A 72,089-nucleotide genomic window follows, 5' to 3' on the forward strand; every position below is an offset into this window, starting at 1 on the left:
TATTTCTCAAAATAATCCTTATACCAAAGAGACTTATTTTGGGGTGGTGTATTTACAACCCTTCAGTTGTATCATTGACAGTTTTGCGACGCTACTTCTCACAGTAGAACTGAGGTTTGGCAGAAAAGAAACTGCTTGGGGGACCTGGGTGGCTCAGTCGGTTAAGTGTTTGCCTTCAGCTCAGGTCACAATTCCCACGTCCTGAGATGGAGTCCCGAGTCGGTTTCCCTGCTTGGCAGGGAGTCTGCTTTTCCCTCTGCCCCTCAGCCTGCTTGTGCGCTCACTCTCTTTCTTTCTCAAATAAATAAATAAATAAATAAATAAATAAATAAAATCAATCTTTAAAAAGAAAAGAAAAGAAACCTCTTGGACAGCTCTCTGAACATTCTTGGCTCTTCCTCTTGTTCTAATGATTATTGTGGTGACTAGTTCTGACAAGGCGTTATCCATTTTGTAGGGGTGGGCCTACACTGGATCTGCCTTGCTTTCTGCCCTGGGACTTTCCTGACTCCCATTCATATCCGACAAGGGAATTAATATGATTAGGATGTTCCTTGTTCCAAGGAGAACGGGAACTAATGAGCAAGTGCTTCCTTTTCTTCCCTAGACAGATAATTCTCAGAACCATTTCATAAATTTCTAAAGAAGGTCCAGAAGTCAGGTGCCATCAGTACCCTTACTAGTGGCCAACTTGACAACATGTACTTATGTTCAGTTTCCCTCCTTCTGTACCCACTTCGTGTCCCATACTCCTGCTTCCTGGACAGCACCTCCCAATAAGCTGCTGTTAGAACCCACTACCACTAGGAATACACCTGTAATAATAATAATAATAATAATAATAATAATAATAATAATGATACAAGATAGGTCCATTTGGTTTGCTTGTTGGAGCAAGGGAGAACACATTCCAGGGGCATCTCAGTAATGGGGAATAGAGAGGGGCTTCTTACAGGGCTTGGGGTTGTATTGGTTGATCCTGAGGAGGATTTAACAAAGTGGGGGTCAGTTCTGATGTGGGTGACGCTAGGCAGCAGGGGCAATTTGGTTATTAGTTTTCTTTTTTTTTTTTTAAGATTTTATTTATTTATTTGAGAGAAAGAGTGAGTGAAAGCAAGAGAGCATGAGTGGGATGAGGGGCAGAGAGAGAAGCAGACTTGCTGCTGAGCAGGGAGCCTGATGTGGGACTTGATCCTGGGACTCCAGGACCATGTCCTGAGCTGAAGGCAATGGTTTAACCGACTGAGCCACCCAGGCACCCTGGTTATTTTTCCTAATTTTTATTCAGGACTTGGGATGATCAAAGAGAGGCTAGGGTTGTGTTGCTAAGAAGTGTCATTCACAGTAGTTGGTAAAGGGAATCTTTATTTATGGCCGGTGTGCATGTGGTTGTAGAGTGACCCTGTCCCTGTCATGTTCCAAACACTGTTGCACACTAGTTGTCTGGATGTTGTTAATAATTCTTAGAGCATTGTTTATGTGCTGATAGGAATGTCATGGCCAAGCCCTAAGCAGTGTGGTTTACACTTAAAAAATTTTTTTTTTAAAAATAATCTCTGTGTCCAATATGGGGATTGAACTTTTGACCTCAAGATCAAGAATCACATGCTCTACTACTGACTAAACCGGCTAGGTGCCCCTGGTTTCCACTTCCTTATTACCTACTCACAAACCTTAACCTAGGTCCCTCCAAAGCAGAGCTGAGGAAACAAACCCCTGGCATTAAGGTCAGACTAGTTACTTTTCTAATCAAGCAGTTGTGCCTCCTCTCTCATGCCTGGTCTGCTTTGGTGTGTGTACTTCCTTTTTCTTTTTCTTTTTTTTTTCTTCTTCTTTTTATTTATTTATTTATTGATTTATTTGACAGAGAGAGAGAGAGAGAGAGATTGAGAGAGAGAGAACACAAGTAGGCAGAGAGGCAGGCAGAGGGGGAGGGGAAAGCAGGCTCCCTACTGAGCAGAGAACCCAATGTGGGGCTCAATCCCAGGGCCCCGAGATCATGACCTGAGCTGAAGGCAGAGGCTTAACCCTCTAAGCCACCCAGGCGCCCCAAGTGTGTACTTTCTTCTGAGGATGTCCTCTTATTGTGCCTGGTGAAAGGCTACCTACTCTTTGGTATTTAGTCTTGACATCACTTCATCTGTGTTGCCTTACTGGACTCCACCGGGCGGAGTAGTGATAACGAGGTTCAGCTCTGTGCCTGAAGAATGCCCTGCTTGCCTCTTTGGTAGCATGGCTCACATTGTTTTGTAATTTGGTCTAACATAAAAAGGCATGAGAGACAAAGCTCTTCGAGATCACAGTGTATGGTGGGTCATCCTTCTGTCACAGTTATGCTAGAAAATCATAGAAACTAGCGTTCATCAAAATTGGCATTGAAAAACACTTGGCATCTAATAGTTACTCTAGGTACTAGATATGGTTCCAGGACACTAGCTACAAACAAGACTATTGGGTTAGGAATCCTGTACATAATTTAGAAATTATCAAATTGAAGTCTGATAGCCACACTTTGGCCACAAGCCACATTTCTTTTTATTTTTTTAAGATTTTATTTATTTATTTGACAGAGATCATAAGTAGGCAGAGAGGCAGGCAGAGAAAGAGGGGGAAGCAGGCTCCCCGCTGAGCAGAGAGTCTGATGCACGGCTCAATCCCAGGACCCTGGGATCATGACCTGAACCGAAGGTAGAGGCTTTAACCCACTGAGGCACCCATGTGCCCCACAAGCCACATTTCTTTTCTTTTTTTTTTTTTTTAAAGATTTTATTTATTTATTTATTTGACAGACAGAGATCACAGGTAGGCAGAGAGGCAGGCAGAGAGAGAGGGGGAAGCAGGCTCTCTGCTGAGCAAAGAGCCCGATGCGGGGCTCGATCCCAGAACCCTGGGATCATGACCTGAGCCGAAGGCAGAGGCTTCAAGCCACTGAGCCACCCAGGCGCCCCACAAGCCACATTTCTAAGGCACATTCTTCCACACTTGGCTTATGTCTTTTAACCTGACCAACCTGCTGTTCCTTCAGCATATTGGCCACCTTCCCATCTTGGTTCTTATATGTACAATCTCCCCCTTGTCTGAGAGGAAGGTATCACCCTGTCTCTCTGCCTCCTCACAGCAGGTTAGTGCCATGCAGACAACAGGTATGAAAGGGTGTGGTCTGGATGGTTAGGAGAAGTATTGACATCTGACTCTGGCTGTCAAGTGTTGGAACACTTTTCACTCCATTTTCACCACCCTGTTGTTCCGCCACTGCATTTCACTAAATATAGGACTATGTGATCTCTGCATGTGTAGGAACCATCTCTCTGTGAGCTTCATGCCATCACTCAGTAGGGCTCAGGGTCACCAAGTTTCATCTTTCGTGGGGGACCTAGAATTCTCTGGAGAAATAACTCCTCAGGGGATGCCTGGGTGGCTCAGTGTCGGCCTTCGGCTCAGGTCATGATCCCAGGGTCCTGGGAATGGGCCCTGCTTGGGCTCCCTGCTCAGCGGGAAGCATGCTTCTCCCTCTCCCACAGCTTGTGTTACTCTCTTGCTGTCTCTCTCTCTATATATATGAAATAAATAAATAAAACCTTTAAAAAATTAAAAAAAAAAGAAATAGCTCCTCAGAACAAACTAATCCTTCTGAGGACCAGCACGGCTGGCTTGAATGGTTGGGGGCAATTCAGAGTATACTCGCGGCCTACCACTCCTGTGGTAGGCCTCTGAAATAGATCCCACAGACCAGTGCCTGAATCTCAGGGTGAGAGGCTGCGGGCAAAAGTGGGTAGAATGGCCACACTCAGATGTCTGAGACTCAGGAAATAATGGTATCATTGAAAATGAAAAGGTAAGGGGAGAGTAATTGTCCTCACCTCTGAGGAAAATATCTCCCACCTGTGCTGGGGCAGAAGCTCTATATAAACTACTAAGTTCCACCATGACGGCAGGGCCCTCACCCAGGATGTCAGGTTTTTATAAACTGAAGGGTAGTGCCCCTCGTGGGCCCGAGCACTGTGACCGCTCAGCTCCAGGGAAGTATAGCAGCAGGAGAGAGAAATGGCTGATGCCACGGGATGGCAAAGAGAAATAGACTTGTGAGCTCAGGCGAGGTGTCCCTGGAGATGCCCAGAAATAGAGTGCCTCCCTTCTTTCCTCTACCTACACCCGAAGATCCTGCTGGAGCAGGGGTGGGAAACAAATTCAGAGAAATATCACTGATGACTGTGACTTACACAATTTCATCTTCACATAGGATCCCCAGGAATCAGGACAGGCCATTTAAAAGCAAATTAAGAGAAATTTGCCCTTGGGTGTTCTTATCAGGATGTGAAAACATAGCTTTTTATATTAATGTTTCCGAATCCCATTAGATGCAGGGAAAGATAATGTCCCCAGATACAACGCCCTGGGTTTCTTTTGTCTTCCTGCAGTTATATGAACAGAGAGCTCGGCCTTTCTCTCTGGATTCCCGTTTTTGTAATAAGCCAAGAATAATGGTTTACTTAGCCCTAAGGGTCTCTCCTGATGGCTGTGCCTTGAAGAAGAGAAAAGCAAAGAACCTGCTCGGAACTCCAAGGGATACCATTTGTCTTGCCATGCATTTCGAGTCTGCCTCTATCACGTGACCTTTGGTGATTGGAGGTGTTTGATCTTGTGGCAGTACTTCCGAAGTTACCCACAGTTTTAGACTGTCTCAGACTTCTCTGGACTCTCCATGTTACAGTCTTAATCTACAAGGGCTTTGTTGCTTTAGCCCATTCCCCCACAGGTACTTTGCTGGGTCAGATTTTGTGAGCAGGAGGAGATTTTAGGGCAGATGCCTCAGTTGGCTTTTTCACAAACCCATAACCATATTCCCCTTCAGCATTGGAGATGAGGGCATAGGAGCCACCATCCTGGTCCCACCACTTATAGGAAGGTTTTAGGATCAAAGTGTGACCCATTTTGGCCAAGGAATTAAGAGCTCTTACTAGTGTGAAGCCCTCCAGAGCTATCCTTCTACCCCAGGTTCTGGCAGTGCTCTCAAGAATGGCTGCTCTCTTGGCTTGGGTCCTGAACTTGAGGATAAGTAGAATAAAACCACAACCAACCCATAAAGAACATGTGTTTGGGGTGCCTGAGTGGCACAGTTGGTTAGAAATCTGACTCTTGGTTTTGGCTCAGGTCGTGATCGCAGGGTTGGGAGATGGAACCCTGCCTCAGGCTCTGCGATGAGCACAAAGTCTACTTGGGTTTCTTTCTCCCTCTCCCTCTGCCCCTTCTCCCCTGAACTCTCTCTCTCTCTCTCTCTCTCAAATAAATAAACCTTTAAAGAAAAAAAAAGATGTGATCAAGACATGAATCTTTGCTGTTTGTTTCATACTCCCTACAGAGTGGGTTCTAGTAACAACCATGGTGGAGGGTTGCTTGGATTGGTCTTCAATACAGAACTTGCCAGTCACCTGTGAGGCCAAGATTGTGACTAGCTGCTGGCCTTCAGCTGAAGGGCCTTTGGGATCCATTGCAGCCTTTAAGCCAAGGCCATGTTCTTCTGGAATAGCCCCTAGACAAGGACAGAGCTCTGTGGGGGGATATATTAGGGCCTGGCTTTTTCTGCCCAATGCAGACAATCTTTACTTCATTTCTCTCCCTTGTGTAGGTTAGACTCATCACACCACTGCATCCTGAGGCTCTGCCTGTGGAAGTCTCCCTTCCTCCTTTCCTTTCCCTAGAGTCTGGGGGGTCTGAAGTCTTTCTGTGATGAATCCTGCCTTGTCCCCATTTATCGTTCACATTTCTTTGCAACACACATCTTATACTCTGGTGTCTGCTTATCAGAGGACCCAAAGGGATACCATTCTGCTGTGGTAAAAGCTGTCAGTTTTGTGTCCAGAGTGAGCAAGGTATATGTACTGTAGCACAGAAAATGCAAAGGAAAGGAAAATAGGAGAAATGAGCAGGGATGAACTAATATCCTTAGGGGTAGCATATCGCTACCTTTAAATAACATCACTGCCTGAAACTAGCAGAGCCCTTATGAAAGCTAGAAATGTTGGTTAGATAGTTGCTCTGTCCTTGAACGTGCCAGCCCCTCCCACTGTTACCTGAAGGATTCTCCTCCAGCTTTTTTGTTTTTTAATTTTATTTATTTATTTGACAGAGAGAGATTACAAGTAGGCAGAGAGAGAGAGGAGGAAGCAGGCTCCCTGCCGAGCAGAGAGCCCGATGCGGGACTCGATCCCAGGACCCTGAGATCATGACCTGAGCCAAAGGCAGCGGCTTAACCCACTGAGCCACCCAGGCACCCTTCCTCCAGCTTTTGTTTCCAAGGTCAAACCCAACTTCTCTGTCCCTTCACTTAACTATGGATGTTAGTTACATCCGTGAACCAGAACATGTGGAGGTCCATCCGTCGCCCCCAACCTGAAGTCAAGAGAATCCTTTTCACAGTTAAATAATTTTTTTTAACAGAAAATTAACTCATGAGGATAAAGGAGAAAAGCTCCTACCCTGCAAGTTTTCCTGTTTAGAAAAACATACTGTGGGCATCTAACATTCCTTAATTATGAGAAGAATTATTTGTTTCCTCCATTCCTGGATGGTTGTTATTTGGCAGGGAAGGAGAACACAAAATAGGTCAAAAGGACATAATCTGCAGCTCCTGCACATGGTGATAAAAAGAATATGCTTTGGGTTTTTATAATCATCTTCGGCAGCTACTGACTCATTAAGTATGATATGCCCTACAGGTTGTCCTTACTGACTCTGAGCCAGAAGTTATGGCCCCGTGCTTAAGTGTTCCACAATTACCTTGCTCAGGATGTTAATTATCAAGTTGGATTTCTCTCCAGGATGACTCAGTGGGCTGTAATAGCCCTGATGGTAAATACCTATGGCAGGGCTGTGAAGCAATCATCTCCATAAAGAGGGACTGGATCACTGAGACAGAAATGGTCCCATAAATATTAGAGCCTGACAGGTCTCGAGGAGGCGCACCCTCCAGCTAAGAGAAGCCATGTGGCATAGTCAGCACAATCTGCTTTACGGACTAGAATTCCATTGCTGGGGCACAGCTGACTTATCTCGAGTAAAAGGGGTCTTGGAAAGGATGATTTTCCCTTGCATCCTACTTCTGTGGCTCGTTCACTCACTGGTTAGCATTCCAGTGGGTCTTGCAAGAAGCGGAGGCTGCGGCGGAGTTAAAAATGGAAGTCGTTTTGTTGAGGGGACATGTGTCCGTGGGAAATAAGCCAGAGGAAGCAGGATTGCCCAGGCAGAGCCTTGAGACAGTGATGCCGAGCCGATTCCCAAGGAAGGGGCCCCGAGACGCAGGACGGGGTAGGATTGCTTCGACCTGGATGTCTGTATGAGCAGGTCTTGGACAACTACGAGGGGAGATGCAGAACGAAGGCGACTTGTTAGAGGAGTCCCACTGTCCCATTGGACCGAAATGGTTGGGTTCTAGGGCCCCTCCTGTGCTCAGTCAGAAGCTGGAGCTTCCTGGGAAGCATAGCCTTGGCTCAAAGGAGGGGAGCCGTCCGCCAACTGCAGTTCCCACAGCTCGATGATGAGTATCTTCTTGAAGGGAAAGCAGACTGGTACATCTCCATATGGTATCATCTTTTTGTAAGTGGACCATGGATTCATTTTGGGGTTCCATCAATGCAAAGATAACGACAGGTGGTAAGTAGGACCTCAGTGTCCTAATGGTCAGGGATTGAGATAAATGACACTTGGGGAAAGACTGGTGCTTTGGGATCCTCTGTGACTCTACCTTGGGCAGAGGTGGGTAACCTTTGGCAAGTCTTTTCTTAACCTCTCTGAGCCTTGGTTTCCTGATATATGAAATGGGACTGTTTATGTGGATTGATGATTGTCAGGGTTAAATTCCAGTTGAAAAAATTCACCTTGTAAAGCACCCAACACAATTTTTTAGTGCATATTTCTCTTTGTTAGGAGAAAGCTGACCTTTAAATTAAGCTCAATTAGCCTGATTAAGACCAGTTTGGGAGCTGGGAGGTTCAAGAAGAGAAATGCCTGATTATTTCAGGATTATTAAAATAAGATATTTTAATCAGTATTCACATGTTGGGTTTCTTTCACTCGCACCCAAAAATGAGATAAGGCAAAAGAGGAATTGACTGGCTTATGTAAGTGATCTGTAAGAAGGCCAGAGATAATGATGGATTCGGAAATCCATCGAACCAGGGGTGGAAATGCCACAGGACCCTACTCTTTACCTTCCTCCTTGGCTTCTTTTTTGAGCTTGGTTCTCTCAGGCTCTCATTTTCCCCAAGGCAACAAATCAGGTCTCCTGTTTCTCTGGTGGTGAAGCTGGGAAGGCATATTTATGTGAATCATGCTACTGGTAGTGAATTTTCTGTCTGTTCTAATTCAGAAGGTCTTGCTGGGGTGCCTGGCAGGCTCAATCAGTGGAGCGTGAGATTCTTGATCTCCGGGTTGTGAGTTCGAGGCCCATGTTGAGCATAGAGATTACTTTTTATTTTATTTTTTTTTTTTAAAGATTTTATTTATTTGAGAGAGAGACAGTGAAAGAGAGTGTGAGCGAGGAGAAGGTCAGAGGGAGAAGCAGACTCCCCATGGAGCTGGGAGCCCGATGCGGGACTTGATCCCGGACTCCAGGATCATGACCTGAGCTGAAGGCATTCATCCAACCGAGCCACCCAGGCACCCCGAGATTATTTTTTAAAAAGAAAAAAAAAAGATCTTGGGGCATCTGGGTGGCTCAGTTGGGTAAGCACCTGCCATCGGCTCAGGTCATGATCCCAAGGTCCCAGGATTGAGCCCTACATGGGGCTCTCTGCTCAGCGGGAGCCTGGTTCTCCCTCTCCTATTCCCCCCTGCGTGTGCTCTGTCAAATAAATAAATAAAAATTTTTTTAAAAAAATTAAAAAAGATCTTGTTAAGGGCAATCTCCGCCCAAATCAGATAGAGTTGGGGGGTGGGTGGAGCAGTTGATTAAAATGTGGTTTACCTAAACCTACTTCCTTCAAGGTCAGTACCCCTGAACTAGAGATAGCCGGTATACCGGTTTGGAGATGAAGCAGACTTTGCCTCTCTGTTGCCAACTCTTTCTTTTTCCCTTCCAACCTTTAGTAGTGAGCTGTAGAATTTATGGTGGTGGGGGTATAGTTGGACTGTGGGGTTAAGAATGGTTCTTTTGTCTTTTTTTAATATTTTATTTATTTATTTGAAAGGCAAAGATCACAAGTAGGCAGAGAGGCAGGCAGAGAAGAGAGGGGAGGAAGCAGGCTCCCTGTGGAGCAAAGAGTCCGATGTGGGGCTCGATCCCAGAACCCTGGGATCATGACTTGAGCGGAAGGCAGAGGGTTAAATTTAACCCTGAGTTAACCCTCAGTGGGTTAACCACTGAGCAACCCAGGCACCCCTTCTTTTGTCTTTTTAAAAAAGATTTATTTTTAAAAATATTTTATTTATTAGAGAGAGAGAGAAAAAAATGAGTGGGGGAGGGGCTGAGGGAGAGGGAGAATCTCAAGCTGAATGAGGAGCCCAATGCGGGCTTGATCTCAAGACCCCCAGATCATGACCTGAGCTGAAATCAAGAGTTGAACGCTTAACAAACTGAGCAGCCCAGATGCCCCAAGAATGATCCTTTTGTCTTAAAAAAAGAACCTTTTCCTTAATTTCTTTGTTTTAATGTAATGTGTTTTGTTTAAGTAATCTCTGTTCCCCATATGGGGCTTGAACTCATAACCCTGAGATCAAGCATCGCATGCTATTCTGACCGAGGCAGCCAGGCACCCCTCGTTGAGAAACATTGTTTTCTCCCATAATTTTATCCTGTTTTAATAGAAAGGATGAGGTTCAGTTATCTGGTGGTGTCTTTGATTGGGTTGGCAGAGAAACAGACCCTGAGACAAGGATTTGAGTAGAAGTACTTTATTTGGAAGATGATCCCAGTGGTCACAGGTAAGGGAAATGAACTAAGACGGAGATGGACTAGAAACTAACAAACTAAGTATTTGTGTGTGTGTATGCGCCAATAAAACTTCATTTTTGTAAATTTTAATTCATGTATAATTAACATTCAGTGTTCTATTAGTTTCAGGTGTAGAGTATAGTGATTCAACACTTCCATACATTACTCAGTGCTCATCAAGATAAGTGTACTCTTAATCCTCTTAATCCCATCACCTATTTCACCCATCCCCCCATCTCCTCTCTGGTAACCCTTAGCTTGTTCTCTCTAGTGGCCTCTGTTTCTTGTGATTTGTTTATTTTTTTTTTATTTGTTCATTTGTTTCTTCTCTTTTTTAAAAAGATTTTATTTATTTATTTGACAGACAGAGATCACAAGTAGGCAGAGAGGCAGGCAGAGAGAGATTGGAAGCAGGCTCCCTGCTGAGCAGAGAGCCTGACGCAGGGCTTGATCCCTGGGATCAGGACCTGAGCCGAAGGCAGAGGCTTTAACCCACTGAGCCACCCAGGCACCCCAACAGCAGGCAGCCACCCAACAGCCCCCACTGTGCAGGGAGCCTGATGTGGGCTCGATCCCAGGACTCTGGGGTCATGACCTGAGCCGATGGCAGGTGCTTATTAACCCCCTTAACCGACTGAGCCACCCAGGTGCCCCCTGGAGAGTAATTTTAGATGAAAGTGTGAAACATACTATAGGACTATCTTAGGCCCCACCTGGGGGAGACAAAACTGAGATGAAGACTTCAGTGCATGTGGTTTATTTGGGAGTTGATTTCATGAGGCAAGAGTGGAGAAGTGGAGAAGTGAGATGCGAGAGAGCAAGAGATGAGGAAGGTGGAAAGTGTAATAAAAGGTTACATAATTGAGACCATTGCTATGAGGGAGAGGGTCTTCATTCCATCTGGGCCTCCTAAGAAGTGTAAAGAAACTGATGGGAGGCCAGAAATATTTTTTTTTGTTTGTTTATTTTTTAAAATTTAAATTCCACTAATTAACATATAGTGTATTATTAGTTTTAGAGGTAGAGTTCGGTGATTTACCAATCTTTTTTTCTTTTCAGAGATTTTTTTTTTTTTGACAGAGAAAAGCACGAGAGAGCACAAGCAGAGGGAGTGATAGAGGGAGAGGGAGACACAGGCTCCCCATTGAGCAGGGAGCCCAAGGCAGGGCTCAATCTCAGGATCCTGAGATCATAACCTGAGTCTAAGGCTGACTTAGACTTAACTGGGAGAGCCACCAAGGTGTCCCTCATCAGTCTTATATAATACCCAATACTCATTACATCATGTGCCCTCCCCAATGTCCATCACCCTGCCACCCCTTCCCTCCCGCCTCCCTCTCTTCCAGCAATCCTCAGTTTGTTTCTTATGATTTCGAGTCTCTTACGGTTTGTTTCCCTCTCTGATTTTCATTTTGTTTTATTTTTCTCTCCCTTCTTCTATGATCGTCTGTTTTGTTTCTTAAATTCCACATGTGAATGAGATCATATAATTCTTTCTCTGATTGACTTATTTCCCTTAGCATAATAACCTCTAGTTTTATTCACGTTGTTGCAAATGGCAAGAGTTCATTGTTTTGATGGCTGCATAGTATTCCATTGTGTATATGATGGCTGCATAGTATTCCATTGTGTATATGTATACCACGTCTTCTTCATCCATTCATCTGTTGATGGACATCTGGGCTCTCCATAGTTTGGCTGTTGTGGACGTTGCTGCTGTAAACATTGGGGCACACGTGCCCCTTCAGATCATTGCAGTTGTATCATTGGGATAAATCCCTAGTAGTGTAATTGCTGGGTCATAGGGTAGCTCTATTTTTAACTTTTTGAGGAACCTCCATACTGTTTTTCAGAGTGGCTGAACCAGCTTGCATTCCCACCAACAGTGTAGGAGGGTTCCCCTTTCTCTACATCCCCGACAACATCTCCTGTTTCCTCAGTGATTAATTTCAGCCATTCTGACTAGTGTGAGGTGGTATATTTCATTATGGTCTTGATTTGCATTTTCCTGATGCTGAGTGACGTGGAGCATTTTTTCATGTGTCTGTTGGTCATTTGTATGTCTTTGGAGAAATGTCTCTTCATGTCCTCTCCTCATTTCTTGATTGGATTATTTGTTCTTTGAGTATTGAGTTTGGTAAGTTTTTTTTTTATATATAGATTTTGGATACTAGCCCTTTATCTAATATGTCATTTGCAAATATCTTCTTTCTAATGGTTATTTTTTAGTTTTGTCAATGCTTTCCTTTGCTGTGCAGAAGTTTTTTTAATCTTGTTGAAGTTTCAATAGTTTATTTTTGCCTTTGTTTCCCTTGCCTTTGGAGACATGTCTAGCAAGAAGTTGCCGCGGCCGAGGTCAGAGAGGTTGCTGCCTGTGTTCTCCTCTAGGATTTTGATGGATTCCTGTCTCAAATTTAGGTCTTTCATCCATTTCGAGTCTATTTTTGTGTATGGTGTAAGGAAATGGTCCAGTTTCATTCTTCTGCATGTGGCTGTCTCATTTTCCCGGCACCATTTATTGAAGAGACTGTCTTTTTTTCCATTGGATATTCTTTCCTGCTTTGTTGAAGATTAGTTGACCATGGAGTTGAGGGTCCATTTTTGGGTTCTCTATTCTGTCCCATTGAAATGAGTGCATCTATTACATTATTCTCCTGCCTAGGGTAAGTCGTGATCTTTTTTTTTTTTTTTAAAGATTTTATTTATTTGACAGAGAGAGATCACAGTAGGTAGAGAGGCAGGCAGAGAGAGGGGAAGGGAAGGAAGCAGGCCCCTGCTGAGCAGAGAGCCCGATGCGGGACTCGATCCCAGGACCCTGAGATCATGACCTGAGCCGAAGGCAGCGGCCCAACCCACTGAGCCACCCAGGCGCCCCAAGTCGTGATCTTTATTTGATAATTAGGTTAGCCATCCTCTATTCTGTGAGACCCTATCCCTAACCTTTAAGGGAGGCTAGATGAGCCTCCCTTCTTCTCTTTTTATAGCACCTGATTCCAATTCTTACCTGTAATACAGTATTCACAATGTCCTGTAATTGTGTGTTTGGATCTGAAGACCATGTTCCCCGAAATAAAGAAGCCTTCACGTGTTAAAATAAGGGAAAGACTCTACTTCTCTCCCAAAGATGCTGCAAGACAGTCTTTCCTTCTTCTTTATAGGATTTCTTCCCTTCTCTTTTAGGGTAAAGAAAAGGGCATCCCTGGCTGAATCTTGCTGGCAAGATTCCCAGGAGCTGGCCCATGGTCCTGTTGGTAGGGAGTCAGCTATCAAGGTGATTACATAGGGGATGCGGTGTAGCTCTGTCTGTCCCCAAACACCCATCCTCGGTCTCTAACACATGGTTCTCATAAACTATCCTCTTTAGATTGTTTGCTCAAGACCGTATTCTTTTTTTTTTTTTTTAAGATTTTATTTATTTATTTGACAGAGTTCACAAGTAGACAGAGAGGCGGGCACAGAGAGAGGAGGAAGCAGGCTCCCTGCCGAGCAGAGAGCCCAATGTGGGGCTCGATCGCAGGACCCCGGGATCATGACCTGAGCCAAAGGCAGAGGCTTTAACCCACTGAGCCACCCAGGCGCCTCCCCCATGACCATATTCTTAAGTGCCTCCTTGAGAATATTTATAAAACTCTTGATATCTTTTTTTAAGATTTTATTTATTTATTTGACATAGAGATCACAAGTAGGCAGAGAGGCAGGCAGAGAGAGACAGGGAGAAGTAGGTTCCCTGCTGAGCAGAGAGCCCAGTGTGGGGCTCTATCCCAGGACCCTGAGAGCATGACCTGAGCTGAAGGCAGAGGCTTAACTCACTGAGCCACCCAGGTGCCCCAAACTCCTGATCTCTTAAGTATAACAAGGTAAGCAACTGATATCTGCTATCACATTAAGCTACTATACCTCTGCTTGCAGAGAACAAGGCTCTGAAGGGAAGGGATAGAGAACAGAGTCTTTATAGGAAGGAAAGAGGGAGGGGGGGGGATAGGGACAATTGGTTCCCCACGTGTGAGCCCTGGACTAGCAGCATTAGCATTTAGAATGGAGTAGACATGCCAAGTCTCAGGCTCCGTGCCAGACCTACTGACTCAGAAACTCAGCAGTTTGCTTTAGCAAGTTCTCGGGATGATGTTGACCCTGGCTAAAGCTTGAGAACCACGGATAGAGACACACCCACGTGCATGCACATGTTCACACACACCAGAGCCAACTCTGATCACCTTTTTTTTTCCCCCCTCTCCTTTTACTGTCGAGTTAGATTTCATTTCACAATTCAGGACAGTGTTCCAGGTGTCCACTATTGATTAATCAATTAAGGACTGTCTGCCTGGGCTGTGCAGGAAGGGGAAGGAGGTTGCATGTGTCTGGTACAAAAGCATGCTCAGCTAGGCACAGAAGCAGAGGCAAAGACTACAGACAAATAAATACTTGAGATGTTAGCATATCACTTTTATTTCTCTGAGCCAGCAGCTACTCAAACTTGCATCTGCCTGGGAATGCCCCTGAGATTTCATTACTATGCAGATTCGGTTTCAGTGGGCCTTGGGGCTGGGTCCTAATTCTGCATTTCTAACCAGCTCCCAGATGATGCTGGTGCTACTGGTCCCAGGGCCTCCGTTTTAATACCCAGCCTCTCAACTTGATTATCTGCCTCAGTGTTGTGACTCCTCACCAAAATATTTTTAGCAAAAAGAAAATATATACCATTTTACGAAGAAAAAAATGCGAAACAGAGTGATACCTGGCAAAAGATGCTGCAGGACAATTAACTGCAGAATCCGAAGCTATCTTTTGCGCAGTGCTCAGCCACTGCTCCCGTGGCCCCTGCCTCTGTCAGACATGCGCTGTCGCGCCAGGAGAAACCTCCAAAGCCTTCCCAGCTTTATATTTGTTTGTTCTTTCACACTGTTTTCTACCTTTGGTTCAGTGCAACGTGGGAGACAAAATGGTAAACGGCATTTGATGACTGATGTCTTTTCCCTGCTCTCTCTATTAAATAAAATCTACCTGCTGACAATTACAGAGTGCTCCTAGGCAGGTTTAGAAATGTCACTAAAATCAGGCCAACAAATACTTTGGAACCTGTTCTCCCTAGGGTTCCCTTGCCTTATAGCAATAATAATACATTAAAGCCTCCTCATCTTCTCTTCTTTGACCTTCCTTTTCCTGTATGTGTTTCTTCTCTTCCTAGGCATGCTTAAGTCATTATACTTAGTTTTTATAAAAAAGATGCTCTGTCACTGTGGAGCACAGCTAGCCACAATGGAGACAACCAGGATCCTCTCTGCATTAAGAAGCAATACATTAGGGGCGCCTGGGTGGCTCAGTAGGTTAAAGCCTCTGCCTTCGGCTCAGGTCATGATCTCAGTGTCCTGGAATTGAGCCCCACGTTGGGCTCTCGGCTCAGCAGGGAACCTGCTTCCCTTCCTTCTTTCTCTGCCTGCCTCTCTGCCTACTTGTGATCGCTGTCTGTCAAATAAATAAATAAATAAAATCTTAAAAAAAAAAAAGAAGCAGTACACTAAAATGCAAAACAACAGCAACAAAACTTCCCCCAAACCCCTTTATGTTATTGTTTTTCTTCCCCTAGAATTGCACTACTTCTTTTTTTCTCTTTTCTTTTTTAAAAGATTTTATTTATTTATTTATTAGAGAGAGAGAGAGAGAGAGAGACATGAGCAGGGGCTGGGGGAGTGGGAGAAGGACCAGCAGACTCCCTGCTCAACAGGGAGCCTGACACAGGGCTCGATCCCAAGACCCCCAGATCGTGACCTTAGCTGAAGGCAGATGCTTAACCGACTGAGCCACCCAGACGCCCCTCTTCTTTCTTCTTTTCCTTTCTCTACCTCCTCTTCCTTCCCCCTCGCAACTTCCCTCTCCTCTTACCCCTTCCTTTCTCCCTCTTTTTCCCTCCTCCTTTCCTCCCTCTTCTCTTCCTCATATCCTCTCTGGTTAGTCCCTCTCTCTCCGCTCTTCTCCCTTTGTCTCTCCCACCCCCAACTGCCACTGCTGGAATGTGCAGATGTTAGAAAAGTCTGTGCTGGGGCGCCTGGGTGGCTCAGTGGGTTAAGCCGCTGCCTTCGGCTCAGGTCATGATCTCGGGGTCCTGGGATCAAGTCCCACATCGGGCTCTCTGCTCAGCAGGGAGCCTGCTTCCTCCTCTCTCTCTCTGCCTGCCTCTCTGCCTACTTGTGACCTCTCTCTCTATCAAATAAATTAAAAAAAAAAAAAAAAAGAAAAGTCTGTGCTAGTGAGGTCGATGAGTGCCTCCCAGTCTGTCATTATGGATTTTCCTGATGCTGAACTCCACCAACTTCAGGCTCCCCATGTTGTAGCCACCCTAAAAATGAGTGCCCCAAGTGTCTGTTTTAAGTTAATGAATCGTTATTAAGGGATAACCTGAAATTCAGTCCTTGCAACTGGAGCATAGAGTTGCAATTAACATGGGCCAAACCTGACACGGTGAAGGTAGCAGGGTGCATATCCCTTTTCTTTTGAAGGGATGATGTCATGAGGTGGCGCTTGGAGCATCTGTCATTTCTGTCTCTGGCTGGAATCCTGCGATGTGGGGCCCGGCGGCTCTGTCCAAGTCAGGGGTGTGGACGGACATCAGCCTCACACCCACAGCCTGGAATGTCTTATTGATATGGTGAAAGTATGGGCTGCAGCTTCCTTGACGGGAAAATGCCCAGAGTCTCCAAGAGCTGCCTGGGTGTGATGTTGCCACAGCCCATTCAAGCGCTTTACCCGGTCTGGGGTTCTGAGGCCAAGTGGTGATATTTTATTTTATTTTATTTTATTTATTTATTTTTAGAAGATTTTATTTATTTATTTGAGAGAGAGAGAGAGAGAGGGGTGAAGGGCAAAGGGAGAAGCAGACTCCCCACTGAGCAGGGAGCCTCATGCTGGACTGGATCCTGGGACTCCAGGATCAAGACCTGAGCCAAAGGCAGAGGCTCAAAGGACGGAGCCACACGGGCGCCCCCATGCGGTGCTATTTTAGCAATACTACTGGGCAGAAAGAAACTGGAGAGCAATCAGAACACCCAGTGCCTTGCCTTCCCACAGTGGTCTTGCCAGGAGGACTCCTTCCAGAGGTTTGCCCTCCTTCTCTCATCCTCCTGGCTGTGATTTCTCCCCCCTGAGCTTGCTAGAAGCACTGCCCAGCACTTTTCTGATTGCATGAGGTTTCAGTGCTGCCTGCAGAAATCACATTTTCTAATCACGGGCTGAGTAGAAGGAAAACATGGGCAAGTCCTTATCCATCGATTCTCTTAGTCATTATATTTTTGAGTCTTTTTGGAAATCTTTACACCGTGCCTTGTTTATACACAGTGGCCTAGCCTTTGGTCCACATTCAACATATATGGATTTTCCCGTATGTGTGCAGCAAAGGGAGATGCATGGAGGAGGGATTTAAATACCTCAAGAGACTCTGGCCCATCTTTCACTTGATGGGCGTGTGCTCCAGATTGAGACTTCCTAAGGGGATAGCAGATTGCATGTTTCTACCTCCTGCCCATTGCAACTCTTGTGCCTCACTGAGTATGATTCTAGTATTTAAAGACTCAGTGTGTATTTTTTAAAAATTCGTATTTATTTATTTTAGAGAGAGAGAGAAAGAGAACAAGGCGGGGGTAGAGGGAGAGGGAGAAGCACACTCCCCACTGAGCAGGGACCCCTAAGCAGGGCTCGATCCCAAGACTCCAGGATCATGGCCTGAGCTGAAGGTAGACACTTAACTGACTGAGCACCGCCCCCCGCCCCGCCCCGCCGCCACCTGGTGCCCCTCAGTGTGTATTTTGAATACATGGTGATCCCTGTGTGAAACTGGGCTGCATGGGAGAGTTCTGTTTTTTTCTTTTATTTTTTCTTTCTTTCTTTTTTTTTTTTTTTTCAAATGGGAGTTGCAGTGGAGTATTGAAGTAAGAGCAGGATTAAAAAGAAGAGTGTGGGGACTGCAATCAGATCGCCTGCTTCCACACCCTGGCACTAGCTACTAGCTGTTTTGTCCTCAATCTCTCTGTGACTCAATTTCCCATCCTTAAAGTGGGGTTAGTAGTGTGTCTAGGGGAGGAAAAGCCTTTTTTCTCCCTTTTAAGTTGAGTTTGGGGGCCTGTGAATTAAACTGACAAAAGACAGATGAAGAGGAGAAAAGACTTACTATGCTTTACAGGAAAGAAGTAAAAACCCCAGCCTAGAGGCACACCTGGGCGGCTCAGTGGGTTAAGCCTCTGCCTTCAACTCGGGTCCTGGTCTTGGGGGTCCTGGGATCGAGCCCCGCATTGGGCTCTCTGCTCAGCAGGGAGCCTGCTTCCCCTCCGCCTGCCTACTTGTCATCTCTTTCTCTCTCTGTCAAGTAAATAAAATCTTCTAAAAAAATTAATTAAAAAAAAAACCCAGCTTAGAAATGGTGAGGCTTGAGCGTTTATATGCCATTTTATCAAAGGACAATATATTGTGAAGAAGGACTGGACAAAGGAAGAGGTGTGGGCTTCTAGGGGCTGCAGATCACAGAACTGTAAGTAGTTGGTGGCTACTAATGACAGATAAGGGTTATTTAGTAAGATTTGTTATGCAGACTCAAATTGGCGCCATCTTTAAGTCCTCCTCTTGCTGGCTTGGGAGACAGGTGGGGGGTACATTCGTAAAAAGCTTATGCTCTGCTTTTAGGCAGAAAAGGGGAGGGCAGAGGGTTCTTATGTCTGCTATTTAATTGCTTTTAGTTCAAAACAATCTTTATGCCAAGTGGCTTGTTTTGGTGTGGCATAGGCTGATCCTTTCTGTGTAAAGGGTAAGAAATTCTGAGGGTTGTTGCTGAGGATTAACTCTAGTGAGCCTTTTGTAAATGCTACTTTTCCCTCTTGGTGTGAAGGGGAGCAGGTCTTAAACTACATGGCTCAGAAAGCACATGCATGCTCTTGGGGGACTGTCGGGGCTTGGGGGTGCCTTCCCGAAGCAGCTCCCCACAGAAACGAACATGGGCGATCCAATAGCCACGGGAATCGAGGCCTGGGCTTACTGAAGACCGAAGACCTTTCCTTTACCCATAGGGTTTAGAGTGGGCTGGGGGCTGGAGGGCCTGGCCAGTGGTTTCAGTAGGGCTTGTGTTGGGCTGGGCAGACTAAGTCATCGTTAGGAATGATGGCTGACTAAGTCATCTCTCATGGCCACTCCTCCTACTCTCAGTGCTGGCTCTTGAGCTATATGCAAGTTAAGGGTCACAGTCAGATGTAGAGCAAGCTGGTTTTCCTCCTACTCCTCTACTTGACTCTCCAGTCAATGTTTTCTCTACCCACCCCCGAATGCGTATTCCATGTGCCATTTGTCAGTACTTTCACGGTAACCCAAGCCTCTCAGAACTCCCTTCCTGTGCTGAATCTAGTTCCTTCTCTAGGGGCTCAGCTCTAAATCCGGCTAATCGGGTAAACTAAGGCCTGCTGCTGAGGTGTTAATGAGGGTTAATGAGTTTGTCTCACCCAGGCCCGGTTTGATGTGATACAGTTAACTGCTACCAAATTATTTGATGGCACAGTCTGTCCCTTCTCCTCTTTCCTCCCTCTTCCCACTGGCCTGTTATAATTTGGAAAATGTCCAGCTTGAGTCATTTCTTTGGGCAAGTAAGCGAGCACGTGGCTTGAAAATTCTGTTCTTAAGTAGGGATGTACTAGAACGACAAAGAGATCTGAGAAGCCCCTTGTTTCCGGCAGAAGCTACTGCTCAGTTTGCTTTCCATGGGCATGGGACTCAGGGTGGGAAGAAGAGAATATAGGAAGTGTCCCCTTTGTACTTAGAAATGAACTTCTTTCCCCCGGAATCTCATTCCTCTCAAAGGAATCCCCTCATCAGATCTGGAACATTGGCCAAGTACTTCACCCCAGGGCATGTGCTCCTGTGAAATATTTGAAATCACTAGGAGCGTAGCTTGTCAACTGGTGTGCCACCATTGAAGTCTGTTTTCTACTTCTGTATCTTGGAAGCTCTTCCTTTAATGATTTGTGTCCTGAGCCTCGGATCTGTTCTTTTTTTCCCCCGCTCCTGCCATCCACCAAAATGTGTCTTAAAAGCAAGTTGGTGTAGTTACGATGCTGAATATGTTCTCTGTAAAGCCAAGAACGTTCTTGGCTGGCTTTCTGAAGCTCCAGGTTTGGGTCTGAATACCTCAGGATAAAGCAGATTGGTGAGGGGTACGTGTTCGGCTCTCTCCCATTGGTCCTAACTTGGAAATGGGGCCAACAACTAGGGAAACTGCCAGTGATTTAGTCAAGTCTGGGTCTTCTTGGGCCAGTTATTACAGGAGCCACTGTTAGGCGTCTTGGATTATCACTGGAGACAGCAATCTGACACTTCCAAGTCTGACTTCTAGCTCGTAGGCTGGCTTTCTGGGCCAGTCACTGCACATCATGTGTTGGTTTCTTGTCCTTGTCGCTGTGCATTGTGGGTGAGCGTTCAGTGTTTGTGTACTGTCCAGCCAGTGTCCGTTTTCCATTCAGTCTCTTAGTGGCGAGGTCTGACGTTTTATATCTCTTGGTGTGAATGCAATTGTCGGATAATTTCCAGATACTCTGCATGCGCTTGGGGAAGTAGTTTTCTTTAAGAGACCCCATAGTGGCGGCTCTGCTGTGTTGCCGAGATCCCTCTTAAGGAGGGGAAGGACTGCCTCCACTAGATTCCCCTTGGGTGTCCAGACTCTCCTGTCTGGGAATTGTTGCGCAGGGCAGCCCGACTTGTGACAACTCTGAAGGACCCTTCTGGCTCCAGGGCTTCCATGACACTCTCCTGAGACACTGGCTTGGATGGCTCACCTTTTCTCTCCTCCGAGTTCTGCTTCTCTTTCTTCCCCGAGTGTGTCTGTCAGAGACGTTCACGATAATCTTCCCGTTTGAGAATCTCCTGTCTCAGTCTGCCTCCCGGGGGATATTACCTATAACAATCCCTCTTTAAATTTTCCTAATTTGAGTGTGCCATCTGTTTCCTGCTGGGACCATGACTGACACAAGATATTACATTTATTATTTATTCTGTTAAATGCAGGTTTATGATTCACAGCAGGACTCTGTTTGTTATTGTTACTGTTTTTTTTTTAACATAAATTCTGGTCTGTTGGATTTACACACACACACACACACATACACACACTCTCTCTCTCTCTTTCTCTTTCTCTCTCTCTCTCTCCCTTTATAATGCCCAATGTATATATCTAGGATTCAGAACTTAACAGAAGTGAGGTACTGCACAGAGAAGGAACAGAAGTAGCATGTCTTGCTTTGGACTTGCTCGAAGATTATCAGAGGCAGCTGAGTGCCTGATTAGGGTATGGAAATGACAAAACAGCTCATTTGTTGCTATGCTATACACCGTTTGTACTATGCCTGACATAGCTACTCTGCAAGAATAGGCACCTGGAATCTGTGCATTTTGGATTACTGCAGTTTTCACAGATACTGGCCTCTCTTGGTTCTTGAGCCAAGTTCAGCACCCCCAGGATAATATCATCAGAGGTAAGAAGCAGGCTCAGTACTCAAATGGCAAAGGAAAATATGCCCACATGCTCTGGAAAGTTCTTTTTCTGCAGTTTCTGTGAGATGTAGACTTAGAGCCCAGAGCTTTTTTTTTTTTTTTTTTTTAAAGATTTTATTTATTTCTGAGAGAGAGAGATCTAGCACATGAGCAGGGAGGAGAGGCAGAAGGAGAAGCAGGCTCCTTGCTAAGCAGGGAGCCAGATGCGGGACTCGATCCCAGTAACCTGGGATCATGACCTGAGCTGAAGGCAGATGCTTAACTAACTGAGCAACCCAGGTGCCCCAGTCCAGAGCATAGGCCCAGGAACCAGACTGCCTCGGTTCAAATCTTACCCACCATTCACCTGCTCTTACTGCCTTGGGCAAGCACTTAACCTCTCTGTGCCTGTTTTCTCATTGTCAGATGAAGAAGACAACGATAATAATCTGATCACAAGTAGTCATGCTTGAATGAACAACTTAATCTAGATGAAGAATTGAAGCTTATGGCTGGCAGGTAGTAAGCATCATATGACTATTTGTCATCTCCTCTTACTTGTTTTCCACCTAGAACTTTAATATTCCTGTGTGCCTAGATCTGTTCATATTTTCCTATTTATTTTTTTCTTTAAGGAAAGAAATCACAGAGGAAGAAAAACAGAAAGACTTTCCAACCATAATATCATGATAGCCTTCACCTATGTTTTCCTCTAGCATGTTTCTTTTAAATAATGAAAAATGTGTTATGGCAAAAAAATAAAATAAAGCTTAAAGACAAGAAATATATATTTCATTTCCTCCCAGTATATCAGACCAAGTTTTAATATTCATAACATACAAAGAGTACTATAAATCAAGAAAAAAGACAAAGCACCCAATAGACATATGGGCAAAGTATATATGTATGGGCAATTTATAGAAGAAATATGAATAACCCAATTAACATATGAAAAGATAAGTAACCTTACCAGCAATACGAAAGTGCAAATTAAAATTAAGATCCCTTGCCATCTGTTATTTTGGCAATAATGGCAAATGAGCAAACAAGATTCCTTTATTCTTAACCAGCACCGTCCCCACAACTGGGTTTTGTCCCAACCTACCACTAGCACTTTGGAAGCTGTTCATCTTCTGTCCATGCTAGTGTTTGCTATTAAGTTGAAATGTGGTGGTTTTTTTTGGTTATGAATTAATGTTTTCCTATCAACCTTTAAGATTTCAATATCTGTAACCCCCCCACCTTTCATTTTCTGCCTTTACTCTCTCCACATCTTTTTGCCGAATTAATTGTTGGCCTGGAAGATGGAACACTGTGATTCTCTTGGGTATTTTCTTCATTTCTTCAACTCTGTCCATTCTGCTACTCAGCCCATATATTCGTATTGCCATAAATCACGTTTTCAATTTCTGAGAGCTGCTTTCATCTTTTTCATAGCACTCAGTTTTGCTTTTCTGAGTTCGTTTTTCTCTTGAATCTCATGAGCTGGGACTGCCATTTGGGACTTTGGATTTTATGATACCCCCTTACCTTTCAGATGAGCCATCCTTTTCTTTCAACTATTTTAACAGGTTTCTCTTACCTGCAATCAAAATAATGTCTGACCAGGACCCTTCTTGAGAACACTCAAGTGGGAGAGATCACATCTAGTTCATTGAATCAGCAAAGGCTTTATGTGGCTGTTGGTGACATTTACTTTCATGGATGGCTTAGATATACTACCAAGAATGGGTAAATTGTTTCTGGTTGAAGGAAGAAGATTAAGAAAAGCAGACCAGTGAAATGAAAAGCTGACCAGTGAAATGTTTAAGAAGCATTATGATTTGGCATGATCCCAGCATAGAGGGCCCAGTGAAAAAGTTGGAAATGTATTCTGGAGACCTTGTATGGAGGGCCTTGATTGCTAGGGAGAAGACTTTGAAACTAGTCTGACATTGAGGAGATGGTCCAAGGGTTTGAATAAAAGCATGGCATAATGGAAGATGTAGTTCAGAAGGATTAATCTGGCGACAGTATGCAGAATGGATTGGAATGGTGACTAGTAGGACAAGTGGAGGAGACTCCTGAATTAACTCAAAGTGTAATGAAGGTTGGAACATATGGAAATGGGAATATTTCACACCCTAGGCAGTATTTGGCTATAGTGGTATTTTTATGTTCTAAGGTTCAAGCAGTAACAGGTAATAGTTATAAAATGCAGACTGGCTGACAAAGTAACTCTCGCTGTGTTAAAAACAAACCCACTCTTTACTCCCCCTTAAAATATTAAATGAACAGTTTCTTCTAATATTCCAACCAGTGACATTGACAACATGTGTGCAATTAGTATTGCATCCTTTGATAAGGTCTTTGGAGAACTCAATCTTTAGAAATGTGTTTCTGAAAATGAATTCCTAATTTTTCCTCTAGAGTCCTCAGCTAAACAGTCTCTCTCTTACTTTTAGCATGTTTCAGAATAATTGTATTGATCTGGCTCCTTGAGTAGTTTCGGGGAAAATCTGCACTCTGAAGCTTTTCTTAACTTCAGAGACCCAGGGGAATGGAGGTTCGCCCCTCCCAGTAAAGCCAATAAGCTCAAGAATGCTGGAGTGAGAACAGGATAAAATAATTCGCTTGGTAATAGCACGTCTAACCAAATTTACTTTCCCTCCTGGGACTACATATCAGTACTGTAAGAGCTGGAGGTGAGGATGGGGACAATACATATATTTTTGGAGGACAGTGGGTTCCATGCTATACTGTCCAGAGCTATCTTCTAGGCCTTCCAGGACTTAAGTGTTTATTCCTTCCACTTCTGGGAGTGCTGTCAGCCCTCTCTGGGAATTGCTCTTGGTTGAAAATACCACCTGGCTGGGGCACCTGGCTGGTTCAGTCAGTAGAGCGTGAGACTCTTGATCTTCAGGAGGTGAGTTCAAGCCCTGCATTTGCAAAGAGTTTACTTAAAGTGCCTTTCTCAAGGTCACTTTTGGTGGGGAGTTTAATACATCCAGTGGATGGTCTCTTTGGGGGTACAAAGGGCCCAGCTCATCAGCCCAACTTGGCACAACTCTGAAAGACCATCCCAGATTCAGGGCTCCTCATGGAATTGGCTGAGACCTTTTGTAGAGTTTCCTCTTACTGGGTGTACCAAATTAACATAAACTTAAGGGTTTAAAACAACACAGATTTATTATCTTAGGGTTCTGGAGGTCAGAAGTCTGAAATGTCTCTCTAAGAATATGAATATTCACAAAAATGTTTACAGAATTATGGGAAACCAACAAAAAAAAACAAATAAAAAAGGAATTAAGATGGGAAACATCAATCTTTTACAAAGCTCATTTCTTCTGTATTTTATATGCTCAGTAACAAGATACAAAATGAGACATTTCATTTTCCAGTGTCTTGGTGTCTGTTTTCACTCCAGGGTTTTAGTGAAAACAGTAATTTACATGATAAGATAAAAGCAGTATATAAAAACTTAATAATATTGCAATTTTCCCAGTCCTTTCTATGTATATGATATTAGACAAGGTGCCTCTAAGTAAAAATAAAACAGGAGTAATGAATTGTTATCTATGGAATTTAGTAAAGGCTTTTAAAATTTTTTTTAATGATTTATTAAGTGATCTCTGTATCCAGCATGGGGCTTATACTCATGACTCCAAGACCAAGAGATGCATGCTCTTCTCACAGAGCCAGCCAGGCACCCCTAGGAAAGCCTTTTGTACATGCTTCCCAGAAAATGAGAAGGTGAATGACTGAAGTGACTGTATAATAAATCCTTGTGCAAATTAAGTGCTTTGTGGGGTACCTGGCTGGCTCAGTTGGTAGAGTATATGACTGTCGATCTCAGGGTTGTAGGTTCAAGCCCCACATCGGATGTAGAGATCACTTTAAAAAAAAATCACATGCTTTCAAGCTCCTCCTTTTCAAGATACTTGAAGGAGGACCTAATTAAGTTGTCGACTGCTATGTCATTAAAAATACTTTCCTTTTTTAAAGATTTTGTTTATTTGAGAGAGAGGGCGAGCAAGTGAGTGTACCAGTGGGGGAGGGGCAGAGAAACAGGGAGAAGCAGACTCCTAGCTGAGCAGGGAGCCCATGTGTGGGGCTCCATGTGGGGCTCAATCTCAGGACCCGGGACTCATGATTTGAACCAAAGGCCGATGCTAAACTGACTGAGCCACCCAGGTGCCCCTAAAAGTGTTTTCTGATGATATAAGCACTGTTGGACTTTCAGCATATAACTTGGATTGAAGTGACTTGGCTAGAATAAATCTATTTGTGTTCATTTACTTAACTAGGTGAACAAGGTTTTTCCATTTAAACAATACAAAGTGACTATAAATTTTTAGGTTCCTAAGTGCATTATTTAGTTCATCTCATGTATGGCTCGTTTTGTGTACAGGTCTGGCATACTCTCTGGAGGTTGCAGTAAAGAGCCACCCCTGTGCTGTACATTTTTGGTTTGTTTTGTTTTTCTTTTCCTTACCAGTTAGACAAGAAGGCATGACTTGGGTTGTCTTTCTCCTACCTCTTGGGCACGGGGCTTCTGGGCACTAATTTTCGAAAAGAAGTGGCAGAGAGTCCTTGTGCAACATTCTTCAGAAGAAAGAACATTAGCTCCATCACTTCAAAATTACTTGGCAAGATGCTTTCAATACATACACAATACACAGATAGTATTTGCTATATCACTAGGGATCTCTAAGGCACCAATAAAAATTTAGTAATGCATATATTTCCTTGATAGATTTTGAGTGTCTGATATTCTAAGCTTCTTCAATTATACATTTTCTAGGAAAGCAGTCTTTTTTTTTTTAAAGATTTTATTTATTTATTTGACAGAGGGAGATCACAAGTAGGCAGAGAGGCAGGCAGAGAGAGAGAGGAGGAAGCAGGCTCCCTGCTGAGCAGAGAGCCTGATGCGGGACTCGATCTCAGGACCCTGAGATCATGACCTGAGCTGAAGGCAGCAGCTTAACCCACTGAGCCACCCAGGCACCCTCTAGGGAAGCAGTCTTTAAACCTATTATCCGTAATAACTAAATTCCACTTATCCAAGTTGGGAGTTGGGATTTTCCGAGACGTTACTTATCCTTAACTTATCTCTTTTGTTATACTTAAGACAAATGAGACAGAAATTAAACCATTGTATTCATTGCACTTGTTAGTGTCTTAACACTATTAAAACCAGAAAAAAAAAATAAGTGAGAAGTGACTTGCTGTTAGATTAAATTTTAATTTTGAGAAAATTTTGCAATCATTGCAAAGAAAATGTTAGTTAAGTTGATGGTGAGCTAGACTGATTTTAAGTGCCCCTGAGAGGCTGAAGAAGAGAGGAGGGAAAAAAATAATCATGCCACATTTGACTCCGGAAAGTAAGCAACTTCATCATACATCAATGCCTAAAATATGAGTGAACATTAGAATTGCAGATGAGTTAGCGGAGGCAAGAACTCTGTCTTCTTTTACATGTTTTTGTTTTGCATTGGGCTAAGGAATTTTTTTTTCCTATTACAAACTAAGAAAGAATTCCCAACTTTAAGCAATGGCATGGACAAGTTGCAATAATGAAATGTATGCTTTATTGAAGATCTTCCTCTTTCTAAATCATATTGGTGGAATCTAATGAAATTGATTGAGTAGAAGAATAGATGGTATTCATGGCAAATGTATGCTGAATTCCCAAAGCATGATGCTTTGTGTGTAAATATGCTCAGGTTCCAGAGCGATTGGGTTTTACATTCAGATGAGGAGCCAGGTCCTGGTGGATGAAATGATCAGGTCTTGGGATGCTGACCTGTGTGATTTGATTAAGTGCCCCTTGGAGAATGAATAGTCATCTCTAACTCTCTACTTCATGCTGCTCCAAAGTGATGATTCTTTTTATGCTTTTTATTTTATTTTTTTAAATTTTATTTTATAGATTTGTTTACTCATTTGAGAGAAAGAGAGAGATAGAGTAAGTGAGAGCATGAGCGAGGAAGGGGCAGAGGGAGAAGGGGAGAGAGAAACCTTAAGCAGACTCCCCACTAAGCATGAAGCCTGATGTGGGGCTCGGTCCCAGGACCCCGAGATTGCGACCTGAACCCAGTTCTGGAGCTGGCCACTTAAACAACTGAGCCACCCAAGGCACCCCTAAACATTTTATTTTTAAGTAATCTCTATACCCACCGTGGGGTTCGAACTCAAACCTGAGATCAGGAGTTGCATGCTCCACTGACTGAGCCAGTCAGGTGCCCCTGAATCTTCCTTTTTAAACAGAAACTATATGGGGATTTCTACCTTGATTATTATTATTATTGTGTTTTGGGATTTGTTTTCCTCTACCTTTGTTTTGAATGTAAGCATGATGTACCTCCTCTGTCCAGACAAGAGACCACAGTGGGAGTTAGGTGGAGGCAAATCTGAGAATAGAATTCAGCTCTTTTGAATGTGTGACCTCAGGCAAGTTACTAGGATTTAGAGCTTGGATTTGCAGCTGTATTACCATTTACAAAATATGTAATGTTCTTACTCACCCCTCATATATCAGCTCTGTAAGTCCTAGAAGAGCTCTTGCCTTTTTTTTGTTTTTGTAACACAGTTGTGCACATACCAGGACTTAGGAAATTGAGATACGTATGCCAATAATTAAACCCTATTTACATGGATGAATAAAGCAGCCCAAGGTCAGTGTGGGAAACCTGGCATCTGTCCCTGGTCTCTGGGCACTCAAACTTGAACTGCTTCATGGCAGGACGAACCCACGAGCTGTAGAATCCAGGGTTATCTCTCTCGTGATTTTTACCTTGAGTGAGTCTTGATGGCAATGAGAGATGAAAAAGGATGGTACCTAATGGCAAGATTAAGGTGAAATTCCACAAAAGTAAAAATGTGCTGTGTCTGTATATGTGAGTATTCCCCTGGGCAGTGGGGAGAGAAGAAATGTGCATTCAGAAGGAGAACCACTAAGCTGTGAATATGGACCTGGGCAGAAATACCCAGGCACTTGTCTCAAGGTGGTTGTGGCTCTTCTCTTGTGTGAAGACCTTGTATTAACCTCGTTGGGGGAAGTTACCTTACCAGAGGTCACCAAGTTCCATCAAAACCCATGGCCACCACCTTCCATTCAATCAGACCCATAACTGGAGTCCTGCCATAGTATGCTTAGTAAGGGACAAGTTCAGAGGCAGAGTGGGGAGGATACAGCTTAAACATTGGTAAAACAGCAAGCTTCCTGCTAACTTGTATCTGCGATAGTCTGGGAAGTCTATACGAGAATGAGTTCTCAAATTTCTAGACCAGAGAAGGTGAAAGGTAACATTGGCTACATCTACCTATTAATAGATAGTTTTTGCTTCATCCAGAAACTCTACAGTCTAGACAGTCCAGACAGATTTGATACCTGAAGTGGCTGGGATGGTTGACCGAGACCTAACATAAGAGTGGCCTCTAAGGTTGAAATGCCAGAAGTAGCCTGAAGGAACTCAAGAAATCAGAAAAATTAGAACTTTGGAGTGATTTTATTGGGTGGGCCCATTCCCCTACTTCTCTTTGCACCATATCTGCCAATAAGATGATAATGACCTACTCCCTTCTCAAGGCACTGAGAAGTGCATGGCGATGGGTACTTGAATACTCTGTTGGAGTCGCCTTCTTGAGGTTCGCAATGATGGTGGGAGAGGGTCAAGTCAAACTGGGCTTCCTCATTTCACTGGGAAGGATGGAATCTCAGAATGGTAAAGGTCAAGGGGAGACATGTAACTACTAGAGACAGAATGGGTCCAATTACTGTTAAGGGCAGCAGAACCAGAGTGGCAATTAGGCCGTTTTGTTGTGTAGGGAGCTCTGAGGGTGGCTCATTGATTTCCGCATCCTTCAATGAAAAAAGTTACCAGTTCATTGTCACAGTTCAGCTTCCCCAGGACCAAATTCTAAGGCAAGATGTGCATTGTGAAATTTCAGACTGCTGTTGGGGATTAACACCCATGGGAGAGTGGGAAGCAGGATTAGGCAGAGGGAAAGGCTGAATTGTGACATGGTCACAACAGAGGCTACGACTAATCCTGCAGTGAGCTCCGAAGCTCATTCTGTGGACGTGATTCTGATCTGGAGCAATGTTGCCGGGCCTTTATGCATCTGCAGTGATCAGTTATTTGATATGGGCTGCTCTTCAAAGGGAACATGATCTTTGGCAAGGATGTTCTTTCTTCAGGCCCAGGCAAGGCTTCAAAGAGGGACTCAGTTGAGAACTGTTGGCTGTCAACCCTCAACAACGAGGGGGAATGAGTGCTTTGGTCTTAAAAAGAGGGGGTGAGTTTTTGAGGGGTACCCTAGGGTACCCACAATGCTTACTGAAGTAGTGTAGGAGCTGTAAAATTTTGGGGGTGCGATATCTAGGTCGAGTAAAGAGATCTGACTTGTGTTATCATAATGAGAATCATTGCCTCCATGGACCTGAGTCAGGTTACAGAAACAGCCCCTTGAATAAACAGGTATTGGGTCCCCTGGAAAGAGGATCCTTGTGACATTGTCCTAAGCATGTGCTACAAATTTGCCTCAAAACCTTCTTCCAGGGGGATGGGGATCCATTTATCAGAGTGTTCACGGACTGGGGAACAGGAAAGAGAGCCTCATTAGGGATTGCCAGTTAGAGGCTCACCTAATCCTGGAATTATCAGATGTTGCTGTAGTTTATTAAGCTAAGTAAATAAGTAAACTAAGCTTACTTAGCCGGAAGTTAGATGACGAATGGAGTTTTAGGCTGAGACTATGGTTATTTCCCAAGTTCTAGAATAATGGCTGGGAAAGACATACTCAGGATCTGGCAGAATCCCTACTTTGACTCCTGTATTCATAGAGTCGACTACCATTGTAGTAGGCACAGTGAAAACCCCCGTGACTCCCCCCAGCATCCACACCAGGAGAATAAGCCCAAAGCACTATTTACTTTCTCAAGGCAACTGCAAATACTGGTGTCACCATGAAAATTTTGAAAGATGGTGGGAAGGATGATTCCAGTCACATCCTTATCTTAATTTGACTGTCTTAGGCAGAGGCCATGTGAGTCTTGGAGAAGTGTTGTAGAGAATCACACAGTTGATGGGGTGTTGACTCATTTCATTGATTGCTGCGTATGTGATCTCTTCCCTGCACTAGTCAACATAGTGCTTGGAATCTACCTGGGCAGGAGAAGCTTTTTCCTGACCTCTGGGGAATAAACTCCACTTCTCCTCTTTACTCCTCACACCATCCAGCACTTCAATAGCTTAATTCTGTATGAAACCTCTCTTCTTGAATCACCTTCTGTAGCGTTGCAGGTTGAATTCCCTGGGAATCAAGATAAAAGGCAGATGAGCACCCAGGGTATTTATTGTATGCAGGGAGAGGTTCAAAGCAGGCTTGGGCAGAGGGAGAAGTTGGGTTGCAATGCAATCTTGACTGACTTTCCAGTCAACGTCACATGGAGCTCTGAAGCTGGGGTGTTCCTTCAGAATTGTCCCAAGGTGTGGTGTGAGTGTACAAGTACATCGTATACTCCTGTATTGAGCTGGATGGGTAGCGGGAGGATCTTGGATAGGGGTCTTTTTTTAGCTGAAGCAATCCCCAGATGGGATCTGAAAGCAGAGGGCTGATCTACCATCCGTAGTCTCAGTAACTGGGGATGTCCTTTGGTTTTCAGGTGGGATGTGGATTATACCCAAATCACAACCTGCATTAGAAGTGAGCAGTGGAAGGAAGGAAGGTGTTAGGATGAAGGAGACAGCACAGATGATGATGTGATGCTCCATTGTATGGTCAGCTCCTCTTGGCTGGCTGGAAGAGACTTGGACAGCTTCCGCACTGGCCAGTCCCATGGCAGAAAGGGTATTTCTTCACTCCAGTGGTCAGTCTCTGTATTTCTTTTCTGTGCAAGCTCATATTATGCTTAGCCAGAGAATAAAAAGAGCAGCATTTATGCCCACACTTGTTAGACATTTACTGTAAGCTGTATGATTGCATTAAGTGTTCTCTACATTATGGGAACTATTTCAGAGGGAAAGCTTCCAAAACAGCTCGTTTATGGCTACAACGAACTTCTCCTTTGCAATTGCACTTGTCAAAACAGCCTGTCCCACATTCTCTCTCCCCGACCCTCATTCCTTAGCTTTGTCTGGGAAGAAACGAGAGCTAATGAGAGAGAGAGCGAGCGATCAGCGAAATGGAGTTCAGAAAAACCGCTGAAGAGATGCCTGGAAGACTTCTTGAAAGCAAGCTTGACCATTTTGCACCCTTTCTTAAAAATGCATGGAGATGATCCAATTAGTTGGAGAGCCGAATTTTTCTCCCCCCGCACGTGTAAGAAGATGAACAGTAAGAAAACACTAGTTGGTGACTTTGCAGCTGAATGTCCAGCAGACTCCTCGAAAAGAAGGAGATAATATTATGGATAATGGGAGGTAAGGGCGTGGGGAATTTATCAGGAACGTTGCGACAGATTTCAATGATGCAGTGAGGGAAATTTACGAACAAGTGACTGGTAGAAAGAAAAACTCACTGTGAAGAATGGTATCACATTTGCTGGTGCCCGAGCTGGCAGGGGAATGGAGGAAGAAAAATAGCACATGTGTGGAGTCTGTGTGAGACACAGTTCCTCAGAAAAGGAGTGCGGGTTGAAACCAGCTGCTCCTGGGACATTATTCCAGGGGCTCTCGTAGGAAAGTCCCTCTCACCCTCTCTCCCTGCTGCCCCACCAGGTACCTTTGAAATTTTCTCTTAGAAATGACTTTGTTGTGCATTGTTTTTCTTATAATTGTATTTTGAAGCCTACAGCATCTGGCATGAGCCTCCATGTTTGGCTGTATTCTGTTAACACTTTCTTATTATTTGGAAAATGTGAATCCTCTCACGAGTGGAAACGTGACAACTCATGTTTCCTGGGGAGTACCTACATGTGATATATTCCTTCCTTAGCTCTTTGAGAGCGTGGGGCACGCACCTGAGATGATGGACAGTTAGAGGAAAGGTGCGGAAAAGAGAGGAAAAGCCCATCAATGGTCCCGAAAGATCCGCATTTGCTGTTTGGCAATGCACCTTCAGGCCATGGGAAGATGGTGTGGTGGAGTCAGTGCCCTGAGTTCAAATCCCAGCCTAAACTGAACTTGTACAATTGTGGCAGTATTGATAACCGTAAAGAAGAAGTTAAAAGTTATAATATTGGGGCGCCTGGGTGGCTCAGTGGATTAAAGCGTCTGCATTCAGCTTGGGTCATGATCCCAGGGTCCTGGGATCGAGCCCCGCATCAGGTTCTCTGCTCAGCGGGAAGCCTGCTTCCTCCTCTCTCTCTGCCTGCCTCTCTGCCTACTTGTGATCTCTGTCTGTCAAAGAAATAAATAAATAAAATCTTCAAAAAAAAGTTATAACCATTTAACTATAAATCATGAGTTAAAAGATATTTCAAGTAGAAAATATATTTCCCTCAATTGTGCCACACTCATGGGGCAACAGCTTTCATTGTTCCGGGTCCCTTCCAATATTTGTTCTCATGTACCTTTTAAAAAATTTTGTAGATATAGATTATTTTATATTCTGATTTTTTCACATAAAGATAATTTTTACATATTATTACATAGTCTTAATAAATATAAGTGTTATGGATTTCTGTGGCAAGTTTTACTCAGTTGTATTCTTTTTTTTTAAGATTTTATTTGTTGGGGCACCTGGGGGCTCAGTGGGTTAAACTTCTGCCTTCAACTCAGGTCATGATCTCATGGTCCTGGGATTGAGCAGAGAGCCTGCTTCCCCTTCTCTCTCTGCCTGCTGCTGTGCCTACTTTTGTTCTCTCTCTCTCTGTCAAATAAATAAATAAAATCTTAAAAAAAAAAGATTTTATTTATTTATTTATATAGAGAGTGAGCACAAGCAGGGAAAGGAGCAAGAGGGAGAGGGACAAGCAAGACTCCCTGCTGAGTGTGGAGCTGGATACAGGGCTTGATCCCATGACCCTGAGATATTGACCTGAGCTGAAATCAAGAGTCGTATGCTGAACTGCCTGAGCCACCCAGGCACCCATACTCAGTTGTATTTCTTTAGGACAGTTTGCTGGTTTGTAATTCTTGTACTACAGAGCAGTCTCAAATTTGAGGACGACTGCTACTGTTCAGAGGGTTGTGAATGTTTAGACAGCTTTTGAGATATTGCTAGATTGCTTTCCAAAATGTTTACAGCAGTTTAAAATGCACTAAACATTTACACCTCACTTGCCAGCCTTGGGTGTCAACATTTTAAGTGGTTCTATTATTTTCATGGTGTAAAGTGTGACTTTACTGTTTACCATGTATTTCTTAGAGGATTGGCAAGGTTGAATGGATTCCCCTCCACCAAGTTTGAACTTTTCTCAAGATAAAAAGTGAAAACAATATGTTTAACAAATTTATGATTCATTCTAGGGAGAGTACCAAGATTTCTGTATACCTTTATCCTCATGCCCCAGCTGGAAACCTCTTGCCACTTTGTTTTTTATCATTTTCTCTTCCTCCCCCCCCCCCTTCCCCCCCCTAACACCATACTACCTTCCTTCCTTCCTTCCTTCCTTCCTTCCTTCCTTTCTTTCTTTCTTTCTTTCTTTCTTTCCTTCCTTCCTTCCTTCCTTCCTTCCTTCCTTATTTCTTTTCCAGAATTTATTTGTTCGAGAGAGAAAGACGGAGTACTAGCCAGAGAGGGGGAGGGTGGAGGAAGAGGGAGAAGCAGGCTTCCCACTGAGCAGGGAGCCCTGTGCAGGGCTCCATCCCAGGACTCTGGGATCATGACCTGAGCTGAAGGCAGACCCTTAACCAACGTGGCCACCCAGGAACCCCTCTCTGACTCTGTTTCTAAGTGTAATTATTCCTGAACCATTTGAGAGCATGCTGAATACATTGCACTCCTTTCCCCATTAACAATATTGTATTATATTTCTCGATTTTGATAATTACACCATCGTTATGCAAAAAAGTTCTTATTCTTAGGAAATACATTTAAGTTTTACCTAATCTCCAATTCATATTCCAGTTTTACAAATTATTTCAGTAATAACTTGGAGAATAAAATTTCTTTTCTGCCCAGGAACCCATCCATGGTTCTCAATGCTCTTAGCGTTATATTTCTTTTGGAACATTTCTCAGCATTACTTGTCTTTCATGACACTGGCATTTTCAGAGTACAGGGCAATTATTCTTCAGAATATCCAGCAGTGATCAGGTAAAAGTTTAACAGATGTCTATCTGGAAAAATCATGCTGTGTAGCATTTGCCGATTTCCATGGTGTCAATACTCCCATCATGGCTGACGTCAAGCTACCGATATGATGTTGCTGAATGTGCCACTGGAAAGAACTGTGCACGGTCAGCTCTCATATGCGCTGTATGCATGAGCCAGCACATCCCTGAATGTCCCTCAGCTTGGGTTTGGTACTTGTTTTGTCACGAGTAGAACAGGTTATGCATTTCTGTCAGGAGTGCTAAGGAAGTAAAAACTACATTCTTCTCATGTCAGGACGCATGTGATGTAGATAAAACCTACCTGTACTTACTTATCTTAGAGTAAGAAAAAATTTTGTGTCCATCTGTGTTTATCTCTGTGTGTGTACACATATACACACACATACGCATGTGTGTATGCATATATACATATAATGTAATTACATGTAAATTATTCAAATTACGTATGTAAACATATGTAATTATATGTATATATACACACATATAATGTAATTTCATCTCTTCCTCAATATATGAAATAAATGGAAGTGAGGATAAAGGGATATTCTGGTTGAAGCAGAGGAAGTCCATTTCCCAGAGTCCCATTATCCCCATGTTGTGGTTCTGAGAGGGCTCTGAGTTGAACAGTTCGAGAATCACTATCTTAAATTGAGGATGTGGGTTTATTTTCAAAGGGTGTGGCATTCTGATTACTCCTGAAGGTTGCGCAGTGTTAGTAGGAAGGATTGGTTCGCTAATTAATATCATGCCTGTTTAGTGTGCCAACCTAAATGTATCAGCAGGACACATTTTTATCTTTCTTTATTTAACATATGTATTTATATATATTAATATATATTTAAATATATATAAATATATAAAATATGTATTTAATATATAAACATGTGCATTTATTTAATATACATATGTAAAATAAGCTCTACCCCCAATGTGGGCTCAAACTCATGACCCTAAGATCAAGAAATGCATGCTCTACTGACTGGAAGCCCAATGTGGGACTTGAACTCCCAACCTTGAGATCAAAGACCTGAGCTGAGATCTAGAGTTGGACACTCAACTGAATGAGCCACCCAGGCACCCCAAACATGTAATTAAAGAGATTTGCATATCAGAGTTTAGTTTTCCTGATTCAATGATCTCATTCTTATTTCTTCAATACTGATAGACTTAGTTTAGCTGAGTGACAATAAATGTCACATAATTTGCCAGCATCTGTCACCTGTGAAAGGAGGAGGTTGTGATACTCCTTGATCCCTGGGTCTGTATGGGAAAGAACATTAAAATTCCAGATCAGACCATTCCCAAGGAGAGAGAGACTAGCTTAGGTCACCAAAAAAAACAAACAACCCCCCCAAATCCTCCCAAAACCCTGCAAGACTGTCACCCCATGCACTCTTGGCCTCTTCTTCCTCAAGTTGGAAATCTTTTTTGTAATGAATCTTTATTTAGCACCAGGTCTACTTATTTATTTATTTATTTAAAGATTTTATTGATTTATTTGACAGAAAGAGAGAGCAGCAGAGGGAGAAGCAGACTCCCCACTGAGCAGGGAGCCCGATGTGGGACTCAGTCCCAGGATTCTGGGATCATGATCTGAGCCAAAGGCAGATGCTTAACCTACTGAGCCACCCAGGTGCCCACACCAGGTATGTTTATAAACATGGTCTTATTTTTATTTTTCTTAAGTAAGCTGTACACTCGATGTGGAGCTTGAACTCACAATCCCTAGATTAAGAGTCACCTGTTCTACTGCGTAAGCCAGTCAGGTGCTACCTCAAGTTGGAAAGTTTGATCTAAGTGGGCTTGGACCAAGTGATGGCACTTCTTTAGCACTTACTTGTGGAAATCTGTCCTTCCCCCAGATCCACACATGGTACCCTCTTCAGGTACCCATGATTCCTCCTGTGTTTTCGAGACTTTAATGAAAAAACAGCAAATGGGCAAAAACTAATGATTGTATGAAATATCCCATTTTGGGGGTTGCTCAGTTTATGGATGCTGAAATATTAGGTGTAATGCAGTGATTACATCTTTTAAAAATTATATTACATTTTACTCTAATAATAATCACATATTTTTACTTCAGTGGACTGATAGAATTTCAATATTAGAAATCTCATAAAGTAGACTTTCCTTTCAGGTTATACATTATTTATTTATTTATAAACAAATACTGAGGTGTTAATGATAAACCTGAACAAACAACATGCCTTTTTAATATTATGGGCGTTATTCAGGGATGCCAGAAGTGACGTTGATGTGGGCGTTTGTTCAGCCTTTCAGAGGTTGAGATAGAAACAGAATATGAAATTTTGTCTCAATTCCAAGGTGAAAGCCAACTTTCAACTGTTCCTAGTAGTCTGCCACTGCTCCAGCCTTTCAGAAAGGTTTTCTGAAATTATTTTTGAAATGCACTTTGGCTGAGAATTCTCCCAAGGCCCTTGGCAGAAGCAAAGCCCCTCTGGTACCCAATCACAGTGCTGCTGTGCTAGGCTTCATCTCCCCTTGTTGCTATTGACACAAATTCATCTCCCCTTCCTTGCTGGGAGAGCATTCACATTTCCTAGTGCCTCCTATTTGCTTCGTATTTTAGGTGTGTTCATCACACAGTCACTTTTTTTTTTTTTTTAAGATTTTATTTTCAAGTAGTCTTTACACCCAGTGTGGGGCTTGAACTTAAAACCCTGAGATCAGGAGTTACACACTCCACTGATTGAGCGAGCCAGGCACCCCATACATTCCCTTTTTATTTTTACTTATTTTAAAATATTTATTTATTTATTAGAGAGAGAGAGAAAGAGAGGCATGTGGGGGCAGAATGAGAGAGAGAGAAGCAGACTCTGACGTGGGGCTTGATATCATGACCCTGAGATCATGACCTGGGCTGAAATCAAGAGTCGGATGCCTTACTGACTGAGCCACCCAAAAGCCCCCATACATTCACTATTTAAATGGAGCCCCAAAAGTAAAGAAGCTACCATGAGAACCAAGGAAGGCGTTAGATAAGTTTGACAACTCTTCTGGGTCCCATTTTGGAAGAATGGGTAGCTTGAGGTACAAATAGAACCTCTGGAAACCCTGGCTGTTATCGCTTGTCACATAGTTCTTCAAAGTACCTTGGGGTCATCAAAGAAAACAAAAGTGAAAAGCAAGATGAAGAGCTAAAACAATCCTGTACTCTCTGTGAAGGCAGAGGCCCTGCTTTTGGTTTCTTTTATGATTTAGCGCTGGACACGCTAGTATTAGATAATCACATGCAAAGTGAAGCTTGAATCCAGCAATCCAGTCCCTTGGGTATATCCAAAGATCTATTCTGGTCTACATAGAACTAAGGAAAGGAAGCCCCATGCTTTTCATGTTTTCTCTCTTCCATGTCCCCTTACTGTGATCTTTTGGTGACTCATCATTAATTCTTCCAACAAATATGTATTGTCTTCTCTGTGGCACTGACCATACTGATGAACAAGATCAATGTTATCCTTGCTTCAGGATCTAGATAATAGTTCAAGTCCTGGTCAACCTAACTTTGGCCTAGATCGTGCGGCCTCTGCTATGTGCAGAGGGCAAATCCAATGCTCTGTTAGATTTTTCAGGAAATGGTATTGCTCATGTGCTTGCAAATCCTCTTAATGTTTTGTCAAAGAATCTGAGTTCCTTGGGATATATAACCCGAGATTAAGGTTCTCTTCACTTAAAATACATCTAAGTTAAGATTATGAAATAATCAGACTAATTTCAGTCTATAGAAAACAAAGCAGTTCTAGGGGAATTATTTCTCGGGGTGTTCCACTTCTTTCCCTGGCACCATACATTCAGTACAAACCCAGGAAAAAAAAATTTCACCAATAGCTCCAGGCAGAGACCAAACGGGTTATTAAAGATTTTTACATCTTTCCAGGTCTGTAATTCTGTGGTCTTTTTCAGACTAGTGTGTTACAGGCAGATTGATCATGCATGCAAAAGGATGTGTCTGCAAAAATAGGTCACTGGGTTGTCTTTGCTGTAGCCATTAGAAACACTTACAGAATTCTGTAGATAAAATGTAATTCTCTTCTCATATGAATATTTGTCTCCTTTGTTCCTTAGATGATTTCTAGTGAAAATCCATTTTCAGTGAACTCTTTAAGTTTTTGAGGTCAAGATGCACATTGGAGGGGACTATTTTTGAAAAGAGCTAATTTGAATTAGTCAGGTCCCTGACAGGAAACAGATGATGCTTTTGAACTGGATGATTTAAGGAGAACTTAATAAGGGCACTATTTATAAAGATGTGGGCATGATATAGGAAAACCATAAAAGGTACTTCAGGAACCAAAGACTTTAGTGCTGATACCTGTAAGGATGTTATTATTGCTTGGCTTTAAGGGAGATGAAAAAATACTTACTGGGACCCCAAAAGTGAGCGTTTTTTAGAGATGGTTGCTTTTGAGTGAGAAAGCCATTTCTCTGGAGGCAAATTGGCAGGGAGGGACATGCGGAAATAGATATCCTGGCCTCATTTAATTTTCTCTCTGATCTTTTGGCAAGGGTCTTCATGAGCCAAACCCATTGGACAGTAAAGGACAAGGAAGACATTGATAGAGTTCATACAGATCAGGCTCTCAAAGTGGAGAGAGGATGGAGAAGAGATTTGGAGGGACGGATAGAAGATATCCTGGGGGGCGCCTGGATGGCTCAGTGGATTGAACCTCTGCCTTCGGCTCCGGTCATGATCTCAGGGTCCCGGGATCGAGCCCCACTTTGGAAATCTCTGCTCAGCGGGCAGCCTGCTTCCCCCCATCTCTGCCTGCCTCTGACTACTTGTGATCTCCCTTTCTCTCCTGCTCTCTCTCTGTCAAATAAATAAAATCTTTAAAAAAGAAAAGAAGATATCCTGATGCACCTTCCGTATTAGTTAGAAACCCTTCAATGTAGGGTGTAACTCAAGGAGATTGCAAAGTCATCTATTTGCTTAAGCCATACCTCCAACTTTGTAGATTTAGGTATGCCTCTACTGAGCGCGCTGTTTAGCATGAGGCTCTAGATGGCGTGAATAAAATGGACAAAAATTCCTATGAGTATTGAGCCTTTATCTTATTGGCGGCCATTTCTGTTAGGTGTTGTTGAGTTGTAAGAGAAGGTCTATCAAGTCAGAAATTTAAAAGCGATTGCTTATAAGAAATCCCTCTCAATTATAAATCTGTCAGGCAATTACTCTTTTGAGTTCTGTATTATACCTCTCTTCTTTCTCTTCGCTTTCTCTCAATATCTCTGTCTCTCTCCCCATACCTCTTGTCTATCAGGGAGGAAAAAAATCTCCTCTTCTCTAGTCTGTTTCAAGTGGGCTTCATTTTAAGGCTCTTACTTTCTACTTACCCATATTTTCGATTTACATGTATCTTTGTATCTATAGTTTCCTATAATTTTTTAAAAAGATTTATTCAATTATTTATTTATTATTTGAGTGGGAGAGATTGAGGGAGAGAGAGTGCATCTCAAGCAGACTCCCCACTGAGCGTGGAGCCTGTTGTGGGCCTCCACCCCACGATCTAACATGACCTGAGCCAAAATCCAGAGTCAGATGTTTAACTGACTGAGCCCTACCCAGGCCCCCCTCCTATAATTTATATGAAAGTACTCTGTGAAAAGGTGGTCATCTACTTCCAGTATACATTACCTTCACCCTAAAAATGGTTGTTCATGTGACAGATGATCTTCATGCCCTATCCATTCACCTATTTGTTCATTCTCTAAAATTTCATTAGAATATTGAGTACCTTTTTACATCAGTGGTCAAAAAAAGGTCCCCCTGCAATGGCACCCATTTCGGTCACTCCCGTAGGTTATTGGGACTGGAGTAGTTGGGGCATGTGATGGACTGAAGTCTATTGGAAGAAGTAGCTAGCAAGAGGAACAGACCAAACCCAGAGTTCAGAGTCCTATCTTATCTCCGTTTGAAGCACTGTGCCCAAGAGGTGGGAGCACAGACCAGCCAGTCTGCAGAGTGGTTGAAAATTGGTGGGGAGACTTTTAATCTGGAACAGGAATCTCTATCCTACAAGGGCCAAAACTGCATCTCAGATTGTCCTGCACTCAGTGAACACTTAATGAGTGGCGACTCTTACTGAGGGGGATAGAACTGCTTCCTGCCCTCAAGTGGTATTACTCATTTACAAGGGTAGAATAGGCACTTGTTGATGGTTTCAGTGCCCCCCTCCCATTTTGGGTTTCCACTTCATCTCTTCCATTTGCTCTGCCTTTTCTTTTCTTTCTTTCTTTCTTTCTTTCTTTCTTTTTTTTTTTTTTAAAGATTTCATTTATTTATTTGAGAGAGAGAGAGAGAGCATGTGAGAGAGCAAGAGAGAGCATGAGCAGGGGGGAGGGGTAGAGGAGGAGGGAGAAGCAGAATCCCTTTGATCCCAGGAGCCTGGGCTGAAGGCTGAATGAGCCACCCAGGCACCCTGCTCTGCATTTTCTTAACATTTACATATACGGAACACTTCTGTTCTATTGTGAAATAACAGATTAATGTGCTGTCTTTTCCAAGCATTGTTCTATTACTTATTTCACAAGCTATAACTGATTCTATATACATACATGTATGTAGCTCTCTATCTGCATGTATGCACACATGTTTTGCTAGAGACAGGAAGGATAGGGGCACTCTCTGCCTTCACTGATCCACTCTGTTCTTTGGTTTTGGGTGTGTGGGGGGGCTTAGAATTGTACTCTGTTCCTTCATCATTTCTCTCTATTATGGTTTTGAGTACCAGCCCTGGCTTAAACTTGCTCATTGAGTTGACATTTGAAAAGAGAATTCCCTACATTTGATATGCTTTGGCATGCATTGTGTTGTCCTAGAGGAGCATGTGGGTGAAAGCATGCCCTTTGGACTGACTTTCCCTGGGGTGCATGGGCACAGGGACTCTGATATTTCAGTCTAGATTAGGTTTCATACATTTGCAGTATGCATAAAACTTCCTGTTGACATTGTTAGAAAGGCAGACATGTAAATGATACCTCTTCAGACAGTGGTCCAATGCAGCATGGATTTATTTTTTTTCAAAGATTTTATTTATTTATTTATTTATTTCACAGACAGAGATTACAAGTAGGCAGAGAGGCAGGCAGAGAGAAGGGGAAGCAGGCTCCCTGCTGAGCAGACAGCCCGATATGGGGGCTTGATCCCAGGACCCTAGGATCATGACCTGAGCCGAAGGCAGAGGCTTTAACCCACTGAGCCACCCATGTGCCCCGGATTTATTCATTCCTAAGAATGTCTTAACAAAGTATCACAAACTGCGTGGCTTAAACAACAGAAATTCATTGTCTCATTGTTCTAGGGGCTAGAAATCAGAGGTTGATGTGTCACTAGGGCCGTGCTCCCTCAGAGGGCCTTGGCAAAGGATCTGTTCCAGACCTCTCTCCTAACCTCTGGTACTTTATTGGTTTGTGGCAGGATAACTACAGTCTATGCATGGTGTTCTCCATTGGTGAGTGTCTGTGTCCAAGTTCCACCCCCGCCTTTTTTTTTTAAAGATTTATTTGTTTATTTACTTACTTGATACACACACAAAGAGAAAGAGAGCACAAGCAGGGGAAACTGCAGAGAGAGAGGGAGAGGGAGAGGGAGAAGCAGGCTCCCTGCTGATCCCCGGACCCCGAGATCATGACCTGAGCCCAAGGCAGATGCTTAACTGACTGAGCCACCAGGCATTCTTCAAGTTTCTCCTTTTTCTAAGTATACCAATCAAATTGGATTTGGGGCCTACTGTCCTCTAACTGAAGAATTATGTAATTAAACAGTTCTGAGATAATCCTAGTTCCAAGTAAGGTCACATTCTGAGGTGTACTGGGAGTTAGAACTTCAACATTTGAATTTTGAGCAAGGCAGATCCGTAATAGTGGATGGGTTACTAGGAAGTAACATTAAAAAAAAAAAAAAGATTTATTTATTTATTTTAGAGAGAGGGAGAGAGAGAGCAAGAGAGAGAGCGAGCAAGCAAGCATGAGCAGGAGGGGAAAAGCTATAGGGAGAGTGCGCCAAACAAACTCCACACCAATCGCTGAGCCCAGTGTGGGGCTGATCCCATGACACCGGGATCATGACCCGACCTGAAACTAAGAGTTGGATGCTCATTGGACTGTGCCACCCAGGTGCCCCTAAGAAGTGGCATTTTTACATACTGTATTGGCAACTCCTTGTGCTGCTGTTACTAATTCTGGCTCCATCTTGGACTCCAGTGACCTGATGCCAACCAGTTCCAAGCATATTTTGGTCCATTTCATACCAGGGCATCTGGATATACCTCTCCCCTCCCTCGCAGACAGTGTCTTCCTTTTTGCTCAGGTTTCTCCAGTACGATCTCATGGAATGCCTGCTGCAGCTCACTCAGTAGTGACATGTGAATGACTCAGAAATATGGGGGTAATTAATACCCCATGGGCCACACTTGACCAATGGGAGATGAAATCCAGTGAATAAAAGCTTCCTTCTCTCATCCTTATGTGAATAGGTCTGAAACCCTTTGCACTATGGTCTTTAAGGATCTTGCCAAAATCAGCTACTAGTCTCCAGAGGCAGTGGCCAACTTGCTGGTTGCATTCTTGTGTTGTTTTGTCCTTACTCCTGCTCCCTGTCTTCACTCCCAAGATAAACTACTTGTATGAAGACCTTTGTCTTAGGTCAAGTGCCATGTAAGCAGAGCTTAAGATCCATGCTTCTTGGGTATTCCTGTTGTAAGTGATCCATGAACCAGTCTTGGAGAAATTCTCCAAAATTCTGTGCAAAAAAAAAAAATGGGTTAAAATCAGACAATATATTTGTTTGGTAGTGCATTCCTCACACCACCCTTTTACCTTAATCCTAGAAAAATACAAGAGATCTGAAGTTAGGGGCTATATGAGCGAAGGTCCAAAACCATAGTAAATCTCAGAATGAGAAACAAACCACCCTCTGTAACCAAAGTCAGCAAGTACCCAGATACTCTGGCTAGTAATGTCTGACCTCAGAAGATATCTGGGTGATGGTTCAGTGTGACTCAATTCTCAAAGCCTCATTAACTTGGTGCACTGAGAAAATTTAGTTCGGGGCCCTGTAAATCTGTGTGTCATATGTTGCCACCCCTTCATTAAGCAGGGTCCTTTGGCACTCTGGAGGTGGTCAAGAGGCGGGAAGGCCAGCAGGCTGATAGCCTGCAGGAGGTTAGAATGTGATAGTTCCCTGCTGTATCCCATATAAACAAGACTTGTGCCACCGAGAACCCTATCCCCTTCTTAAAGCTTCATTTGAATAAACCACCAATTTATAGTAGCCTTTAATTTGGCGGAACAGATTTTGTAATCTGGATGTTCTGTGCCTGCTACTTGGCTGAAAGGAGGGCAGGTTCTGAGACTAACTTTTGGCCATAAAACCAAACAGTTACTTACCAGAATGGCCAGCTCGGCAGGAAAGATGACAGCTTTGTGCTCTGAACATCAGGATTTAAAATCCTGCCAGAGTTTGTCAGCCCTAGTGCCCAGACACAGTTGGGGAAGAAATATTTTTGGGGGAGAAAAGCAGTAATAAACTAAGGAAGAGACATGTAAAATTTATGTGTGTTTGTATGTGTCTCTGGGTATAAAATGATAGCATTATCTTAGCCAAGCAGTGTATTGTCATAGTCTGGAATGTTCAGAAGAATGGTTTGTGCATGGATGATTCAACGTGGAGGAGGAGAATGAATAACAGAACATTGCAAGGATAGACCAGCTAGGCTGTCCCCATGCAAAGACCTTAAATCTATTGGTAATGAGGCCAGCCATTGAGTGGATTTCATACTACCCATGTTGTACTTGAACGGGTTTGGGCTTGGGGAGATTTGGGCATATCCCACATCTCCCTCATTTACCATCTGAGTGCTAGCCAGTTCCTTCACCTCTCTAGTAGTACTGAAAGGCAGTATTGAGGATTAATACTCATACTTATTGAGGATTAATGAGTAATGAGGATTAATGAGAAAATGTAAAAAAGTCACCCAGCTTCATTATTACTACATAGTAGCCATTCAGTAAATGGTGTAAATTATTGTAATGGGTATAAGAAAACTGTTCTATTGGACTCTAATTTTGTGTACATGGGGTATGTCTTCGGATTTTGTGTACACAGGCTTAGTTCCTGAAGTGTTTAAAGAACCTTTCAGCCATGAATGTGTGTGTCTTTGTTCACAAGGACAAGATAGAGGAAAACCTGGTATGTATTTGAGATGACTGAGTATATGCATTTGTGGGTCTACTTGTCATGTAACATATACCTGTACTAACATTTTTGATTTTTCAAGAATCCGCTTAAATCTCTGTTTCTCTTTGTCCTGTTCTTTTTTTTTTCTTTATCTTTTTTTCCATGATTGCTGTATCTTCTCAGCTCAGTGAGGTGTTGATAGAGAATTGTTCACGGAGAAGAAATGTCAGACAGATGATCTGTTTCCTCTCATTGCTTTTTTCCTGCATATCTGGTGATCCTTGGCTGTCCATTTCCATTTATAAGAGGGACACTAAAAAGCTTATAGGAAGCTTGTCACACCAGTGGGAGTTGTCAACTGTGAATATCCCTGTAGGATTATCTGGCTGGGCCATTTTTGGGAAGGGGGGACTTTGATTAGATTTACCTCTTTCAATGGCTGTATTCCTGAGCAAGGTCTTTTTCAGTAGAGGGTAAAGGTATAATGACCAGTATTTTTGGGTGCAGAGTAGGGCAGAGGTCTGGGGAGACTTCACGATCCAGTATTGATATACTCAGTCTGTTTGTATCTTGACTGAGCTGGAGGATACCAGACACAAAGACTCTACTTTTCCCCTTCTAGAGAATAAATCTTCGATAATGTTCTGGGGTGAGCGGAAGAAGTTTCAAGGAGTGGAGGAAAGGATCTGGGGACCTAGCTGCTGCCTAAATAGATTTTAGTTCATCTTTGTTATTTCAAATCTTTTTTTCCCTGGCTTTCCTCCCTTCTAGAGGTACCTAATGCTGCCTTTGAGGATTTTCTTGTGTGAATTGATGTACTTTGAGTTGTTTCCTTGCTGCTGGCTTAAGATCAAGTGTTCATGTCTCCTAAAATCCTTTACTCTTGCTTGCCCATCAGCTTTCCAGTTTCTAAAATGTTGTTAACTTTTTGTGTGTCCTCCTGTTTACCAAATCCTTATGGTTTTATGCCTTTAAGTTATTGAAGTGAAATTGTTCAATCTATTATCTTTACCTACTCTTATATACTTCTGTTATGATCTTGATTAAATGTACTTAGCATAGAAGTTTTCTTTTTCAACCTTTACATAGACAGTATTCAACAAAGCAAAGTTCTGTAATGTAATGTCAGAAGAATAGCTAGGTAAAAAAGGAATGAAATAAATTTTGTGTCTTGAGCCATCCATGGCTTTGAACCGGGGCTTCAGTCCTGCCATGTCCCTAGTCCCATATCTGGTTAGAACATTTTGGAATGTTTCCCTTGAAAGTCTCCCACGTGACTCATTTAATGAAATATGAACTGTTTTCTGGTGTTTCTCTGCATGAATATGTCATACAAAATACTTAAGCCCATGCCCCAGAATGACTTCTTAAATAAATTGTGCCTCTAATAAAATTGACCTGTAAGAGTGAAAACACACAGATTAACAATAACCAGGAAGGAAAAGGCAGTGGTAAATATATATGTGTGTATATATGTATGTGTATACGTATATAGGACTTTTTTTGGAGTCTGGTATAGGTTGTGCTCTCAATTCTTACTCTGTTCATTGACATGAATTTCAGTGGTCATAAATAAGGCAGCCTCATGCTCGCTGATGATGAACTTGGTTATGCAAGCTCATACTTAAAAAAAAGATTATTTGAGAGAGAGATAGAGTGGGGGGACAGTGAGAGAGAGGGTGTGTGTGGGAAAGAGAGAGAGAGAAAATACTCAAGCAGATTCCCTGCTGAGCATGGAGCCCAACATGGGGCTCAATCCCAGGATGCTGAGATTATGACGTGAGCCAAAGCCAAGAGTCAGACCCTCAACTGACTGAGCCACCCGGGTGTCCCTACAAGCTGACACTTATTCAGGCACACGTATTCTAGTTTCCCTGGAAAGCTCAGCAAATACAGCTTGTGGTCCCTTTTACAACCTATGATCCAGACCCTTCCTCTTTGGGATGTGCTGCCTTTGTTTCCCCTTCCCACAGTATATTGAAAACTCTGGTGAAGATAGGGAAAAACAATCTCTGTTCATCTCTTCCATGGTTGCCACCATATCTTTCCTTTTCCACTGCTAGCCTGTTATGTCTCCTCCCATCTCCTCCCTTACATCCAGAAAAAGAAAATAAAAAAGAAAAATATTGCAGATGGTTCTGAAACCCCAAACTTCTAAGGTTTGTTTATCAATTCTCCTCATGTCTGATCCAATAAACTCCACCACGTAGCTCTTGAATCAAAGAAGCTATCACTGAACCCCTCTAGGCCTCAGTTTCTCTTTTATGATTTCTGGAAAGTAGGGTCTGTGACCTCTTCTGAACCTTAATAATTGTTCTCTCCCTTCTCATATACCCAGAATATCCCAAGGAGTATCTACACTTAAATTCCATGTTGGGAACTAAATGGAGAAGCAAGTTGTTGGAAAAGTCCTCTGATTAGGTTTCACCAATAGGGAGGAGGGGAAATGCATTATCAAGCAGAGAGAGAGGTGTTCTTTTTCCCTCCATAGGGCACTGGCTACTCCCTTTGGGAAAATAAGTTATTTGAAATCAAAATGAGGAAGAGCAATCCTGTGACCAGACCCATGGATTATCCAAGGGCACAGGTGGTGGGAAAAGAAAGAACTAGAGCAGGGAGCTGCTCCACTTAGTTGACTGAATAGCCTAGATAAGTAACAGTTGAATTCAGGTTGGGCAAGCCTTACCTTTCTAGGAATTGGCATGATCAGGAGTAAGACCCAAGGGGGCTTTATCCACCCCTTGGAGGAACCTTTAGAAGGTGGAGGGAAAGTAGAGGCATTGATACCAGGATACCCAGACTGCTGAGAGTTTCTAATCTGGGAATAAGGCAGACTGGAATTGGGCCTGGAGAGGGATATAGCAGGCAGAGCTGAGGGCCAGGGCTCCAGGCTTCTAGTTTTGTTTCTACAACTAACTAGCTGGGTGATTTGATCAGGTCTCATGTTCAGATTTTTCATGAATAAGGTTAGAAAATTCAATTACTGTTCTTTTTCTTTTTTTAAAGGATTTTATTTATTTATTTGACAGAGAGAGACACAGCAAGAGGAAGCACAAGCAGGGTTTGTGGGAGAGGGAGAAGCAGGCTTCCAGCCAAGCAGGGAGTCTGATGTGGGGCTCGATCCCAGGACCCTGGGATCATGACCTGAGCAAAGGCAGCGGCTTAACCTACTAAGCCACCCAGGCATCCCTCAATTACTGTTCTTTAGAATCCTAGATTTTAAACATTTTAATCATTCTGTAAAATGGAAAAGGTTTCCGTGTATTAGTGAAAAGGGAATTTTTTTTTTATGATCTGTTACTGCTATTAATTGGTGGCTCTATGCTAAGCATTGAACTTCATATTTTCCATATAACTGATAAGTGAGGTGGTTCTTTATCTGTAAAAAGCACAGATAAATACTTGAACAAAATTATATAGCTAATAAGAGGCAAAGCCACGATTTGAACTCAGTCTATCAACCAAAAGATTTAGGGTTGTAGAATAGAGGTTAACCTTAAATTGAAAGAGTATTCGAGCCAATAACTCCTTTGAACACATGAGGAAACAGATTAGAATCTTTGTCCCAGTACTCATTCCAGGTGTAAACTGAAGTCACTCTCTTTCCCCATCTTTCTGGGCCTCCTAATTCTAAATGAGAGAGAGAGAGAGAGAGAGAGAGAGAGAGAGAGAGAGAGAGAGTGTTTCCAATGCCCTGGCTGCTGTGTGTGTGTGTGTGTGTGTGTGTGTGTGTGTGTGTGTGTCTGTGTGTGTCTGTGTGTGTCTCCAATGCCCTAGGCTGCTTTGCTGGAGAAAAATTGCCTCAAGCTGGTCTCCAGCTGTGTCTTTCAAGAAATAACTGCTTAGGGTACAAGGGAAGTAACCTGACCCCCTTGGAGAAACACAGCCTTTCAGACATGCTTGGCTCAGCATATCTGAAAGGTCCTTTGCTACGTATGTGATTTTCAGACCTGATTGGATGTGACTTGAAAAAACAAAAACAAACAAAAACCACTGTTTCCAGAACCTTCTGCTCTGGGCCTCATTCCATTCAAATTAGTTTATATCACCAATTTGTAGTGAGCAGGCCTTGCCAGGTTAGATCTGAGAGGAGAACCTGCCCCAGATGGTCAGAGTTGACACAAAGTTCTTTAATCATGGAAGGCAGCGCAGAGCCATTTCTAGAGTGTATAGCAAAATTGTAAGAGAGACAAAAGCCGGTACATGAGAAGTAAGGAGGGGGAAGGAAATATAGCACCCCTTTTCACCTCTGGTTCTATTTCAACAAATACTTCCTTTTTAAACTGCCTCCTCCTCCCCACTTTGAGTTTAGGATAGGATATCGAATGGTATTTTAAGATTTGATGTCAAATAAATCAAGACACCATAATACAAAATTATATATTATGTCTCCTATCATGCAAGAATAAGCTTTCAGAATGAAAAATAACTGCAAAGGAACATTTGAAAATAAAAATAGTTTTGAATTATGGATGCTTGTATCTGCTCTCAACATGCTTCTTAATTGTTCTATGGCCTTTTAATTAAGCAAACACCGAGTTTGTTTGTTTATTTATATGCACACAGAGCTTTTAGGTGGGTCCTCCAATAGAAAAATGGGGCCAAGGATAGGAGCAAGCAATTTCCAAAAGAAACAAAAACAAATGCAAAAAACAAAAACCACACTAAACATACCAGAAGTGCACAATTTTGTTGATGCTATGATGCACACCCTTGGTGATTAATTTTATTTGTCAACTTGAGTAGGCCACAGAGTGCCCAGCCATTTGGCCAAACATTACTCTGGGTATGTTTGTTGGGGTGTTTTTTACATGAGATTAACCTTAGAATTCATAGACCACTGAGGAAAGCAGATTGTCCTCTTCAGTGAGGGTCGACCTCATGCAATCAAAGACCTGAACAGAATGTAAAGGCTGAGTAAGAGGGACCCCCTCCCGCCTGATGACTTGAGCTGCTGTATTTTCTGCCTTTGGACTTGAGCTGCAGCCTTGACTCTTCTTGGGTCTCTAGCTTGCCGATTGCCGATCTTGGGACTTCTCAGTCTCCATAAATGTGTCAACCAATTCCTTATTAAAAAAATCTTTTTCTCTAGAGAAACCTGACTAATACAAGATTTAACAATAAGACATATTATTTTATGTCCATTGTGTTAGTTAGCTAGGGCTGCCATCCTAAGGTACCACAGACTGAGGGCTTAAAAATGTACTGTCTCACAGTTCTGGAGACTGGATGTCTGAGGTCAAGGTGTCAGTAGGGTTGGTTCCTTTTGAGTGCTGTGAGGAATAACTTCTTCTCTGCCTCTCACCCAGCTCCAGATGGTTTAATGGTAATCTATGACATTCCTTGTTGGTAGAAGTATCTTGGCCTTAATGTTCACGTGGCATTCTTTCTGTGTGTGTCTGTGTCCAAATTTCCCCTTTCTACAAGGACACCAGTCATATTGGATTAGGGGTGTACCCTACTCCAGCATGATGTTGTCTTTTTTTCCCCAAGATTTTATTTATTTATTTGAGAGAGAGAGAGAGTGTGAGCATGAGCGAAAGCAGTAAGCAGACTCCCCGCTGAGTGGGGAGCCCAGTTCGGGTCTTGATCCCAGGACCCTGGGGTCATGACCTGAGCTGGAGGCAGACGCTTAACCCACTGAGCCACCTAGGCACCCCCAGTGTGACCTCATCTTAACTAATTCTATCTGTAGTGACCCTGTGTTCAAATAAGGCTACATTCTAAAGTACTAGGTGTTCGGACTTCAACAGCTCTATGGAGCTCCTTCTCTATGGTGTCACTTCTGTTACCCTGCCCTGTAAACTTAAGCCACGGCCCCCTCCCCCATACCATCTTCTTAACTCAGGGACACTGTTGGATTCTGCCTGAGTTCCCTCTGTCTGTGTGGTGGCTTGGAAACTTTGTCTTCACAGTAAGCTGAGGCAATCATGGGGCTTCCCTTATCTGTTTACCCTTGTATAGGAATCATTGTCCTATGCCCGATATCCGATGTCTGAAAACCCTTAGAGTATTTTGTTTGCTCTCTTAATTGTTTCAGGTTGGGGTGGTAATAGAGTCTCTATTATTCTACTTTGAACAACTATTCCCTGCCTAAATTTCATAGTAGATTTTTTTTTTTTAGATTTTGTTTATTTGACAGACAGAGATCACAAGTAGGCAGAGAGGCAGGCAGAGAGAGTGAGAGGGAAGCAGGCTCCCCGCTGAGCAGAGAGCCCGATGTGGGACTCTATCCCAGGACCCCGAGACCATGACCTGAGCCGAAGGCAGTGGCCCAACCCACTGAGCCACCCAGGCACCCTCATAGTAGATTTTTAATTTAATTATTTTATCGAAGTATAGTTGACACGATGTTACACTTGTTTCAGGTGTACGGCATGTGATTTGACAAGTCTGTTCATTATGCTGTGCTTATGGCAAGTGTGGCTACCATCTGTCACCATACAGCGCTATTATAGTGTCATTGACAATATTCCCAGTGTAGGGCCTTTTGTCCCCATGGCTTATTCATTTCATATCCATACTTTTTTTTTTTTTAACTTGTCTTCCTGCTTCCAATATTTACCTCTTACCAATGCTGCATGTTTTCCAGATTAAATTTTTAGAAACACTTCCCTAGGAAATCAAGCCACCTCTTTTCTTAAAAAATCTTTAATGCCATACTATATCTAAACTCTTTTTTCTGATGCTGAAGGCCCTCTGTTAGAATGAAAAGCATTTCATCTTTTTGATTCTCCTTCCACTGGACAAAGGACACTTTGAGATCTCACTTCTTGGTCTTTGAGAGATCCAACCCGTGGAATAGGAGTAGCCCTTTTGTGCATAGTCTGTGGTCTAAGGTGCACTGAAGGTCAGGGCATGACGTATGTAGGTGATGGTCAAACCTGGTGATGTTAAGATCGTGCCTTATTGAATGGAATCCTTAATTTATAACCTGTTTGGCGTATATTTGATAGAGATACATTCTGTGTAAACCACAGTACCTGGAACAAAACTTTTTATTTAATACCTCTACAAACATGCATCTTCGCTTAGCGAGAGATAAAGAAATTTAAGACCTCAAAATTGTATACAGCCATGATTTCCTCTGAATCAGTGAGGCCATTCTGTCACTGGTATTTTGTCATATATCAAGCCATGGCTATCTCGGCTGGGAAAGCTGTTACTGAATTCCCATTGTTTCTCAGTCTCCAAGACCAAGATTTAACATAAAATATTTGGGAGGAGGGATGGGAAGGAAAAACAAAACCGCGCCTGGGGAAATGTCACTTGCCGTATCCAATCTCGATTAAGAAAATAAGGAGGCGGTTCTCCCAGCATTTCACTTGTTACTTTTATTTGTCAATAGATGTTTTTGAATTTTCCCAGTTTATAATACAACCGGCGGCGGAAGCCGGGATGTCTGGAGCATAAGCTGCTTGGCTGATTATCTCGGCACTGACCTGTAAGCAGCCCCCTCTGGGGTGAAATGCAATTGAGTCTCTGTATTAACTCCAGTCCTGAGCCGGCTCCCCAGCAGTCTCGGTTATCAGGCTCAGAACACATTGAGTTAAGTAGGAAGGCGCCCAGTGGGTAATAGTTTTGTGACGCAGATGACTATCAGCAAGGCTAAGCCGAAAATGACTTCTCTGGGCCTGCCCAGGACAGGAAATCAGGGTGAAAGTTGAGGTTTTACTGCAAGGTTTGGTTTTCCATCCTCTGGAATGGTCGTGCTCCGTGGGTTAAAGGCCACTGCTGTACTCATGAATATATACTATTTCTGGCTGCTGTAACTGATTAGCTACACTTTGCGGCAGGCTTGACGAGCCTGCAAGCTTCTATTCCAGGCCTGAGGGGCAGGACAGAATAGCATATCCGTCCAAGCTTTGAGTTATCATTTGCCACGTGAAAACTGAGACCACAACTCTGACAGCAATAAAATACATATTCAATGGAGTGAATTTTGAACCACTGTCTTCCTAGCACCGTTCCCATATTGGTTATATTGCTTTATATTTTACAGGGGGAAAAAAACCCCAAACCTTTAATCTTTATCTTTCTTAGTTTTGCCTTTGTCTTCATTTATGTACCCAAGCAGTTAGTCTTATCCATGTGATGGGAAATGGATTCAACTTCTAATATGGTGTGGCCTTAGCCCAAGACCTGGACTCTGGAGAGTACTGTATTGTATTGAATCCCAGCTTTAATTCTGAGTAGCTGTGTGGCCCTGGTAAATTATGGCACCTCTCTGTGCCTCCGTATCTTTATCTGTAAGATGGAGATAACAAAGTGACTGCTTTCATGGTTGTTCTAGTACTAAATTAAAAAGCAGCACTTCCAGGGGTGCCTGGTAGCTCAGTCAGTTAAACATCTGACCCATGATTTCAGCCCAGGTCATGATCTCAGGGTCATGAGTTTAAGCTCCACTTTGGGTTCCGTGCTGGGCATGGAGCCTACTTGAGATTCTCTCTCTCTTCCTCATCCTCTGCTCCTTTGCCCCACTACGCTTGTGCGGGCTCTCGCTCATATATATATATATATATATATATATATATATATATATATATATAAAACATATATATATAGCATTTTCGTGGTGTTTACCACATTCTAGACCTTATTCTCAGTTTCAATTATCAGGATTATCTGAAATCACAAAAGAATGGCAGCGTGGCTGTCTATAATGTAAAGCTCGCAGTTCAGGCTGATGTTAACCTTTCTATCCTTGACCTCAAGCCTATTTGTGAAGGGCTTTCTTTTCTGTTTGGTTATGCACATAGGTTAATTTTTCTCTGATGTTTATAACTGTTCTGTCTTACCTGACTAGAAGCTCTTCAGGTGGAGACTTGATGTTCGCTTTCACTTGTTCTGTAAATAAGGAGCAGCTAGCACAAGCAATGTGCATTTCTAAAGATTACTTTTATTTTTTTATTTTTGAAAGATTTTATTTATTTATTTGACAGAGAGAGAGAGACACCCCACAAGCAGGGGGAGCGGCAGGCAGAGGGAGAAGCTGACTCCCCACCAAGCAGGGAGCCCGATGTGGGGCTTGATTCCGGGACCCTGCAATCATGACCTGAGCCAAAGGCACACACTAACTGACAGAGCCATGCAGGTGTGCCTTAATATCACTTTTAGTAAGTGTATTTTTCACTAAATAAAAGCACTGGGTGTATGGGTGGTCTCTACACCATGGTGCTGGGCGTACAGAACTTCACGGATTCCTTATACATGGATACTCCTTTAGTGACTGATATTATTGGTTTCCATGGTTGAAAAGATTCAAGCTATCATTGATCAAGGGGTTCCTGTGTGTAGGCCTCTGGGCAGGTGCTTTCCATGGCCTGTCTCTTGGAGCACTCAATGTCTCTGTGAAGTGGATGGCATGATTCCCACTTCAAAGACGGAGAGACTGAGGCTCAGTGCGATGAAGTTTCTTTACCGGGTCACACAGCTCCATCACTTAGGCCTGTTTTGAAGCTTATCGGTTTGTTTACCACACTGCACGGCTATTCTTCCTGTTTTTGTGTCAGAATTGCCCTTACTTCACATACAATGGATTGATTTTTTTTCTTCCCCTTGCTTTGTGTTGCTTTGATGATGGTTTTCAGCAATAGGCATAAATGTCAAAGGTAAAAGAGGGTGGTTGACTTTAAGTTCAGAAAAATAAGCCCAGAGACTTTCCTTGCGGTGTCAGTGAACGAAATGATGGTTAACCTTTTTTTTTTTTTAATTACTCATTTTTGTTGGTGTATAGTTGACCCAGTGTTATGTTAGTTTCAGGTGTAAAACATAAGTGACTCTAAGTGTATACGTTATGCTATACTCACTATAAGTGGGGCTGCCATCTGTCACCAGGCAACACTATTACAATACCATTGGCTGTATTCCTTATTCTGTGCCTTTTATTCCTGTGGTTTCTTTATTCTTTAACCAGAAGCCTGTACCTCCCACTCCCCTTCACCCTATTTTGCCTATCTCCCATCCCCCTCCCCTCTGGCAACCACTGTGTTTATAACGTCTGTTTCTGTCTTTTGTTTATCATTTGCCTTTTTTTTTTTTTTTTTTTGGATTCCACATATGAATGAGATCATTTGGTATTTGTCTGTGTCTGTCTGACTTACTTCTCTTAGCCTTATACCCTGTGGATCCACTTGATGGCTAACCTTTGATAAAACATCTAAGTCACCTGATGTGGCTACTAAGAAAGCTCTTTTGTACCTTAGGCTCAGGTACTCTGATGAACTGAGAGTTAGCAGACCCAAGTCGCCGCTGTGCTGAGAGGGTAGCCACAGTGATGGGGTGAAGTGAGAAATACAGGTCAAGCTTTTCTCGACAGTCCAAGTAACCCGTGGGCTCTTCCATGAATTAAGAGTTTTCGCAAGAAGAGAAGTTGTGGAAGTGACTGTCCTTTAGTGCTGTGACTGAAGAGAGGTAGTGCTTCCCAATTCTTCTCTAACTTCTCATTTTTCAGAGTGGCTATGCAGCATGGTGGTTTAGAACCATTGTCGGATTTGGGAGCTGGTGGGCTGGCTTTAAACCACAGCAGGCTGTTACTAAATAGACCTGTGATGTTGGGCAGCAACTTGACTCACTGCATCTTCCCCAGAGCTCTTTGAGGTAGGTACTAGTATTACTCCATTTCACAGTTGAAGAACCTGAGGTGCACAGAGGGTTTATAGAGCCTACTGAAGGTCATCCTAGCGGATCTCCTCAAGTCTTGCAAGGCGGGTGTCAGAGCCAATCCTTTAGATTGGGGCTTTGGTGAATGAGAAGCCAGGGTGAAAATGGAAACTTTAATGAAAATGATTTGTCCCTTTTCCTGCCATATATGCCAGCCCCTTTCCTTGTCTGTCATCAAGGCAACTGCGCTTCCCTTGACACATTGTCCTTTTCCCGTCCCTTGGCAAGCTCCATTCTGACTCCTCTCACATCCTCACAAGTGGGAGGCATTGTCGGCAAGCCAGTGATACAGATTTGTGGAAGGAATGGAAGGAGGGTAAGGGGTACACTTGACACTGGTTATGAGAAGTGCCAGGAAGCATCCCCTGGGGCTCTGTGACATCCTCTTGACTCTCAAGTGCAAGCCATATCAGGGCTTCTCGCCCTTCATTTTTAATGGGGAGGAGAATTTCCCTCTACCCTTCAGGGTTCTTTTTGTTGCTGTAAGAATTAAATTGACATGAGACAGATTAGCAGGAGAAAAATGTAGTCATGTGTGTACAGGGACTCCATAAGAATATGAGGCCCATAGGCAGTCAGTCAGTTGAGGCTTATATGTCATCCTGAGCTAAGGAGAAGGGAGGGGATGGGGCTCTGGGGCTTCAGTGTGAAGGAGGACATTTCATAGGAAGATGAAAAAGAATATTTGGTAAACTGCCATTTGCTTGGCCGCCGTAAGCAATGGGACATAGAGGAATTCTAACGAACAGATTTTGCTAGACTTCTCCCTGTCTACCACACCTAGTTCATATGATACTGTCATTATCTATGGTAATTGTTCTCTTCCTGGAGCAGGTCCTCCATCTAAATTCTTTTAGGGCAAAGGGCCTCCCTGAGCCTACTCTTTCTTGAAAACAAGCAGGCTAAAAATAATCTGTATGCCAAAGAGTCATGTTTTGTGCCTAAGAATCACCTGGGGATATTGTTGACATGAAGAGACTGATGCTGTAGGTCTGGGGAGGAGCCTGGGGTGGGTAATTTTTAATAAGCTCCTAAGGGATGCTAATCCTGCTGGGCCCAGGGTTAAATTTTGATACCAAAATGCTGCATCATCTTTTTTTTAAAATTTTTTAAATTTTTTATTCACAAAAGAAGGGACACACGTTAGTATGTGGTGAGTACCCAGGGCATTTTGGGACTGTAACAGGGAGCCTGACCTGATCCTCCTAGAATGTCCTGCTCACGGGAACCCTGATTCATTATGAGTCTTCATGGGCACTAAAGTCCCCAATAGCAGGCCCTCCCAGTTTGTGACAGTGGAATTTCCTGGGTGAGGTGTAATTGGACATAACACATGCTCAGCTGAGCTGTAGCTTTGCTCACTAACTGGGCCTGTAAGGCCCAGGCCACTGCTATTCATTCCTGACTTAGAGTACTCTGTTACCTTCTCAGAATTCAGTCCCTAGAATACAACTCCTCAACTGGAGCTCTGACCACCTGCCTTCTTTTGCTGGCGCCTCTTTTAATAGCACATGACCCTGAACTTCTTCCTCGAGACCCTGGGGTTCTCTAAGCTCACCCCAAATGCTCACATCTCCTCTTGCCAACTACAGCTATTGTCACTGTGCTGTGATATTTGGGGAATCAAATATTTTGCCAGATGTTGCAGAATGGTGATTTTTTTCTATCCTGTCATTTTATTAGTTGGATTTCATTGACAACAAAGAGTTTCCGTTATTAACTAGGAATCAACTGTAGGTCCTTCAAAAAGAGCAGTCTAAAAAATTACTGTATCACTGTGGGTTCATGTATTTACAGCTTTTCTGTGTTTTATAATCAGATAGGAGTCCCTGTTCTTTTTGTGCTCCCATTGTCCCCAGTTTGGCCAGTATGGGGCCCTTCCCTGCTGCCTCCTGTGCCTTTTGCCATGTCCCCATTATTCGAGCCTTTCCTTGATTTCTAGTGTCAAATCATTCAGGGTCCCTTTTATTTTCCTTATGACAGACATGGCTCCAGCTAATTCTCCATGTAGATTCCTTCTTCTTTTTTGGAAGATTTGTGCTCAAGTAGGGGGAATGGCAGGCAGAAGGATAAACAGGTTCCCTGCTGAAGTAGGAGCCTGATGCGGGGCTTGATCCCAGGTTCCCAGAATCATGACTTGAGCCGAAGGCAGATGCTTAACCAACTAAGCCACGCAAGTGCCTCTATTTCTTCTTCTTCTTTTTTTTTTTTTTTTAAGACTTTACTTATTTATTTGACAGAGAGAGAAGAACAGGCACAGGAGAGGGAGAAACAGGCTGATGTGGGGGCCAATCCCAGGACCCTGAGCTCATGACCTGAGCAGGAAGCAGTCCGTTAATTGACTGAGCCACCCAGATGCCCCCCATGTAGATTTCTTCTAGTGGGAAATGGTTCTTCTACATAAAGATCTGAGTGCTAGCTATCTTATAATACCACTGGGATGTCATTGCTTCTAATACCTTTGAGGGATAGAGCTAGCATATATTAATATGAACTAAATTGTTTAAAATATATTTCCAATTCAAATTTAATTCTGCAGGGTTTATTCTTATTTGATTTTGATGTGTTTTTCTTTTCTCTAACACTTACAATTTTGGTCTCTAAAAAGATTAACTATCTCCTTGCTTATTCTACAATATACAATAGCAAAATTGCAATAGCAATATTCCCACTATTTTAACGACTGATCAAAGTTTAAAATGTTTTTGCTGTTCTATTTGTCTTAAGTATTTAACAAACAGATCTGTCTGTATGTGCTTTGTAAACATGTAGGGATTTACAGATATCTCTAAAAAAATCACTTGAAACAACTCTTTTCCTTGTGATTATTGCCAATTTTATATGAAATTAGGTTTATCTGTAGATACTCATGCTCAGTTTTAATCTTCACTTACTTTTTTGTATAAATTTATTTTTTGTGTACGTGATTCATTTACCCAGTTTGAAGTCAAAACTTTCTTTTAAAAACTACATTCCAGGGGTGCCTGGGTGGCTCAGTCAGTTAAGTATCTGACTCTTTGAAAAAAAAGGGAGAGGGAGAGAGAGAGAGGGGAGCAATGTGAACATTGAGTGGGGGAGGAGCAGAGGCAGAAGGAGAGGGAAAGAGAATTTTATGAAGGTTCCATGCCCAGTGTAGAGCCACAGGGCTTGCTTGATCTCACAACCCTGAGATGACCTGAGCTGAAATAAAGAGTCATATATTTAACTGGGTGAGCTAGGTACCCCTGCAAATGTTTTCGATAAGGAGTCTGATAATAAATATTATTTTAAAAAAGTGTTTTGCTATGGGCCATAGTGTGTCTGTTGCAAAAACTCAACTCTGTTACTGTAGCCATAGGGAATAATACATCAGTGAATAGGTATGGCAGTGTTCCAGTAAAACTTTATTTATAAAAACAGAGGCTGGCCAGATTTGGCCTATGGATTAGAATTTGGTAACCCTGAGGGGTGCCTCGGTGGCTCAGTCCATTAAACGTCTGCCTTCAGCTCAGGTCTTGATATCAGGGTCCTGGGATAGAACCCCTCATAGGGCTCCCTTCTCAGCGGCGAGCCTGCTTGTCCCCCTCCCTCTGCCCCTATCCCCTGCTTGTGCTCATTCTTTCTCTCAAATAAATAAATAAAATCTTAAAAAAAAAAAAACCACAACAGGATTTGTTAACCCCTGGCTTAGAGGAAAACTGTCCAAACTGTACTAGGTCAAGTAAAAAATGAGAAATAAATTTTTTGCTATTAAGGCACTTGAGTTTTGGGATTGTTTGCTACAATAAAAAACAGCCCTATTTCCCCTGGGGGGAAATACAAGAAAGACTCTGAGAATCAGATTTAGTGATTCACTCAAGAGCCATAGCTAGTCCTTGACAAACCTGAGATTTAACAGTGTCTATACAACTCTAAAGTTCATGTTTTCCCATGATATCATATTACCTCTCTATCTTTTTCACTTTTTCTATTGAAGAATTTTTAGACAAGAGAGATTGCTTGATATGCCACAAATCATACAGCTAGTTAGAACTGTAGCGGTTTATTGTTAAAAAAATATTTACTTGTTTCCGTTTGTACTTATGGGGGAAATCTATTTTCCTGAAACATGGTCTGTGGGATTTGCTTTGGCCTCAGAGTGGAAAAGTGTATTCTGTTGCCCCTCAGAGGTTAGCTTGGCCACGTGACTTGCGTCAGCCAATGATGTGGTAGAATCTTGATGAAAGCAGAAGCATGAACCTCACGCCTATAAATGAGCTTGTCTCCTGGGACCTATGTCATTGTCCTGGCTGTCTTCTGTTTCTTCAGCTGGGTTCCATAGCAAGAGCACATGTAGATCACACGTGTGCCCCTCGAGCAAGGAAATAGTCCAGGCTGGCATCGCAGATGAAAGCAGAGCTACCCAGCTAGCACAGAACTCCATGACAGATGTGTAAGTGAAAAAAAAAATGATTGTAGTTTTAATCCACTGAGTTTGAAGGTGGCTGTATTACAGGGAATTATTTTGGCAGTAGAAGACTTATAGAGGCAGAGACCCTCCCTAGCGACAAACACGTTTTCTGAATCCTTTCTTAGTTATGCTTTCCATGGAGCATGGAAAAGCCATGTACCCTTTCATATACCCTTGAATTGAAAAATATTTCCGTTACAAGCTTCTCACTCTACGTGTATACTCTTCCTTTTCCTTTCTTCACTGTGATAATGAGTTGTATTGATTTGATTTTCCTACACATTTTAACAGCTAGCTACAATTCATCTTTCTATTACCTAGAAATAAATAAGCAGGGTTGAAAATAAACTAGAACCCACACCCTCTCTCATTTAAAACTCAGGTGGCAGTTAAAGGCACTTGTTTAATCCAAAAAAGCAACCAGTTGAAACTAACTATTAAAATGTCAATCTGCCCACTAACCGTATTCTTAAATGAGAAGAAAATAGCATCTGCCTTCCTTCTCCCCTACTTTTCCCTTTTCTCCCTTCACCCCAACACAGAGCTGTAAATTCTAACATACGATCACCAGAATTAATGGCAAAGAAAACATCTTTTGGTCAGTTTTAATTCTTTTAGGGAATTGGCTTTTCCTTAACTAGTATGATACACACACACACACACACACACACACACACACACTCAGGCAAAGGCACAGAGAGTGGTCAGAGAATCCTCGGGAAGCCTAGGGACTTTTGTGAGACAAAAATTGATTGATTGACTGTTCTGAAGTCCATAGCCAGGCTGATCTGTCTTTTCCAAGCAGATTATTCTATAAGCAATGAAAGTAGGCTCACAGGCATAAAAATTGCATTTTGATACAGTATTGAATTCTCTGACCTTCCTGTAAAAGAGACTGGAAAATAAACAAATGGTAATTTGTCCTGGAACTCCATCATGCAGTTCAATTTTCACTTACACTGTCCATTTTTTTTCATATTTCCAATAGTTCATTTAAAATAATATGCTTGGCTTATTTTAAAAAGAGTCATTATGTATTTCTTTTCTGAACCTCTCTTAGGTCACCTTGCTGCTAATTGAGACCACTAGACGATTCCCCTCCTAATTGTTTCTTTGTTTCTGCCGTTATTCGACATCACTTCTTTTCTTGTTTTTAATGATCAGATTGAGAGCTAACAGATATTCTTTTGGTTTGTATCAAAGAGGTCAGGTGTAATAATATGATCTTTTAATACTTTTGTGTGCCAAGTATTGATTTCTTGCTTGCAAGTGTTATTACTCTCTTTTTCCCCTGAGTCTCTTCCCTGCAGAAACCCTCATCTTCCTGAGTTGTCTGAATTTACGCCACCCCCTCCATCCTAGTGACTTCTCTACTCTCAGATTTTTACATCTTTTGTTGTCTTTATGATGATTATGTGAAGAGAGTTAGATGCTCTAAGCTACCGGTTTCTTTGTTCCCATGGCAACCTTGATGACGTCAGGGAGACAACTTGTCAATTCCAAGGGATTCCAGTGTAAACGAGTGTTACAAATGCCTCTTGATTGTAGTTTAAACTTGTCTATGCTAAAAACAACCCAAAGCTTTCGTAGTGGACGTGGGGAATAAAAGTTCATTCCCTCAAGGCTGTTCCCACGATGCAATTCTCAGCTTGCACCATCCTCCAGAAATGTTTTTCTGTCAGAAAACTTTCATCTAACACCACACCCACCTGGACTTGGCGATCAATCCATCTAGAGATGGCTCTTCCATTTAGCATGTGGTTGGGGTTGACTAGTGGAGTAGTACAATTCCCCCTCTTACTTGCCACAAAAAAGGGGAGCACTTTTCTGTGATTTCTCCCCAACAAACCGAAAACCCGTGTTTGCTTCTACAAATCTGTGGAAGCTAAAGGCGGCTGGGCTAAAAATCATTTTCAAATCTCCCATGGAGCTCAAGTGTTGTACCATTTTCACTTTTGTCACAGCCTTAGACTTCATTGCTAGGACTCCTTTAAAATAAGTTTTTCCACCTTCAAGGACTATACCCATTTAAATCTTCTATTGAAAAGGCTTTATTTAAGTTTGCCCTAATTATAACAAGTCCCTTGACATCCACCACTCCCTTCTGAAAGGCCTTTCTCCCCTCCAAATTGAACCTTAACAGTCCTCTGTCTGCAAAGGGCTGTAGTTAATGGCTAGTTCTTCCCGATTTCCACACTGGGGATGGGCTCCTCTCACTAGACAAGACGAACTGCAGAATAGTCTGATGTTCTGCCTTGTTTATGTGCAGCACGATTCTCCATCACCAGACCTCCATGCTGCTGGTCTCACTGGGTTCCTGTTTGATCCCTGGCTCATTTAAGATCCTCCTAGACCCAGCCTCTGCTGAGTTCCTAGCCCTTCTATTCTTGTCCTGGGCTGTTGTGTGAGGTTCCAGGCGTGTGAACTGGATGGAGGGTCTGATGGTCTGCCACTCCGTGTATGTAGCCATGCCTCTAATCTGTACTGACAGTTAGATGGGCAAAATTAATATGAACACATTCTGCCTTTTGAGTGCCACACATCACAAATCAAGCGAAGTGAATGAAGTTTTTGTCATTTTTGCAGTGCTGTTTTGTGCAACAGCAACCAGTTTGCCTGGCAGGATTTCTTTTTCAGCCCCTTGTGTTCCTTTGTTGCCTGGAATCATCAGGGATACAAAACTCACCAAGTATAGGATGGTGCTTGGTCAGGTCACAGTTGGACACTATAAAATACCAATGAAAGAATTGACCTCTGGTTTCAGCAGTGGATGTTGAATGACTGCTAAGCCCAAGTCATGGTGTTGGGCAAAGAGTATGCCATAGCCCAAGACCCCTCTAAAGGTTTAAGGCCCAAGAAGGCAGTATGACATGGGTGAAAAATCCTCCTGAAATTTATCTTCAAGGAAGGCAAAATCACCCAAGTCGAATACACCTCCTTTTATCTCTGTCATTGTAAAAGGCGATCACATATATACTTCCTTAAGAGCCACTTATGACAAACACGCACATTTTCTTATTTGACAAAAGGATAAATAATGTAGCTATTACTTCCTTTCACGTTAGGACCATAAATGTTATGATGTTTTGAGTCCTGGCTGAGGAAAGCGTGATGGCTTTTAAAACCTAATGGCTAACAGACGGCTGAACCAAGAAGTTAATAGTCCTCCGTGTCTATTCAGGTCAGCTGAGATCATCGCAGGGCGTTCCTCCTCACAGGCAGATAAAAGGATAAGTTGCTATTTCAGAGTATCTTATGACTCATTGCTCCTGCAGCTGACTGTTTTCTATCCAGCTAGGTATATCAGAGTCACCCAAGTAATGATGCGAGTGTGATTTAGGCTTGTAGTCAACAATATTGCTTTCCTATTCACAAGACCACGACTTACCCCAGCAGCTCTGTTGGACAGTTTCCCTGTGTGTTGTGAACATCGTACCTCAAATGCTGGCTTTCTTGCTCTAGCTCTTTGGCCTCTGAGCTTTCTCCCATAGTCAGTGAAGTTGATTCTGTCTTCTTGGAGGCAGCTTCATGGTAAGTGGACGTTAAACACCCTAACATTCAGCCAGCAACAAGGGGACAATTCTAAGCCTTCAGAGGGCCTCTGCAGCCGTGACCACATGGTAACATAAACCTGTATTAGAGTTTTCTCCTTCCTTCTCTCTCCACTCTTTCACGCCTGTCCTGGCATCAACCCCCAAATATATTAGAGCACCCAAATGTGTATAACATATTCTGTGTACCTAGAAAAACATCTGGAAAGATCCTCCCCATGCTGTGAACATGGTTACTGGTGGGGATTGGAATTGATGGCTGTGGGTGCTGGGAATCGTAACAGATGCTGCTGTTGTCCAGCTCTTATCTCCTGGGCCCTCAGTCGTTCCCATCCACGTCTACTGTTTCTTCCTGCAGGCACATATGCAGCTCTCCACAGGATGGTTTCCTTGGGATATAGGAGTGTTCTTGGTCTGCCCACAGAATCAGCTGGAAGGTCTGAGGCATTAGCACCCCCAGGGCAACCCTCAGCCAGTGAAGTGTGAGTGGTGGGAAATCAATACTTAGGCTTCCTCTCCCTCAGCAGGACAACTCTGGGGCCTGTTCCGCACCACTGAGTGGCACACTTTTTCTGTGGTACTAGATAGCAAAAACTTTAGGATAAGAGGGTGACACTCTTAGTCATAATTATTTAACTCATAGGAAAAGATGTAAACGAAAGAGGGTATGTCAGTATTCCATTAAAACTTTATCAAAATAGACAGTGGGGCCAGTTTTGACTCATGGGCTGTAGTGAGACAATTTCTGATTACCTCATCTACTAGAGATTCACAAGAGAATTGGCCCAGATGTACCTAGTGAGAATGGGCTCATCAACATATCACTTCTTTATTTTCCTTCACCCCACTGCATCATTTCTTGGCTCCCTCGCTATGTTCCTTGACCTTCCAAATAATAGATCTTGAGTCTACATGCTTAATTCAAGATATGCCTTTGGGGAATCCAAACTAAGGGAAGAACTTACTTTTTTTTTTTTTTTTTTTTTAAAGAAAGGCAGACTGCCACGTGCAGCGCCTCATTTGGATGTGTCTGGAGTCTTGGAAGCTTGACTACCCTATGTTCTCCTACAAATGGACCTTGAGAGCTTGTTTGGAGGTTCTAGCAGGGGAGCGCAGCTACTCGTATACCCTTGACCGAAGACCGGTCCTCTCCTCTATCGGGGAAGGTCGTCCTCTTCGACCGAGCGCGCAGCTTCGGGAGGGACGCACATGGAGCGGTGAGGGAGGAAGGGGACACCCGCCTAGCCAGCCAGATCAGCCGAATCAACCCTGGCGATCAATGGGGTGACAGATGTCGCAGCCAGATCGCCCTCACATCCGGGAAGAACTTACTTTTTCACCTCTGTGTAATTTTTAATTTTATAGGATTATATTGTTTTAAAATCCTTTGAAAGGAAAGATTAATAGAGCACTTAGGAGTTGAGTCCGGGTTCTGAATTCAGAACCAGCTACTTTCAGAATTGTCTGAATAGAGGGAGGAGAGCTCTGCCACTTTGGGAAAGTACGCCTATATTCTCTTTGTGCAACCTGGCCTCGATGATCGTCTAGGTAATAAGTTTACCGTAATCTGTGCCAAAAGTCTTTTTTTTTTTTTTAAAGATTTTATTTATTTAAGTGAGAGTGAGTGCACAAACACGGAGGGGCAGAGTAGGGGCAGGGGTAGAAGCAGACTCCCCATGGAGCAGGGAGCCCAATGCAGGACTTGATCCCAGGACCCTGAGATCATGACTTGAGCTGAAGATAGATGCTTAACCAACTGAGCCACCCAGGCGCTTCTGTGCCAAAAGTGTTTCTGAAAACCTCATGGTGAATCAGAAATCAGTCATCTACTCTCAGACTCTTTGTTTACATAACATCTGGGTCTACATCTGTTATTTCAGTTTTGGGTGGATTTCAGAATTGCTTAGGTATCTAATGCTTTATCTTTACTCTCTACTCTTCAGCTTCTTTGTGATCCATTAGTAAGACCTTGAGGCTGAAAGGGAGCCCTATATTTGAAGACATCATTACCAGTATTAATGAGCACTTAAATTCATTTTTCCTGAGTTTGGACAGAAGCTTGGTTTAGCCCTTTTCCTCGAGAAATCAAAGTGCTACCTAGGGAATCAGAATGATATAATCAGAATAGTGTTTACCTTTGTGGGGGAAAGGTGGCTAGTATTTGGGTGAGGGCCACATGGAAGGCTTTTGGGATTTTTCTTGATTGTGGTTACATTCATTTTGTGATAAATTCTTGAGTTGTACATTTTTATTTTGTGCAATTTTCTATGTGTTCATTCCTTTTTTTAAAGGTTTTAAAAATATATATATATATATATATATATATATTTATTTATTTATTTAAAGAGAGAGAGAGAGGGAGAACATGAATGGGGGAGAGGCAGAGGGAGAGAGAGAATCTCAGGCAGACTCCTCATGGAGCCCCACTTAAGGCTCGATCTCACAACCCAGAGATCATGACTTGAGCTGAAATCAGGACTCAGACATTTAACTGACTGAGCCATCCAGGTGCACCAGTGTGTTAATTTCTTTAAGGGCTAAAAAAGTTGTGGTGATCTTTTTGCCCATTCTCATACCCAGTACCCAGACGGAAGGAAGCCTGTGCTTCAGGGCAGTTTGCCACTTAGCAAATGTTCCTGATCATTCCACATTCTATTTGGCAGTCACAGAGCTGCACGACTCCAGTCTTGCTTCAAAAATGAACTTGCTGTTTGCCTGCAGCACACTCAGAATCTACCTCAGCCTTGGAGCAGAGGTTTCACATTTCCTGCACAGCCCCCAGCCCAAGACGGAACATGACTGGGCTTACTAGGACCTGGTCATTTCTGTCCAATGTGAGGCTTTTCTAATAGGCTTTCTGCTGGGTTGACCAACGCTTTGTCAGGTCTCAGTCATCATCCTTGCACAATCTTCCTCCCCCTGTTTTATCTTTCAGGGTGTTAGTTCCCCAAATTCTTTTTTTTTAAAAAATATTTTATTTATTTATTTGGCAGAGAGAAAAAATAGGAACTTGATTACGGATCAGAAGGGGTGGTGGATCTTTGGTCATCCATTTGGGTGGGGGTCTTTCTGAACTGGGCTTGTCAGATCAAGGACAGTAGGCTGTAGGGGAGGAGAAGAAATCCTTTCCTCTACCTTGTCAGGTTTCTTACTGGGGTCTTGGAAAAGACAGATTACCACAAGAAAAGTTTTATTATGTATGCATATGAAGACCTTTGTAAAAAAGAAGTGAAGACCTAAAGAAGTGGTTAGACCCAGGGGTTATATACCATTTTAACAAAGAGCAATAAAATTTGGAGAACAAAGGAAAAGGGGTTTGGGCTCCTAGGTGTGTTGTATGCAGGAAGGGAAATAAATTGGGCAAACCAATGGAAGATAAGGGTTATTTTCACAAGGCTCATTAGGCAGGCTCAATCTCATGTAGCCTCTGAGTTGATAAGCCTGTCTTTGGTGATGACTAGTGGTTCTCCACTTCCTGGTATGGGGTTGGAAGAGGGGGACAGCTTCACAGAGGGAAATTTATGCCTTGCCTTTAAGCAGAAAGGGAGGGTGGAAAGCTTTTCCTGCATCTGGTATTTTTAAGTTACCTTCAGCTAAAAAGAATCCTTATGCTGAAGTGGCGTATTTTGATGTAATAAGACATAATCCCCTTCTAGGATACTGATTTCAGGCCAAAGATGAGGGCTAGTGTAGAAAGAGCACTTGAAGGAGCCTGACTCAAGTTTGGTCAAGGAGTGAGTCATTGTCAGCACTTAGAAGACCTTCCAGGGTTTGGATTGTATAGTACTAATCAAGATAATCCTTTTACCCCTGCCACATTATTTTCCTTTAAGGGGGGCAGTCAGACATTCAGAAACACGTTTTTGGTATTACCAAGAGAAAATGCGTTCTTCCCTATCCACAATCAGAACAACATTTTGAAAGGAATGGTGTATTTTATTTTTTATGGTTTTACTTATTTGAGGGAGTGAGCACATGAGTGCACTAAAACAAGAGTGGGGATGGGGGCAGGGCAGAGGGACAAGCAGATTTCCTGCTGATCAGGGAACCTATCTTTGGGCTGGATCTCCGGCTTCTAGGATCAGGACCTGAACCAAAGGCAGATGTTTAACCAACTAAGACACCCAGGTGCCCCAGGAACGGTTTATTTTAAATAGTTATTTTCTAGGTATCTAAATTTGACCACTACATAAATAGTCCTTCCAAAAGATACCCAGTTACATAATCAGCTTTCTGCTAAATGAGAAAATTTCACAGATGGGAGAATCTGTGACAATACGGGCTTTCTCATGGCAGCAATAGGATACTGATCCAGACTGTGTGCTGGGATGCAAAGGGCCCCCCTCTGCAGGGACCTCAGTTTTGTTCTTGCATTCATGTAAGCAGAATTCGATCTGCAGAGAGTTTCTTTAAATCGGGACTCAACTAGTGTGTGGAAAGTGCTAAGGAAAAATGTGTCCATCCTGATTCATAGAGACAAAAAAGGGGCTTTGAACTCAGCATGCCCTGCTTGTAGTCACAGGGACTGTGGCTCTAGAATATGCTCTGTTAAGTTGGAATAGGTTCAACTTATTGGAAAGACAATTACCTGATGTGTAGAGAACTGAAATTCCAGGGGACATGGCTCTTTGGGGAGATGATGACCACTTAATGGGTCTCATTGCTGGTAGTTAGAATGTGTCTTGGAAGAGGCCTCGTGCTCACCCTTAGGGACTCTTGTAAGATTTCTGTAGGATACCAACTCAGCTATCCTCCAGTTCCTTTTTTTTTCCATGCATCCAGGGAATAATGGCCTGGCTTCTGTCTCTAAAGCACAAAATCCTTTGTGCTCAATAGCACAAATTATTCTCCTCTAGCCATAGCATAAACTTCATGCCTTTGAGTTTTTTCATGAGAGTTGCTTTCAAACTGGGGAATTTGTACCCCGACGGAGAGGTGTGGTCTTTCCAAGGGGCACACAGGCTTTAAGGGATCTTAAGGGGATCACTTAATAAATCCTAAACTTCCATATTTTATTTTATTTAAAATAAATTTTTTTTAGTTTATCTGACAGACAGAGATCACAAGTAGGCAGAGAGGCAGAGAGAGGAGGAAGCAGGCTCCCTGATGAGCAGAGAGCCCGATGCGGGGCTCAATCCCAGGACCCTGGGATCATGACCTGAGCCAAAGGCAGAAGCTTTAACCCACCGAGCCACCCAGGTGCCCCCCATATTTTAAAAAATATTTATTTATTTTTATGAGAGAGACAGAGAGAAGGAGAGAAGATACAGGGGCAGAAGGAGCAGAGGGAGAGAATCTTTAAGCAGACTCTCTACTGAGTGCAGAGCCCATCTCTGGGCTTGATCTTAGGTCCCTGAGATCATGACCTGAGCCAAAATGAAGAGTCAGGTGCTCAGCTGACTGAGCCACCCAAGCACCACCCCCCCCCCAAGTCCATATTTACTCTTTTTTCTGTGCATTTGGGATCACATTCAGTTTCCACACTCTCCTTTTATTCCACAATCTCCTTTCTTCTATATTACAAAAGAGAGGCATACTTCTCATTCAGTTAGAATCCTGTTATGAATCTTTTCCATGGGTGTTAACCTTCCTGGTTAACGTAAGTCCAAATGTTGGAGTCAAGTTCTCGTAAAGCAAAAATCAACTTCTCTCGTTTTCATTGAGTTACATCTTTTCAATAAATAACTGCTTTTTTAGGTTTTATAATTTTCAGATAAATGTAATATAGTCTATTTTGATCAAACACATACTGTAAAGTTTTTCAGGTGAGGTAAACACAACACCAGGAAAGGTGAGCACAAGGCAAGATTTATTAAAGACACTCTCTGGCGAAGTTTCAGGGCTCAGGAGAAAGGGAGCCAGGAAAGTCGCCCAGGGAGAAGGTGAGCACCCTTGGGGGAGGTTCCTCGATTTGGAAAGGGGAGAGGGGTAAGTCCCACTGGGAGGGAGTTGGCAGGGGTCTTTTATAGGGCCAAGGTAGGGCATGGGCTCACATCCATATATGGTAGGGTATTTGGTGATTGGAGGGTATGGGGTGGGGGGTCCTGATACTTCTGTTTCCTGTATAGGTATCGGGTTACCTATGGAGACTTGACCTGGGCATACATCCTTTTGGCAGGAGAGTCAAGGGTTAAGGAAAGGGGCAGGGAGGAGGCTGGAAGATGGCGGGCCCTGGTGGTCATTTCTATTGTTCCTCCTGCATTCCCGGAGCAACCGACCCAACACATACTACTCATAAAAAATGTCTTCTGCATCAAAGTCTAATTATAATTAACACTTATGCCTTAAGGTCATGGGTAATTTTAAATATTAAAGTTTTAATTTATATACACATCGTTATTGCAGAGATGGATGTTAGGGTAATCAATGAGACTTAAAAGCATCAAAATGTATCTCAGTAGGATTAAATTAAGAAGAAGTAATTTGGAAATAAGAGTTCAAGGAGAATAAAGAATAATTTAATATTTCTGACAGGGGAAGAGCTTGTTCATGTATTTTTTAAATTGAAGATCATGGTTCAAATTGCTTGGTATTTACAGTCCTCTGAATACATGGAAAAGAGTGATATGCTAGTTTTAATTTAACGTCACAATATTTACGATATGTTGAAAATTATATCTTTGGCAAATATTTAAACTTTTGATGGAAAAGTTTAAATGTCAACTGAAAATGTACCCAAAGAGACACATATTATTTTTCTTAAATAAACTTTTTATTCTAAAATACTTTCAGATTTACAGAAAAGATGCAAAGATAGCACAGTTTCTTTTTGCCCTTCACCTAGTTTCTGCAAATGTTAACATTTACGTAACTATGATACACTTGTCAAAACTAAAAATTTAACATTAACAGAAATAATGACTAAATTCTATACTTTATTCAGATTATCTTAGTCTTTTTCTTGTCTTCCTTTTCTTTCTTCTCCTTCTCTTTCTCCCTCTTCTGCTTTTTCCTCTTCCTCTTCTTTCTTGTTAGAGAGAGAAAGCATGCATGTGTCCCTGAGCAGGTGGTGGGGTGGGGGCAATGGGGTGGGGCAGAGGGAGACGAAGAGAGAGAATCTCATGCGGGCTCCATGCCCAACACAGAACCTGATGTGGGGCTCAATCATGTGACCCTGAGATCATGACCTGAGCTAAAATCAAGAGTCCGGTGTTTAACTGACTGAGCCACCCAGGTTCTCCTCTTTCTTTCTCCTTTTAAAGATCTAATGTGTTGGGGTGCCTCGGTGGCTCAGTGGGTTAACCGTCTGCCTTTGGCTCAGGTCATGATCCCAGGGGCCTGAGATTGAGCCCCATATGGGTTCCCAGCTCAGCGGGGAGCCTGCTCCTCCCTCTCCCTCTGTCATTTCCCCCTCTTGTGCTCTCTGTTTCTCTTTATCTCTCTGTCAAATAAATAAATAAAATCTTTTAAAAAAAGTTCTAATGTCTTTTTTCCTTTTGAGGATCTCATCTATGTTACCATGTTACATTTAGTCAGTGTATCTACTTAATCTGCTCTGATCTATGATAAGTCCTTCGTCATTTTTTACGTTTTGTTTTGTTTTTTTGCTTTAATGGTCTTGATAGTTTTGAAGAGTATCAGTCTGGTATTTTGTAGAATGTCCATCAATTTGGGTATTTCTTACGATTAGATTGGGATTATGGGTTTTGGAGAAGAAGACCACAGAAGTAAAGTACCCTTCTGTGAACATCATATCAACAGTACAGGGAATCAACATAACTTACTGCTTAGTCCTCAATCATGTGGACAGAGTAGTGCTTGCCAAGTTTGTCCACCATGATGTCACTGTGTTCCATTTCTGAATACATATTTGTTAGAAGGAAGTCACTGAATCCAGTCTATACTCAAGGATGGAGGGATTATGTCCACTTTGTGGGGGTGAGACCATCTCCAAGTGTTCGTGAGGAAGATCTGACTTTCTGCCTCATGCTTATTCAATCATTTATTTTTATATTTTGGACTCATGTATATTGAGAGGCTTAATGACTTTATATATGAATAAAAAATAAAAACAAACTCCAACCCAAAACCTATAGCAGTTAGTTTGGGAGACTAACCCATTATGTATAATAACCAGCCCAGAAAGCCAGCCTGCTGTCTGTAAGTCAGGCTTGTAGGAAGTCAGATTGTTATTTCCCACAAGAATTCAGGAAGCTGAATAACAACATCTTCAAAAATCAGCCCCAAATGGCCAGAACTTGATTAATAACTGAGAGCTTCCCTATTTTGTGTCCCTACTTCTAACTTAGAACCAACCAGAGAAATCCAAACATGAATTTCTAGCTAATCACAAAAGATGACCCACTTCTTGTTAGCCCACCTCCAATCAGAATACACCTGAAGCCTTTCTCTTTTTCCATATAAAGCTTTCCCACATCTCTGCCTGCCTTTGAGTATAAGCCCAAACACTAGTGCACAAACAGAAGTCCAAGTGACTTTGGCCTCCCTTGGTACAGGCAAGCTCTGAATCAGCTAGCTGCCTTTGATTGTTCTTAGTTGGTTGATTTCCGTTTATTTCCACAATATTTATTTTATAATTGGGTTAGAATACAGTATTATTTTATTGATTTTATTGGTTGAGCTGTTCCAGCTTTGGCCTTTGGGAACTCTTTCAGCTTGGGTC

General features: G+C 42.8%; 1 long non-coding RNA gene across 1 annotated transcript; it reads left to right on the forward strand.

Annotated features, from left to right (window-relative positions):
* The first annotated feature begins 31,547 nt into the window (after positions 1-31,547).
* Positions 31,548-39,528, forward strand: LOC132007558 (uncharacterized). The gene is made up of 3 exons (XR_009401392.1): positions 31,548-31,827; positions 36,132-36,272; positions 39,154-39,528. It is a non-coding gene; the product is annotated as an uncharacterized LOC132007558 (long non-coding RNA).
* Positions 39,529-72,089: the final 32,561 nt, after the last annotated feature.

Source organism: Mustela nigripes, chromosome X (genome assembly GCF_022355385.1).
Source record: "Mustela nigripes isolate SB6536 chromosome X, MUSNIG.SB6536, whole genome shotgun sequence".
NCBI lineage: Eukaryota > Metazoa > Chordata > Mammalia > Carnivora > Mustelidae > Mustela > Mustela nigripes.